Source organism: Apteryx rowi, unplaced genomic scaffold, assembly GCF_003343035.1.
Source record: "Apteryx rowi isolate R43461 unplaced genomic scaffold, aptRow1 scaffold_1320, whole genome shotgun sequence".
Classification (NCBI taxonomy): Eukaryota; Metazoa; Chordata; class Aves; order Apterygiformes; family Apterygidae; genus Apteryx; species Apteryx rowi.
In genome coordinates, this window is record NW_020447554.1 from 4,824 (window position 1) to 72,192 (window position 67,369).

The window sequence follows — 67,369 nt, forward strand, 5'->3', positions numbered from 1 at the left end:
GTCAGGGTGTATGTATAAGAGGTCATCCAGTACAAACCGTGGCTTATCACTAGGTACTCACACAGAGAATGACCCCTGAAATGCATTTGTAATCCCTTGTGCAAGACTGCACATGGCACAGAAAAAATATAATGCCATCACAAGGGCTTTTAAAGGTAAATCATTTGATCTGTGGAGTAGGTTTTCACATACAGTGCAAATGCCATACAAATTCCATTCAGCTGACTGGCAAACACTGAAAAGTACTGCTATGGTACACTTTGCATTTATTATGTACACACACAGGTTATAATTTCTAGTTAAATTTCTTATATTTAGAAATGACCTTTAATTTTGAAAAAAGTGTCCTTGGAGCGCACAAGAAGAGGTTTTCCAAATACTGAAATTTGAATGCAGAATTTCATTACAGTTACTTTCCTAAACATTAAACATATCCTACAGAGCTACTATGTAAAGTGATACTTTTACATACAGGTCATCACAAATAGCTTGTCAGCAGAACTGCAAGCAGAGACACCCCCCCACACGCACTACTCACTCCCTTTATCCCAGGGCCTTGGAAAAAAATTCCCTGAGCCACGTGGTTTTTATGTGTGCTTGACTGTAAGAAAGAAACCTACTGCTTACTCCTCACAGTGCTCTGAGGATTAGTAGTTTGCTGTCAGAAAGTTACCTCCTAACTCCAAAGTACTGATATCTCTGCAAATAAGCTCTTTGTTTCCAATTTTTAATCTGTATTTTTGGAAGCTTTATCAGTGAGAAAAGACTTAATGTCACCTGTACCAGACCATTTGTTAGTGTATTAATGCTTTACAGATGGGACCTTTTGAACCACTAATTCTATAGAAAGATTCAGCACTGAAACCATTTGATCACAAATATGTTATATTGACAGAGCAGAGCCAGGAGAGGTGGGGCAGGCATGGGAAACTGTACTTATTCTCAGCAAAAGTTGTTAAAAATAGCACAAACCTCTTTATCCTGTTCCTGGTCCCGTATAAATTCTTTGGGTCATCTGCGCATATATTGCAAAACTCCCTTCATTATACCTGGTCAAGATCATGCAGAGCTTGGAAACCAGCCAACGCTTAATTTTGAGATGAATTATGTGAGAAAAGTAATGTTTGCTAGCTTTAGAAGTGCTCAGACAGCCATAAGTGAAAAATGTTATAAAAACACACTGCATTATTACCTTGCTATTCCCAATTCTGCAAGTTTTAGAAAAAAACACGTCACTAGATCTAGCTGTAAAGGATCCTTCATCCTTGTACTTGGATTAAACAGAGCATAACAAAATATAGAAAACAAACAAACCAACCATAGAACAAAGATCAGATCTAGAAGAGGAAAAAAAAAAAAAAAACATGGCTGATACAGCTGCTGCGGTAAATTTGTTGCTGCTTACCTTGGACAGTAATCCTAAGGCACAGGGCACGAACGGAGGGCCTAGCGCAATCACTCAGCTATGACGTTATGTGAGTGAGAGTGACTTCAAATACACGCCAAGGAAACGCATGGAAGAACGGCATGTGGCACGGGTGCAATTGGAGCCTACCAGTGAAAATCACCTGAAGCAGGTAGTCCTTCTGCAGCTATAAGCAGTGAGGTTTAGCCTAGGTCAGCTCTGATCTAGACTGAACTTTCTATTTAGAGGTGAAGAAAGAGGAGAAAGGTGTATAGTTCCATTCTGGAGGAGTATTTTATTACTTAATGCATGAGCAAGAAACAGACKGGGAAGTTCCCTCTGTTTCCCCATTTTCACGGGCAATCGCTGTCCTCCAGTGCTCAGGTCACTGAGCTGGGTCCTGAGGCATGTTCCTGGCACATCGCAGTCAAGACCTGCACTGTCACCAGCCATCCTTCTCAGGCTCAGGCACTTAGCAAGTGCCAGAGCATTTTGACCACCTACGGCCACAAATCTTGACAAAGAGCATCCACAAACCTCCCTTTCCCCATCACCTTCCTGTCAAGGGTGGTTTCATCGCTAGCTAGCGAACATCCAACCTGTCCCAAGCAGCAGTGGGAGTGCAGCGGCAGCTCCAGACACAGCAGGTTCACCCCTGTCCAGAGCAGAGCTTTACCACAGCAGGGGTATAATGATGCCAAGAAGGTTCTTTGGTGTGAGGCCACAGGGTGACAGAATCCAGAGAAGTATTTCTTTACACTGCACTGCAGTTACTAAGCTTGTATGTACCCATAAAAACACCTGTTGTACTTAGTTTTGTTCCACAGATGCACTCAGACTGTCAGCCCCTCAAGAGCAGATTTCAGTCTTGGAAGTACATAGGAAGTGCATCCCCCTCCCACTCCCTCAAAAAAAGCCCTCTGCCCAACTTAACTGCTGTCAGGAGTCTGGCATGTCTGAAACATGAACTTCACTCCCAGTGAAGCAGCAGATTGTGTCTGCTGTTGAGGATACTGCATCCAGGTTGTTTCCTCTAAATATATTAATGTAGTAAATGCTGTCCTGGAAGAAAAGGGGTGAAATACTTAAGAATCATGTTAATTTGGGAGGGCCAGACCCAGAAAGGGCCACCACCACATGCAACTTCCTACTGTGTTTCAATATAAAAAGAGGACATATATGAAGCTCCCATAACATAAAAGTCACTGTGACATAGCTGGGGTCATTAGAGAGGAACCACCCAACATCATCCCCTACTCCTCTGCCCAAGTAGCAGATATTTTCTTCCGTTTCCAAACTACCGTATGCGGTACTGTYCATCATGCACTGCAGTCATGCTCTACACCATTAACCTGTCCTGGTGGGGTACCAGAACAACTGCAACGTCTTTTCTGTGGTGCATAGCAACAAAACACACAGGGAGGAATGGAGTTCTACCATCAGCCGGCTTTGCTTTTCATATGTTGGCTTTTGCATGAGTGGATTAAGGATCATACCATTTTAATGAGATGAATTCTTTATTATGCTGCACTGATAAAACCTCAACCTATATTTTTCATCTTTAAGATGAAAAAATAATCCTGGAACAGGGGATTCAGGGTTCCAGATCAAAACCATCAGCCTTTGAAAACAAATTATGGCTCWGAGGAGATTTAATGCAGATGTAGAAAAGTTGTGTTTGCACAAACTAGAAAAATAACAACAACAGTTTGCATACTCTTAGGAACAGAACCCACCCTTTCAAAACAAAAAGCTTTGCCTGTACAACATACAGTGTTACTGCTGAATGATTTCAAGGCAGAATATGCATGGAGCAGGGGATCAGGGAAGGGAAAACCTATGAGAAGACCAAATAACTCAGCACTTGCAGTTTAGCAGAAAGATGACTGAGGAACATGGTATCATCACAGGTATTTTTCAGAGGCTCAAATACCAGGAAGGAAAAGAGCRAATATCTTAGAGGACAATATTAGCTCAATACCAGACAGTTACAGAACTAGGTCACACAAGCAGGCCAGGAATGTATTTGAGGTAGAAACTGGAGAGATCTAGTTCTGTTGGGCAGCCTTTTGCTAAATCTAGGGGAAGGGGAGGGGTGCAAAAGTCTTAGGTGATCTTCCAATGAGTCTTGATTTGCTTTCAGGTGGGAGTGCATGATGTGGAGTAGAGCTGAGGAGCTGGGAAAGCCCTTCTTTATGTTCCAATGAAAAACAGAAACTTGAAAGATGTGAGATGTAAAAACTGATTTAATCTGCAGCATCTATTTGTACAACCAGCTTCCCMTGCTGGACTCTTAGCTTCTTGGATCACACATAGCTTTGCATTTACTTTGGAAGATTCTCCAGTAAAGGAACATCCCTTCCCCTGGTCCTGGTCATTTTGAGGAGCTGTGCAAAATATTATATACTGTTACTATGAATGTTAAGTATACACACACTCCCTCCACAGTTCTTAATGACAGTGCAGTGAATGGAAGTAACTTCATTTACTACCTGGGTCCCAGCCTCAACAAAATGATCCACCTGGATTATTGCTGCAGACATGTGGCCCTCACATGGATCAGTTTGCAGCATAAATGGAAATAAAAACAAATAAAGCAAAAAGAAAATAGCCCTTAGTGTGTGTTTAGTTCTGAAAAATCACTGGCAAAACCAAAAAAACCCTGCAGGTCTTCCATTTATGTATTAGCTACTGATTAAGTAACATTGCAGAAAACCAGATGTTGGCAGTAGTCCTTTTTCATTTAAGCACAATTAAAAAAATTCTATGCCAGCATATTATGTACAAATTCACTTACAAACAGTTAAAATAAGCAACTGAAAGCATGAATGAGATTCTAATATACAGTACTCTCACACAGCCAAAGCTATTTTATTTTACAAGATGAGTCTTTTGCATTAATCATTTTCTCAAAGCTCAGTAAAAACAGCATGAACTACTTAAGCAAAATTTAAGAGACAACTTACAAAATAATATTTGCATAGCACTGTAAATCTGCGTATTCATTTGGGGCACAGTTCTTTTTAGAAACTACGGTAGGTGACAGGTTTTTTTTTTTTTTTAGTAATAGTTTTTACCAGATTCAGATGCATTTTTTCTGAACGTCATAAAATCAAGTGTAGGAAATAACTGTAAAAATGTACAAAAATATATACACATGCACAGTAAATGTGTACCCTGTATACAGTTTTATTACTCATTAGATTTGGCTAATAATGATAATCTGGTGCTTACACTTCCCCCCAAATTACAAGTTTGTAACAATCAGTCAGGTTAAGGATGGTTAGTGTTCTCAGAGAGAAGATTTTCATTAAAGCTACAGTACTTGCTGGTGATCATTATGACTGAGTAACATGCCAGTTTACAGTAGCATACTGCCTTTCAGGCAAGTGGCATTCAATTGTCACAACTTACAGTTCTGACACAGCTGAAGCAAAATAATGTAAATAGGTACAGCTTGTCTGTGTGCACAGATGCATATGCACATAATAAATGAGGTCTGTATAAGCATTTCATGCCTTGGAAAAAAATTTCATTCCTAATTAACCTGTGCTGCCCATCCTTCCTCCCTTCTCAAATTAGATTTAACTAGTAAGTTGTTTTTTTTTTTTTCTTTGAAAATGTATGTTGGTGAAAATAAAGAAATAAAACTTGTGTAAGACTGAAAATTGGTAGTGGTGGTCCCCACATTAAAGGATACTACCAGTTTAGATAAACGCAGTATTATAGTCCAGTTTCTGATAAAAGTTTCCTTTTTTTAAAATTTTTAAAATATATAAAAGACAGAATGCTTTTTCTGCTAGTGGAGTTTGTAAAGCTTTTTAGAAATAGACAATCAACTACACTCAGGTACTCTCAAAAGTTAAGTGAACAAACTAACTTTTTCCAAGTTTCTAGAATTGAAGAGTAGCTTCCAACTACAGATATAATGTTTTAAAAAATACAGGTAGTGTTCTATAGAGAGGCTAATGATAAAAGAAACATGATGCTTAGTTTATGGATGGCAATTCACTGTCCTCCCAGTTCCAAAAGGCGTGGGATATTTTCACGATATTTTCTGGTGGCTAGCAAGCATGACACAGACCCTGTAACACTGACTTCTACTTCTACAAAATTCTCCTTCAAAACCATAGCAGGTTAAAAAAAAAAAAAAATCTGTGAGGATCTTCGTACAGAGATTGCTGAGAAAAGTCAGATAAACTATTCTTCAAGATAAAGATGGGGAAGCATGGCAGAGTAAAAGTTGCCATCTGTAATGAGGAGATAGGCCCTTCAAAACAAATTCTGAGCCCAATCACATGAATGTAGCAAGAGTCACCTCATAAAYGGCCACAAAGAGTTTCACATTCATTTTAGAGAGCAGAATTTGCCTGCCCACATACATTGTGATTTCTGGTTTACAAAGCTCCTGGCAATTATTCCATTTTTTTCAGGGCAAGAATTTGGCTGTATCTATGTGTGTGTTCCCCCTCCTTTCAGCTATGCAAGTTGCAACTCAGCACGACTGTTATCTGCCTCAAATCCCAGCTTCACGCAGTGCCRGCAGCTCTGGAGCAGCCCGTTTTGGATCAAAGGGTTCAAAAGTAAGGAAGCAAGCAGCCACGACAAACTGCATTGAAGCACAGATTCAACATTACCATGAAGATGGGCTTCTATCAACAGGCACAAACCAGAATGCATAACATTGACTGCTGTGAACCAGAAACTTCATGCCAAGTGGCATCATTGCATGGACATCTAGGAGGTGCTGGGAGCCACAGTGCTGTAACCAGTTTTCAGAGAGAACCTAGGGATGGATTTTTCACTTTCAGCTGCATTGGCCTGCAGCACTTGCGTGAAACACACTTGGACTAAGYCTGTCCGTCCTGGCCTTGGACTTGCTTAGTAAATACTTCCCTAAGATGCCAAAATCTGTGAATATTATCACACTTCAATCTGGAACACTCTGTTCACTCTGTAGTGTGAACTCAGCATAAAAAAAAAAAGTCTTCAACCCCACACTTCTTTAAGCAAAACGTGCATGAAGTGAAAACATGAAAACAGTTTTGGGGGTTGTCCCAGACAGGAACCGTACCTTTAGCAGTTATCAAATACACACTGACCACCTGCTGGCGAGTTACTCCAACTGCCAGTGAAGACCATGTGCTAATCCCCTCTAACTAGTTTCCTCAATGCCAGGGAGAGTCCTGCTAGCAGGTACTGATGGCATCTGCGAGCAGGCCTGGGTAGGACTTATCTTCCCTAATACAGTTCTGCTCCGTAGCAACAAAGTTGCGTTATCAGTAGACTTGGACTTAAATGTCACTCCAGACATACTAAGCCGGTCAGCCAGTGCCAAAACTCAGGAAGACAGAAGCTCAGGCTACACGAGGGGGCTTCTGTCAGACTGAGCTGGAAAGCTCCAAGCTCCCACTGAGCGATCGTAACTGAACAAAGCACAGAAAATACAGGCAAGCAAATACACAGACGTCAGTAGATGGATACGAGTGGTATCACACAGAAGCAGCGAGTAGACAGACACATTCACTTTTTCTGTGAATACCAGGCAATTAGAACAAAGGTAGTAGTCATATTTATTAGTCAGCCATTAAGTGTAGAGCCCTTCAAGATAAGTTAAAGCAGAACAAAAGAACATTGCTCATGCTCTTTGTGCCTGAGACAAATACTTTACTCAGTAACACAAAGTCAATTGCAAGAGCACATTTAGCCCGCAGTGAGCAACAGAGAGTGGTAATCCCTACTGAATCAAGACCTCCGGATACCAGTTATCTGGAAACATCACACATCCTTCTTCAGCATCAGCTTTTTCTGCCTTCCTAACAGAGTTGCCATGAAGCCAGCAGTCTGAGAGCTCTCCCACCAGGTTCTTAGCAAGGCAGATATATGTCAACATGATGCTATCTTGGAATTGCAAATTCTGCTTTGAGAGCAACATCGTTGCTGTTCATGACAATGATAAGGCTGCCAAGGCCCAGAGCATAGCATTTGTCCATATTTAGTCTGCAAAACCATGCATCTTCTGAGTCAACGCTGAGCTCCATGAAAGTCAGCTTGCAAGTCCATAACTGGAGAACATGATATTTAATCTAAACAATCAAGCAATAAATGAAAGTTTTGAAAGGTGGAGAGAGAAAATGCTCCTATAGCAATAAGTTTTATTAAACTTACAGACAGCATGGTTGAAAAGCAAAGACAAAAAACATGATATATTTTTGTTTATTATTGCTCAGAAGAAAATAGTGTAAGATATAAAATCTATGCTCACTTTTCCAATCTAAGCCACCTGCTAATCTTCATTAGTGACATTAACTTCAGCTATTTCCCATCATGTTAATTTATACATACTCTGTGTATGTGTATATATATATTTTTATATATATATAAAAAACCCTATTTGATGAGACAAAATTCAAAATGAAGAGATTTGTGCTGTTTTTATACTGTTTTGTGCACTGCTGCATATTTCAGCTTTCCAAAGGGTTACTGATATGTCTGCTTAGAAGAGCAAAATTTAAGCAAATGATGATATATTTATTATATTTTCAAAAACAATGCATGACTAATAAGTTACGATAAGAAAATATGAAATGTTGACTATTCTCCCCTTGATGTACATGCACTAATCCCATGATTCCTAAGAGGGAGTTACATGCACTAAGAGGAGAAAAGAATCCCATAAAGAGAAAGGCTACTAGTTTCCTTCCCCCTGAACATTTTCCCTCTTCTTAACATTAAGGGAGTTATTTTGTGAAGTTCTTGTCATGCCCCTCAATATACTGCATAAAAGATAAGTGTAAAACATAGTCAACGGTCAGCTTGCTTTGCGAGCCTTGCTTTGCTAAACCAGTACAATTTACATATACTCATTATCATCTTCAGAAAGCAAGAATACAGCATTTGTAACATCTTTCTAACAAGCAGGAATTAAATCCATTACCAAATTACTTAATAAAAGAGAAAAAAGAAGCCCACTGGTTTTGGTCCTCTGATCACAACAACAACAAAAAAAAGAAAATCAGGGAGTTCTCTTTATCAGCATTTGGAAATCTAACTGTGTTTAAGGAGAGCGCAAAAACATCTGGTAAGGAAAACAAAGTCATGGCTGGGCTCTGTTCTCCTCAATTCCCAAAGCATGTTCCAAATTCCATTGACATTTAAGAGTTTTATACCCTCGAGCTTAGGGAAGAATTTTTTGGGGTAGAATGCACAACATACTAACACTGGGGCTGCTGGTACAATGCTGCACTGTGGATGGGTCTAACAAAAGACAGAAAACATAGGACATCCTTCAAATCCTCTTGTTGAAAAGACAACAAATAAAAATCAAGTGCATGATGGAACAGTGATTAATGACTTCAAGTAAAATATTTTTCTAAGTTATGAAATTACTCTTCTAATGTTTAAAAACAAAGAAAAACCTGTGGGAGAAGAGGTTACATTCCAACAGTTAAGAGTAATAATTTACCTTCTTTTCATATTTACTCTCTTATCTTGGTTACTAGAGCAAAGATGAAAATAATGATCAGTGCTTTGATAAGATCTGTTCTTTACAAAAGTGAGATAAATAGGCTAGTGGCAGCTGGGTTAAAATGACAGACCTTGAGGGTCAGCTTCTGCACTCAGCTGTATATTTGCAACCCATTTCACCAAATTCTGCGTGTAGCCAAATGCAGAATTTGGCCTTCAGACTTGAACATATCTGTAGTTTCCATCTGTCTGCAAATAATTCTCCAGCTATGCATACAGCAGCAATCTACAAAATCTCAAAATGTGCGTTTGGAAAAAAAAAAAAAAAAAAAAAAAAAAAAAAAAAAGGTACAGCCACAATTCTGATCTCTAATTTTCAGTGAAAAAATGCAAAGCTCAACAAGGAAAACTAAAATTATTTAAAATCCCTGAAGAGATCCCAAACTTACTCTAGTGCTTAATAGTACGGCTCACCTTGCAATATACTTCACATTAACATCTAAAGCACAACCAGGTAAAAAGTGCAACATAGCCTATTGGTAGAGCACACAGGATAAGATCCTGTCCCCATTTGAATCAATAGCAAAACTCCCATTAAAAGCTGAAAAGATGCCAGTATTTGAACTCTGATTGCTACCAACCTCTCCTTTTAAGAGTTACTTCATGTAAAAGATAGCTTTTTGAGAACTATTGTGCTGGTTTCTGCTGCTGTCTCCCAGTTTACTGAGAGAGATTGGTTGAATGGGACTTCAGTGAGGACAGACATGAACAGAAATAAAAGGAGGAAACGTCAGGACAATTGAATAAGTTTCCTTCTTTGCACAGCTCCAAATCCCATGGTCACTATTAATTCAGAAAACAAAATAAGCCCAAAGTAGTATATTGAGTTTAAACTGAGCCTTGAGCAGCTGGCAGCAAATATGATGAGAATTTTATACCATTTTAATACTAGTGAATCTGTTCTACAGTATGCGCCAATCAGTAACATACTGCTTCCATCCAAACTCCACTATCCATTCTCTTGCATTACAGAAGTTAAGATGTTGCCTGAAAATAAAAAAGTATCAGTGTAACATACAAATAGGATTTCATCTGTAGCCATGACAACGCAGCCTTTCCAAAATGACTCTAACCCAAAGAACATTTGTCAATTAATTTAAGAAGGGTTGTTTTTTCCCTGGAGCATTAATAAAAAAAGTTGGAAATCAACAAACATTACGTTGGCTTTAGCAAGAGGAAACATTCAGTGGCTCCTGTTGTAAAAGCGAGTGTAGTGCTCTTGACAGAAACCAGTGTGTTCAGTCATCTGAAGATGCACATGGCCATGTCCAATGCCCCTTTTATCCCTCCCACCCCCAAGAAAAATTAGTTTCCTTTTTCCTCCAGATTTTCTCCCATAGCTTGACTACAGTAATCCTTAAACAGGCAGAAAGTTGATGCTTTCTCTTCAGCTGATGCCTCCAACTTCTTCATTCTTGGCTCAAGTTTTATTCATTAATATTAGTCATCAGTTATTAAGAAAAAGATAGTTTCTAAGTGTTTTTTTTTTTTTTTTTAAACTGAAGTTAATTGGATACCACAGTCTGGTTACATGTGCTGAACTGCAGCTGTCAGTTATTCCTTCTTCTTGAATTCTTGGTTGCCATAGCTGGAGCCTTTTTCTATTTCAGTCACTCCTATCAGTCTACGAACTCCGAAGGAAGCTTTAAAATATAACAGAAAAATGGGAGGCATATTAAAGCTGTTAAAAGATTCAGGAAGTTGCACACAAACACACAAGCAGAAAAAACATGAGCTATCCAAAGTCTGAGATCAGTAGTGTCTACAGATCACACACTGATTTTCATCCGTACACTGTATGAGGCTGCACACTGATCACAGGTCAGATGTCACTAAAAGAGGATGACATTCTAGATTTAAAAAATATCATTAATGCTCCCATGTTGATTAACCTGACAGGTAGCCTGGAAATGGCAAGCTTTTTTTTTTTTTAATCACAGATAGAATGTGCAGTAAGAGTGCGCTCTTCTTCCTGTATCATAATATTGGACTACAAGAGTAGCTTGCTATTCATTGCTAAAGATACTGTCTAAGATATAAAGATGAGCCTGTCTGGATTAAAGCTTTTCAAATAATCAGAATGCTATACAAGATAAAAAGTCAAGGGAGCAGGCCCTCAATTTCTATCCAAATACTCTTCTGCAACTTCCATTCATATTAATTGATACACTGAGCTTAGAGATAATGGATCCTGTTTTGTCACTCTGGGCTTAGCATCTTCTCCTCAGCTTTTATTACCTGCTCCAACAAGTCCCAGGAATGCAAGGATAAGAAGAGGTGATCCACTTGCAAAAACTCCAAAGCCAAATGTGAAGAGAGGAGACAGGAGAATTGTGGCCCAGAAGAGAAAGTTTAGGAGAGTCCACGGTCTTCTAGGAGGTTTAAACTGCTGGCCAGGAAATATGCCCTCTTGATTATACATCTCTTGCAAAGCATCCTGGGAGAAAGAGAAGATGGAAGAAAAAATGTTCATAATGTTTGCACAAAACAATCCAAGACTGGTCAACTCCAGGACAACATCAAGGACTGTATCTCAGGTAAACACTTGTCAAGGGTACTTAGCATTCATTTCCATCTGCTGTCATTTGTTTGGGCATTTCTGTCTACTGCCAAGGCCACTGTATTAGCCCTTTGAAGGAAATCTTGGCCACAATCAGAAGCTGAAACAATATCAGTCTCTCCACCACCAAATCCCTTCACCTTTTTATTAATTTCTTAGAAAGTCAGGGCAGTTTCAGGCCAGAGCCAATTCAGACACTGCCTGCTCCTCTGCTGGATGCTTTTTCTTCCTGTTTTCATTTTCAGAAAGATCAGCATGATTTAGTAAAGCACAGCAGAAAAATGCTGCATGTACAGCCAAAAGAGGAAGGCAAAGCACAAACTAACCAGCCCAGACATCATTTTAATATGAAGCAAAGATACTGGCATCTAATTTGCCCTGGGAAGCTTAAACATGCAGCCATAACCACAGAACTTCAACAGAGCTGTTAGATTCTGAGCTGAGCTTGTAGACAGATGCAATAATGAAACTTATCGCTCAGATGAATAGCATGTGCACATTCTGTCCTCAGCTTACATTAATGCTCCTGAAAGTTATCACGGATGGCTCAGTAAGGCTATTTTTCATTTTTTTCCCCACTTAAGTTATTTTTCTTTTAGCTTCCCTTATGAAGGGCTAAGAAGCTCAAGGCATTGCTTGTCAATAACGCATCCTTTTGAGAACRTTCCCTTTGTACAGGAAGAACATTTTAAGGATTCCAGTTACAACAGATTGCTAGCACCATGAGATCAATATATAAAATACCCACCTACATAAATAACATCTCCCCTAACATCATCTGACACCAAAGCTGAATGGAGGTACAGCCAACATCAGCAAGAAGCATCAAACTCTCCATTTGGAGGCAAAGCAGAGCACTCTGTCCAAGGAACAGAGCCAAGCAAAGTGGAATGCTCCATGCGGGGTCTGCTTAGCTTAGCAAAGATGGAGCAAAATTGAGAAAGAAACCCTTTGCAAAATGTATCTTAATGTTTGCTCCTCAAAACCAGGGAATTTCAGAAGGAATTCTCACATCCAAGAACCTCTTTACAAAGGAATTATGTAATGGCATATCCGTGATAGCAGGAGGCTGGATTCAAAGGCCCCAAAGGGTTTCTTTCTAGCTCTCTAATCCTATATTACACTAACTGACTCACAAGTTCACCTGACGCACCTGCAAATGGGGGGGGAGGGGGGGAGTAGGAAGGGAGATAACTACTGCTCTTCACAAGATAACTTCTCTCCCCTGAGTTGTATTAGAGCTTACCTACTCAAATTAGGTTCAAATGAACAAAATTAAACTTGAAATGGAACTTCCGGACCCTTACAAATAATCTGCTACCTACCTACAGGTTAAGCATAAGCTGGGAAATGCTGCAACACAGGTCATCATAGCAGAAGAAAGTCCACAAAAGTCAAAGTTTCTATGCTCCTCTTTTTCCCCCACACAGGAACAGCACAAAAATCAAGATACACATTTCAATTTCACCAGTCCAGCCTGCATTAGGACTGGGCAACTTTAAGTACAGTTTTCCTCCCCCCTCCCCACAGAACTTAAATCTGCCATCAAGAAATTAACCAACTAAGGGAAAAAAGGAAGAAAGAAAAAAAGAAACTTTGAGCACTTTGAAGACACTCTGACCATGGGATACACTAGTCTCTGGCAGCAGATCTCAGAAACTGTCTGTACCATGTCACACACAACTGCAGAGATATTACAAGGAGGCAGAAGGAAAGTGATAGCAGAAAAGAAATGAAAGCAGAGGACAATTGTGGCTCAGAGCCAGGAGCAGCTGCCCTTGACATACAATTATCATTCTTCTTGAGTGGATAAAATCATCTGTAGGGGAAATGGAGCTTTTAGAAATGCATGACAGAGACCCAGGAGCTGAAGAACATAAAAATATTGTGGACTGATAGTCTTCCACAGCCTGGGTTTCCCTCTGAATCCCATAGTGCTTCTTTGYGATTTGAGACCTACTTACTAGCCACCCCTCTGTGGCCGAGGACACAAGGACAGGGCTCCCTCAGAGCTTGTCTGCACTGCTCCTTCCAGCAATTTGAGGAATGGCTGCCAAATTATACAAAATATTCTCATCTCCTCTCTCCCTCCAATGGAGAAGCGTGCATCACTCAGTTCTTTAACACATTGCCCCTGTGAAAGTCCCGAAGTGGAGAAAGCAAAGCCATTTACCTTTTCTTGGTAAAGCTTATGAAGCCAGTTTGCAGCTTCCTTTTCATCTTGAGGGATATCTTCCAGAGGGAATCTCCTGGTTTATTAGAGAGATTCAGAAAACAGAATTAAAGAAAAATCCAGGTATTTGAATTAAGACCTCTTCTAGGGAAGATCTTCCATTCAATATCAGGCACAAGCAGGAGGTAATACTAACTGCTGGCATTAGAGTTCTTAAGTGTGGAGAAGATCTGGGAGTTAAACAATCCCTGATTCTCCATCTAAAAACTCATATTCCTAAAACAAAAGAAACTACACAACCTCTCATCAATTTCAGAGCACATTAGTAAAACAAACATTCCTGTTAAAACTCTGTTGTTCCCTCAGTGGAGCTATCACCAGCTGAATCCCAATGAGTTCAGACTGAGACATCCAGAGCTGGGAAAAAAACAAAATCCAAACAAAATCCAGGACAAAGTTCATTATAATTTGTTAGTGGAGAAAAAAAAAACATTTTGGGAGGAATGGGAGGGGGTTTTAAAAATTCACTTTGTACCAACTTTAAGGAAAATACCTTACTCCACAGAGATTGCACTTCTCTCTTTGCTTCTCTGCCCCTACAGATTGAGGCATACAGTTCGGAGTACATACAGAAATTATGCATAACCCTGGGTACTGACCTGGTTTCACCTGGAACCTGGAAGGTTTTAGGAATCTCTTTCTAGTAGCGAAGAGCCACCCCATTTTCCTGCACTCTTAATTCTGGGATATGCCATTAGCACACTCACAAATGGATCATCTCCTTTCTCAGTGGCACAACTCTCTAAGTGGCACAATTCAGACAGGAGTCGCTTGGCATGTAGAGGACAAGCACACACACCTCTTACGCTCAACCCAGGAGCATTTCTGACAATGCTAGAACAGTCTCGGCCCCCTCTTACAGCAGGGCAGTAAGAGCAAGAATATGATCTCTGGGAGGACTCCAGGCACAGTGATCCCAGATACAACTTATTTGCTGCCGTTCAATTACAGAGTACATTCCTGCTAAGTAAACTGAAGTCTATGAGTCTGTGGCAGCAGGGAGAAGGTGTTTTACTGTGTCCCATATCAAGAAGCAGAAGTACAGGATCAGCAGGAAACCTGGAAAGTGCAAGTCTTATTTCAGAGCAATGGACAGTACACTATTGTGGGCCACCTCTCTAGGACAGCTCAGTCTGAAAAACCAAAGCCCGTAAGGTTCAATTATTTGTAGTTATGTAGCAACCTCAGAGGGGACAGGGAGTATCCAAATGAGTGATTCACTGAGCCAAACAGAAAGACACTACTGGGAAAAAACAAGCCAGAGATGGTCCAGTTCATAAGCCCAAAGCTTCTAATACATTTCTGCATTGCCATAAACCAGTCAAAACACTAATTTTTTTACAGATTTCCTTTTAATAGCTCTAACAGGAGGAGTCACTCAATTAATACAAATAATGCTAAATAAAAGCTTGGTAAGAAGTCATTTGTTGAAAGCTCTGCTAAAGTTGTCACTCTACTGAGATCACCACAAGAGGGTACTCACAGCAAGAACATTTGGTAATTTAGATAATGATTTCTATTCTCCTGGAGCCAGTCAGAAGGAAGACTAGATCATCTGCAGATAGGCTAAGCTTCTTACCTCTGTACAGGTAACTTTATATACCTTTTTCCAAAAAACCAAGAGATTACATGCTTCCTGTCTCTGATCTAAGCCAAGTCTATCAGCACATTAAGGACACAARCAATTTTCAGCAAAAAGACTGTAAAATAATTTCCTCAATGTCATAGCATCCTCCCCAAAAGACAGGAAAAGCTTCAAGTGTAAAAAAAGTATCTCAAGAAGGTTGATTCAGGCCACAAGCATATTTTAAAATCAAAATTATCTGAGCAACATAGTCATTAGTTTCTTTAATAGGATACAATTAGTAATTTCATCTGGCAACATCATTGCTCTTCAATAGAACTTTATGAACCCAAGACTACTGAAGACTACATTCCTCCTCTTTCTTCCAAMCGCCTCGCCAATAAATAAGACCAACTTGCATCTCAATTAGCAAGTTAAAGGATATTTAACTGGATACAGCCGCTCTTCAGTGTATAATTATACACACGTACATCCACGCATGTGCATCCCAGACCTAGTTAGACATGCAACACACATCTACCGTCAGAATGGGATTATACATGGCAAATACCTAACGTGCTGCTTTGCTAGCTGGTTAAGTTGTTCATTTTACAAATCATCCACTCCTCATCAGGAATATTTCTGCCAAGCATGAATCTCTCTGCTCATCACCTTCAGAGTCTTTCCAGCTGAAAGACTAAAATCTCATGGAAGTTGCACAGTACCAGAGAGAAGCAMTGGAACGTGTGTCCTTCCCTATTCAGGCTGCAGCACTGTGCCTTCCCTGGGCTAGCTTTTTGGCACAAAACTGTTCCTGCTATACCTAGACACCACAGATAATCAGTGTGTTTCCCCACAGCTTTTCACCCYTGGAGGCTCTGGCATGACCCATCTGCTTTCATTAACGGACAGTGGCAGGCATCTGCAGTGCACAGACCCAAGGCCAGGTAGGTGGAGTGGGGGAAGTGACAGTTTTTATTTTTATTTTATAAACGTGATCAACCTCATTACCAGAATGTAGTAATGTTTTCCAAAGTGTGGGTTAAGCCCTCAAAAAAGCACAAATGATGAGCTGTCAAAAGAGCTATGGAAAGAACAACCAGGACATTTGTCAAATTCAAACATAAAAGGGAAAAGAAGAAATTCAACAGGAAAGGTCAAAGCTATTACGATCACAAGGACACCGTCAAAGCTGAAGCAAATAAGCAGAAATCAAGAGAGAGAAAGTGTGTGTGTGTGTGTGTGTGTGTGTGTGCATGCACGTATGTATATGCTGTGTCGAGAGAGGTGTTAGGAGTTGTTCTTTTAGGCAAAAGCCCAACTGTGAGGAATGAACCATCACATTCATATGATGTTTGAATGTTTGAATTTCAGCAGTATTTAACTTCTAATCTGCTAATCAAACTATGTGAGAAAAGGAGAGAAACTGGCACAGTAAGGAGTTTTACACCACTTATTACAAGAGACTGCTCTTGTTGGACAGGCTATTTATACTACGCATACACTCACAAAGGACTGGGAAGGGGACAGAACATTTGGTTTTCTGTTCCCAGCAGAGAAAGGAAAAGGGCAGACAAGTGTCCTCACTTCACAAAACTTGAGGAAACCCTGGAAAGACAATGTGGACATACTCAGGCTCAGAAAGTCTACCCAGTGCTCTCTGTCTTGCTGGGTGACGTCATTGGCTCTCAAACACAGAAATGAAACAAAAGTAAGGGGAAAACAGAAAGGTGTTTGTGGCCTGCAGAGAAACTTGAAGGACAAGGAAAAGGGGATTATGGCAGAGGACATTTCCCTCTAAAATTTGAATACACTTCAACATGCCAAAGCAAGCATCTTAGGGCTCACCTCCATCACGATATGCTCACCTTACACACATATCTGCTTCATATTTCTTTCCATAAAGAATTCCTAATAAAGACGGGTTCTTGTTTCCTCTGAAATTTAGTGTTACATCATACACTGCTGAAACTGTTGCAAAAAAGAAAATATGGCTGTTACATCAGCATCTCTAGCAACTGTGTTGCCAGTATCCTTGCATTAGACAGCAACAGGGCCTCATGAAAGCCTTGCGTTAATGATGTCAGGTAGCAGAGTCCTTCAAAATATGTAAGCACAAACATCAGCCACCTGACATTCCCATCTATGCAGCACGTGTGCTACCAAAGACAACAAGACTTGATGAACTAGGCAACAGAGACATAGATGAGAAGTTTATTGTTTTTTAAGACTTATCTGAGTTACGTGGCACAAATTAAGGTTAATACGCTGAATGTTTATTACTGCTAACTCACTAATCGTAATGGACGTAACAAAAAACAGAGTATACTAAACCGTGCTAWACAACACAGTATACTAAATAACATATTACAGTTAATGTTAGGAACAAACAACAGCTTGACAATACCTGTTCCCCTGAGACACTGGACAGCAGTGGTGAAACCTTTGGTTCTGGGCAACAGATGATATTTCAGTTTAGGCAGCCCCTTGGATTCAGCTACCTCCATACTGATACGATGCTTGGTCTCTGTAAAACGAGTTCCTTCACAGTACAGGAGAAACTAGTACAAGACAAAAGGAGAAAACAAAGATAACCTGTGATCACAAGAAGAAACCACGCAGAACACTGAAAAATTTTGCAAGATACACACGTGCATGCACGCTCACACACAGGCACACTTCAGTTGCCTGATTTGTTCATTATGTATCAGGCATAAACACCACCTCACAACTCACTCACAAGAGATGATATTTAAATTTAACAATACTGGTCCCAAATTTAAGACTACAAAAGTCCAAATGGTTATACATGAAACGTTCACTTGCAAAAAAGAACAGCTTTGGCTGGTGGTAGACTAGACTGCAAATCAGAGAAAGCAATCCAAACATCAGCACACAACCACTTCTGGAAAAAAACATTAGTCACTAACTACCTCATTTAAAGTTTGTTGTATACAACTAGAATTAYTCATCTGAAGACAGACCTGTCTGCCTGAAAGCTTTTCTGTTTTTTTTTTCTGTATTTGTATCAGTTGTGTTCAGAAAAAGTGGTACCTTCCCTAATTCCTTTACCTTGTTCATCTTGCAAATCACCAGTCTGACTGTATCCTGAGTAACTACTAACACTGAAATCCTCCCATACCTACTTCAAGCAGCACAAAACATGGGTCTGTCCTTCTCCAGCCTCTATATTACCTCTGCTCTACTTGCAAGAGAGACCAGAAGCAACACCAAGAGGAGACAAAACTCTTTTGAGCGCCCTGGGGTGAATTTGTTTATCCCTGGCCTTTTTGAACGGTGGACCTCGTTCCTCTTGTGACTTCATTTTACCTCRGAAACACTGCTGTGTTCCAGAGCATAAACCTCTGCATCACAGACAGGCAATAGCCGGGGGAAAGGGAAAGGGGAAGGGAAGGCTGCTACTACCCTTTCCCACAGCGGTATGGTACAATGCTGTAATGTTGCAACTCAAAAGAAAGGCTTGCTGAATGAGTCACTATACATCTGTTGTTTGTCAGTACTGCAGTGTCTCAACTTTTTCTTTGTAGTGTATACATATATTGTGTACCATAAAAGGTAAGTTAAATGAATGTTAAAACTGCAAAGCCAAACACAATAGTTAGAAATGCCMGAGCACAGTGGCAGAGCAGAGGCTGGCCATGCAATCTTCATTTGGCCCATTGGGGAGTTTTCATTATGAACACCTAACCCATCTCCACAGACAGGTGGCTAGGACAGCGCAAGGTATAGCGTGTAATACTGCAGCCTTGGCCTACACTCTTAAATTCAAGCTCTCTTTTATAAGACATCCCCATCCTGTCTACTCAATCATGCAGTGATCCTTCTGAACTAAAGCTGGGGACCACCATACAGACTACACTGTAATGCATATGTGAAAAAGACCTAAGGAAGGTTGCACAGACAACCCTAATTGTGACATTTAGCATGCACAAAAATTAGGAAATCGATTTATTCAAGTCAATTTTAATCATGAYTTAAATTACCAAGCAGGAAGTCTTAATTTAAATAATCAATGCTAGCTATGTTTTACATTTATATATATATTTTTAGCTGTTTTCCCTAGAGACTAGTCCCTGGTTTTCAATACTAAAAACCRTTAAAATGTATAGATTCACAACTGAAAATATAGTCTTGACATTTTTAATTTGTAGGTTTTTACTTTTTTAACTAATCAGGARGATATATTAAATTTTGTTCATAGTTGTTTATTCAAGCAATTAAGTAGTTTAAAATACATTGTCCAGATTATTATTCTTTATATTTTGTAATGATAGAAAATCACAAATGGCACATTCACTATCTACTAGTTAAAGCTTACTATTTCACTATTTATTTTGACAAACTATTGGATAACATTGAAATTCACTTAAAATGAACAAAAAAAGTACTTAAAATGTTTTAACAGCTAAAAAACTGTACATTAAATGTGCTGTAAAACAGTAAGTTTATCAAAACATTTKCATTCAAAGCTAAAAGAAGGTTCATAGGTTGATTATACTATTGCATTATTGCAGTAAAATCTAATGACATTGCACATAATGAACCACAGATGTTTCACCCTTGATTTCAAATACTGTCAAAATGAAAAGGAAAAGCATAGCTTTAAAAGCAAGTGTAAGTTTGCCATCTGTTTTCATAGAGACTTTCTGGGAAATCTGTAATTTTATAGATCAAAGAATGTACCAACACGAGAACTTCCTATCAAAACCTATGGTCTATGCAAACCTCCTCCCAAAATACACACACACTTACACATTCTTCCAAGAAAAGAAACATTTTTGTTTGTGTGTCTTTTTTAGCCTACCTCAGAAAATTTAGCTTAAGGTTATATAGACACTAGTCAAATATGGGCTGTTATTTTTTTTTCAAACAAAAAAACAAAAAAGCTAAGACAAAATTAACAAGCATTACACAAGTATGATTTATAAATCATCTTCAAGCTTCTAATCATCTATGCAAGCTTGAGTTGCCTTCCAAATGATATTCCTTAACCATAAGCAAATAAGAGCAACTCTTTACAAGCATGCCCCCAAAACCTCCTGAAACAAGGCATATGTTTTCTTTGACTATGAGTGAAGGAAGCAGGGAGCAGAACTTCCCCTGACATAAGGCTACTGTGCCACATGAGTACCTCCTTCACCATTTCACTTCTAGCGCAGTCGATACTATAGGAGAAACCTGACACTTACCCACATATATTCAGGATAATCAGACAAACGTTTTAATCCTTTAATTACTGTATCTCTGTCTTCTTCCCATTTCCTTTTGCAGAAGACAATCTCAAGGAAGTACCATGTCCAGCCAATTAGGGGCACATATAGTAGTTCTCTTTTAGCAAGAACTTTGGAACTCTTGGAGAAAAACAAAAACAACAATCCAAAAATGTCATTTGCTAATTTATACAGTGAGACCAAACAAAAACATTAAGGTTAAGATGATGGAGACCTAATGGAATTATATGTGGAAACCCAAATGCAAAGAAACTGAACGTGCATGGGTTTAAAATAGACCTGTAGTTCTCCAGATGAAGGGAAAACTCACAGCACCACATACCCCTAGTACTCCAAAGCGTTCTGTCATAGTCCATCCGCACAAGAAGTCGATTTCAAAGTTGTGATTCAARATGATGATGACATGCTCTTTCCCAAAGGTATTCACCGTAGCCTGGTCAGAGAACAAGGTGCACTCTGTGCCTGACCACCATTCCAGCAACATTACTAACTCTGACAAATGTGATGGAGAGAGAGAGACAAGTTAGGTGTGATGCTTGCAGAAAGCATTTACCATTTAATTTCCAGCCCAATTTAATGGCCAGCCTTTTCTGCCTCCYGATACCACTTTCACCTTTTCAATTCAATCCACTACAGATGAAATGAAAGCTTGGACAGGTATAGACCAAATCACACCACTATCCTTATGCAATATTTAGGTCACTAGATATGTACGTTATGGATAATTTAGCAAGTTTTTAAACAGCGACAAATTCAGGCATTCTATTATGAATATGAAATTTCATGATCACTGAAAGAAAAAAAAAATCTGTTTGAAAACAGACTGTTGAGCTGTTGATTGCTCCACTGAACGAGTATGCTTTCTCCCAGGTGGAATACAAATTATGCATAGATCCAGCCTAATGCATTTACTCAGCATGAAGCAAGCTTTATGGAGCTAACAGACCAATAAAGGGCTTTTAAATGGATATGATGCCACAGACCTTCTGCAATAGAGTTTAACATTAGAACACAGGACTTTAATCATTCTACATTATGGTTATCAACAAAGACTCAAAAGCACCAGAGGATCAGGCTAATTTATCAAAATAACTGGTCAAGGCCAGGAATAGTAATTGCCTCTCTTCCTTTGCCTTCAAGAGAAGGAATGAGATCAGTCATTTCCCCTCAGTCTTCTCCAACTTTTCAATATTCCAGTGTCTCTCTCACTCCATTCTGTACATTTCCTTCATTGCCTACTCTCTTATTTCTCACCCCCACTTTCTACATCAAAAAAAAAGAAAGAAAGAAAACTCCACCTAAGTTCAGCAGTTAACTAATGTAATTGCTATGGTTAACCTACTTCTCTAATTTCAGTACTGTCAGGCAGGTAGAAGTCATTACTTGTGTCATAGGACAGCTATAAAAAGTGTAAGAACAGTTCATCCTCCCAGCAGGAAGATTTGTTTCCATGCAAACTATAGTCCATTGGTATTTTCTCATTTCAATGAGTTATGGATGCAATAAAAATTTGGTTGCAAAGATATGACACGGTTGAATTCTAACTCTTCCTACATTACTGTGACAAGCTTGCAGGACCAAACTGGATGGAGTCCTCTCAGTTATGTCAGGTTTTGCTTCCCTATGTATTTCACTTTTCTATGAGAAGGCCCTGGTTTTGCCAAATGGAGTAGGACCTTCCTGCACAAGGGCTTCTGATCAGTGGGATCACAATTCAGCATACCTCTTCCATGCTACTATATACAAGTGGGTCCCATTTTGCACCACACCAGAGAGAAGGCAAACTTAGTACTGGGTTAATAGCACGGAAAAAAGAAATACTATGATCTGCTGAACAGACACAGCTTCTTCAACACTAGTTATTTCATTTGTATTCCCTGTATGTCCGTGTAACTACCAGGCCATTATCCTGTACCATTTTTTCAAGACTCACTCATTTGGAAGCAAGAGAAAGTTATGCAACTTTTTAGTCAACAGAGTGTAACCTTTGTCAACTGAAATTAAAGCAAAGAATAGCTTATACCACCTAGAGATTTCTGTGATATCTTTCTAGCTTTGTCTCCTTTGGGAATGATGTGATCACTTATCATTCTTGCTCCGATTATCCTGGCTCAGTGAAAAGGGAGGACAGCAAGAACATCCCCACTTCAGAACTACGCTCTTGCAGGTGCTCAGGAGAGTAGACTACACTTAGTGCAGGACCCTGAACAATTTCCCTTTCCATTGTTCTCTACAYGCTGAGGACTAACATCTCCAGTATCCAATACACTTGTATTTTATTTTTGATAAGAAAATGCAGCAATGCATGTGTTTCTTCCTCAAGATCAGGGAAAAATTCTGCCAAGGCAGGCACGGATGATTTGGTGCAAGAGCATTATACTATTCATTCTGAAACAGTGGAGGAAGCTTTGCTTAGAGATTTGCCAGAGTTCATACTGAAACAGAAGGGCTGATGAGACAGAGAATTAATATGAGGAAACAGATTGTCCTTTACAAGTATACTGATAAATGATGTAACTATAACAGGGAGTGGGTTCATTCCCCCCTCCCTTTTTTTTTTTTGGTGTGTGGGTTATAGCTATTTTGTGTGGTACTGATCCTGTCATTGCTACAGCAGGGCTATCCTTCTAAACAAAGAGCAAGTAAGACTTACAATGCTTCACGTAACTGTCACTGAGAACAAACACCACCTTACTACAACAAAAACCTTTCCTGTGGTCCAGATTCCAACACGCCAAAGCAAATGGTCTTATGGCCTCACAAGCCATCCGGGAACAAAATAAGCAAGAAAGGCATGGCTCATCTCCCAGCTCTTTTGAAAGCTAAGGACAGTCATTTTAAAGTACTAAGATTCTGGGAGATCATATCTGCAACTAGACTAAACTAAACTAAACATACTGCRCTACCCAAAGGCATGAGTCATCTGAAAAAGAGTTGACATGAGTAAGCCTGGAATATAGATTTTCCTTCATGAATTAAATATGTGAAGAAGTGTTCACTTTTAGTACAGAGTCTGACAGAAACCTCCAGCACCAATTTACCCCAGCATGGTCCTGGCAGGAGTGACAGAAGGAAGCGACGTCTCCCCCCTAACCAGGCAGTGCTGCCTTAGGGAACAGGCAGGCCCTCACGGGCAATTCTGTAAGGCGCCGTGATGTGCTCGCCGGCTGAACAGTACCCCTAAAGCAAGCCATTTGTTTCACAAATTAAAAACCAGATGTTTCTCAACTGCAACTGGCAAACTGGAGCAGAGTGCGGCACAGCACCATGAGGGCTGCAGGTCCCTCTGGCCCAGCTACCACCATCAGTACCACTGGCTGGCTGTTCCGCACTGTGGCAGGGGCAGCACATGCTCCATGAGACCTAGGTGGGATACATGAAGCAATGTGGACAAACTGTTTGCCTGGGGAAAGTATCAAAGTCGAAAAATAATCAACTTGGAAGGGACGTTTGGAGGTACCTAAATCCAGACCCCCCCAACTGACTGCTACATCAGTTGTGCAAAAACCGTCCCTAATGGGTGCTTGCTGTAAACAGTGGCTCTCAGCACAGAGACAACCCACCTAAGCACATGAACACACGTAAGTGTATATGTGCATGTGGGCAGAGCCATGCTGCTGCTTCTGGGGGAGYCCCAGCTTCTGGCTGGCTGTGCATTAGGTTGCGGTGGGTCAGGTTAGGAAGGCTAAAAGTTGGCTGGGGTGATGGGTGCTGCAGAAAGGCAGGATGGGACTTGTTGAGCTTCTGGTGCAAATCCTCTTTTTGCAGGAGGGATATGAACTGCAGACTTGTGCTCCAGTGGGGCTTGGTTGGGAGGTATGGCTTACCCCTGCTTCTGGGGCAGGGCAGCATGGGGAGAGAGCACAGGTGCACGTGGCCCAGAGAGAGGGTTCAGCTATCACAGCTAAAGAGGAGGAGTGGACACAAGAAGTTTGAGACCACTGGTCTGACTTGTCCTTAAGTATATGAATCACAGCCTCCCCAGATGATTGCAGCACTTCTTACTGTTACACAATGTTCAAGTCCAAACCATATCTGTCTTGCTGCCTTCCCCCCTCCCCCTGCAGCATTTGCCATGGACATTAGAGAGAGTTTATCTCCTTTTCCTTTGAAGCCATACTTTACATATTTGAGATGAGATATAGTAAGTGTAAAGCCTTGTTTTCTCTAGACCACAGTATATGTACCCACACACGCACACCTGTGTATCTATTCCTGTGCACACATTCCTCTGCCAGGCTGGCAGAGCAGCTTTTGTTACAGGAAAAACTACTGTAAGCAGAGCTCTTGCACGAAAACTATCAGCCAAAAAATAAACATTTTGAAATAAGTGACCAAAATGTAGCTTCTGGAATAGAATACCAAACTATAGAGTCACAGCCAAAAGGCTTCCATGTAATAGAATACATTTTATTATGAATGGCAACACTTGAACCACTACATTTACAGGGCTTACTTATTTTGTTATAAATCACAATTGGAGTGCATGTTCTGTCAGCGCTTCCATTACAGGCCATCATCACTGTTCTAGCCCATGTAACACATTAATTTTCATCATTTAATTTCTCACTCATTTAATTTATAGAGTAGGCTATACACAAGGGGTTATTCTAGGTGCAATCCAATTATCTGCTCGACTTTTCTGAATCTTTTTGAAAAACAGCGTAGGGTACTTTCAGTGTATACAGCAGATAGACAACAGCATTTAAAACATGATCTCTGTACACACAGTGCTAACTTGGAGAAATCAAGAGTCTGAACCTACAAACCTTACAGGTACAAGCAGCACATATCTTCAGAAAAGCCAGACTATTTGTGCAACATTAGTTTTCAGGATAAGATCAGGTTGTAAGTTATTAAAAGGACATTAAGGATTACTTACAAGCAAAATAAACAAACAAGAAAATCACACACACCTCCACGTCCCCCTCAACCATGCTAGCTTTAGTTATATATACATTTTTYCATTACAAAACCTTTTCTCCTGACAGTTTGCCTGCCATTCTCTACTCAATTTCCTTTCTCCTGTGCTTCTTAGACAGCAGTCTGAATAGGTGGGATAAAAAGCACAGGAAGGACGAGGACAACAAGCTTAACAAGCAACTGAGCTAGATACTTCAAAGAATTTTTGTTGGTAGTACTTCACATCAATGATTTAAAAATAGGGGTGCCTGTTAGTGGACTGCTCAACTGTAACTTAAGCACTCGTTTACTTGAAGTGCTCAGCAACTCCCACTAAATAAGTGGTCATGTACATTGGGAGGAAATGGAGAATGGAAATGAAATAGATGATTCACCACTGAAATAGGAAGTGACATCTGGRTTAAGGAGCCTTTTAAACACTCATTTCAGAAATCCAATGTCCTCTTAAGCTGTATGAGGAGAAAAAAATTCATCCACAGGGAAGAAGTTTTGTGAAGGTCTGGAAGAGGAGAGTAGAGCAGCCCCACTCACTGGATCTGTCACACAGGCAGAAGAAAATTGTTCACAAGAGGATACACAGACGTCATAGACACCACAGGGTATAAAAGGGCTCTGAAGTTGTCACACCATCCAGCTATAAAGGCATCTGCATTAGGTACTTAAAGACAGACATCTCTCTTCAGAGGCCACACAGTCAACTTGAGCTCCCAAACAAGTGGTCAGCATAGCACCTACGCTAAATACCTGAAGTAGTCTCTGAATTCCTCCTTCCTCTTCACATCACTTAACACAGGCTCTGACACAGGATGAAAATGGTATTGAGACAGAATCGGCAATTTCCTACCAATCAAGACACAGTGTGTGGGGAGAAAGGGGCAGCTTTACTTCGCACTTCTTTTAAATAACAAAGTCACAGTATGCATCAGTAACATGACTTTGTTTTCGTAGTATTTCAGAAAAGATGGTTGCTTTGGACTTCTCTGAAAAAGCCTGCTACTAACTTATTAGTTCTCTAACTCTTTTGTGTGTGGTAGTAAATATGTACACATGCGTACACACACACACTCAAACATATAATAAAGAATCACAGAATAGTTGGAGTTGGAAGGGACCTCTGAAGATCATCTGGTCCGGCCAACACTGCTCAAGCTGGRTCAGCTAGAGCAAGTTGCCCAGGACCATGTCCTGTCAGTTGCTGAGTATCTCCAAGGATGGAGATTCCACAACCTCTCTGGGTAGCCTGCTCCAGTGTTCAACCACCATTGCAGTGAAAAAGTGTTTTCTTGTGTTCAAGTGGAATTTCCTGTGTTTCAGTTTGTGCTCTTTGCCTCTTGTCCTGTCACTGGGCACCACTGAGAGAAGTCTGTCCCTGTCCTCTTGACACCCTCCTATCAGATGTTTATACCCATTGATAAGATACCCCAAACCTTCTCCAGGCTAAACAGCCCCAGCTCCCTCAGCCTCTCCTCATATGAAAGATGCTCCAGGCCCTTAATCAGCTTTGTGGCCCTTCTCTGGACTCGCTCCAGTAGCTCCATGTCTCTCTTATACTGGGGAGCCCAAAACCGGACCCAGCACTCCAGGTGTGGCCTCACCAGGGCTGAGGAGAGGGGAAGGATCACCTCCCTCAACCTGCTGGCAATGCTCTGCCTAATGCGGCCCAGGATACCATTGGCCTTCCTTGCCACAAGGGTGCATTGATGGCTCATGTTCAAATATATATATAAACATGAACATATATAAATATATTTATTTATTTTTGCATTTAAGAAACACTCCCCTCCCTCCCTCAAGACCTCACATCCCCTTGAAGCATACTCACGGCTCCAAAGTGAATAGGCAAGGCGACAGTTTACTCGTCGATAAAACTGCTTGTTTATGGGCCAGAGGACTAGTGTGCATAGTTGAATGAAGTTAATGATTAGTCCACTCACAACAAAAACAAACCCAATGAGGAGATGAACTATGAACTGGGTCTTCAGAAAGGCAATGAAGCCCATGATAACCACTCAGAAGCGCTTGCAAGGGCCGTCACTCAGAATAACTGTCCTGAAAAAGAAAGAAAAAAATCTATTTGAGACTGGATTTACAAGCCCTGAGGAGGCAAGGTGGGAGCGTTGAAACAGTCCATGCAACTTCAGCARCAGGAACCCAACCCAATAACACTCTGCTTTTCAGGCCTGCTTCATTCAGGTCTTCACACAATAAATTGTTGATGGTACAAACCACTTTCAAAAATAGGAAAGAATCATTATTTACAATTCACAGTCCACCAAGAAGATTACTGCTTGCTGAAGATGAATCTCACACCTCTCTTTAAACAAAGTTTATATAACTGGACTTATGGCTGGGAGAAACACAGACCTGTGCATTTGCACCAGATCAGTCAAGCCACAATCAGTAAACAAGCTGCACTATGGCTGCAGTACTTCCAATACTGCTTAGTCCTACCCCTGAACTGTCCCTGTGCACCCCAACACACGGCCCATTGAGCCTCTGGAGCTGTGCAAATGTAGTGACTCCTTCAGCCTGCTGTCAAAGCCGCTGCTCTATACACTTCTTCTGAACAAGCACTGAGGAAGGGCTGCTGGGGGCTACAGAGACTTTGTTATACATTTGCTTGAGCTAGAATAGCACAGCGGTCCATCTGCAGAGCAGGTTCTCCATCCTGCAGCAAATTTCATAATGAAAGAGCAGTGGTGGTCCCAGGGAGCATCATTCTGGTAAACTAAGGCATGGAAATGGAAACAAGCTATTTCCAGGTTCAAAACCCATGGCTGCAGCAAACCTCCCACTTTCTCAGGCCACAGCTCCATGACCAAATAGATCAGTCAGTGTGAAAATAAAGTAAAATAATAATAATAAAAAACCTCTGGCTATACAGCGGTACAAATTTGATCTAGAAAGGGCTTTGGCACAGAATCTTATTTTCAATGTATTATCCAGAGCACTTAACTCTGAGTATGTTCCTTATTTACACCAGGTGCAGATGGAGGGTGATATATGATTCAGCATAAAGTCAGAGGAGCTTAAACAGACAACATCTGATCCAATATAAATCCTGCCAGTGCAAAGTTAACCCMAAAAATGTTTTAAACGAGCCATCAGATTGATTTTATTCCAGACAATGCATTATTTGGCACTGGCCTTTTTGACACGTTTGGTAATAGAAGCCCTAAAACTAGATTTACTATACAGTCAAACCACAGTCTCAATATCTCACACAAAATAAAGGCATGACCCTAATCTTGGCCAAAGTTTGCTGAAAGAATTAATGTCCCGCTTTTGCAAGTGTTACAAATGACCAAAACAACCAGCAGATGGGAATGAATACTTTTGAGAAGTCAAGCATCTGAAAGTGATTTAGAAGTTCCCAATGCCTGAAAAAAATAAAAGTACCTGCCAGCTGTGAGGAACCAAACTATCTTCATTTGCCACCTGTTTACATTATGGTACTATTTATAAAACTCAACAGCAATTTTACTTGGAAAAGCTTTTTTTCTACTGTATCTCCCCTACCAGTCAGATACTGCCTTTCAAGCCATAGAACGTCTCACTGTCTTTTGCACAATTAAAATCTATTTTTATCAGTAGTAATCTAACCACTTCAGATGCATGTTACAGATGGGAAAAAATATATATTTTGTTTTAACATAGCAACTATTGTGCCCATCACAGAAAGCAAAGCAAGTTGAATAAGCTCCTATTAAGCTTATGGTGAATAATCTAAATTGTCCCAGTGTTCTCCTGTAAGAAAGATAGACAAAGTTTCTTCTGCTAATAAACTCCTCCAAAACCAGCTGTCGGGAAGCAGAGAATCATGTTTAAAAAGAAACAAGTGGAGCCCTCCTTTCCCTGACCCTGCACTGAAGGGCTGCAGAGTACAGGTGCCTGAAGCAGCCCAAACATGGCAGCAGTGCTCACACAGGCCCTGCAGGAGGTAGCTGTGCCACTCACTTTCCCACTCCCTAGCACAGCCACAGATGCATTTGCCTTTTCACTAGGATGTTCTTCAAGTCATTGCATTAGCTACTGTCAAACATAAGCACCAACTTCCTCACTTCCAAGAGTGGAGTCATTCTTCATCTGTTCTCTCTCAAAAACACTACAAACCAAAAAAGACCAAYTTCCCCCTCTCTCCAGACAACTGTTTCTAGAAACCCCACTTGTATTCCGTAGAGCCATATGCAGCCAGCTGTGCTGATGACTGTGTCTATCATAATTATTAGAATAGTAATTACTACCTTTTAACCCACAACTTGGCCCCTTTTTGACAAGGGCCAAAAGCACATACAAATATCATGAGGAGGTAGAAATTTCAAGTATTATCCTCAGAGGTTCCTACCTAGCAAAATGGTTTGGCTCTACTTCCATATCTTTGCTTTGAAGAAGTCTGGAGCACTCCAGTATTTGTCACTCCAACTAAGGAGGACTTGGCTGTATTACAGACCCAAAAGGGCACATCCAGTTCTACCGAACGGAAAGCTGGGGACATTGCAGTGCGTTACTTCTCTGGCTTCATTACTTGTGGAAGGCAGGATTTACTGCTCTGGCGCCAGTGCCCTGCCCTGTGCTCTGGGCACAGTTTCATGCTGGCGGGCCTCCAGTGCAATGCTGCACAGCTCTCAACAGGGTGGCAGCGCAGCTGCTTCATGAGCCTGCACCTGTGTTCACTGCACCCCCAAGAATTTAGGGACCACAAGTCTTGCGAATATTACTGCAGCATGACGAGAGAACAGCAGCCAAAACATAGCTGGTTCCTCTCCAGCACCTTTAGGGGACAGCGTCTGCCCAATAGCTTTRTAAGGCACAGCTATTTTACTTCAACTTCCTCTTAAAATGGACAAGGATCAACAAAATTTGATAAATCCTGTTGCCCAGTACCTCTGGTTTCAATGTTGGGACACAGAATCTGCACTAGTGTCCCTTTCGCCAATCCCTCACTGAACTGCATTTGATTTTTAAGATAATTAAAAGTTAATCTTATCCTAGAAATTCTTTACTTTTCAGCATTCCTGCCCACGTAGGGCAACCAGGCAATTTGGGGACAGACCAACAGGCAAAGGGTAGTCAGCAGGCTGTTTTGCTGAATTCCACAGTCAGGCTGCAGAAAGGACAGGGAAATCAGTATTTGCTGGGGATGAGAAGCCAGGCTTCTGCATCTCTTTGACACATATATTAAGAACAGCTAAGTGTCTATGAAGTAAACATCTGCCTTAGCTTAAGTCAGCAAGTCTTAGCACTATTCACTTTYTCTTTTTTGAAGTACACCCATATCATGGACGCATTGATAGACTTGCTGGTAAAGTCTCTTCCTCCCCTCTTTTCCCAAAGTATCTTGTAGCTTCACAACACTGACCTTTCACCAAAAAAAACCCTTTTTTTTCCTGTACAGCTGCACTAGGAACTGCCTGCATCTCCAGTACTCTCCCCTTCACCTCCAGTACTCTCCCCTTCACCTCCTCGCACAGCGCCTACCTTTCACAGTCATGCTGCAGGACAGCTCTAATGTAAAGCCCAGCTCAAACCAAATGGCTTATTTCCATTGCAGTTTAGTGCCACATCTTGCGGGGTCATTTTACTTTCCTAACGTCATGAGTCCACTCCTCATAATATTAATCTTTATCTTCTCCAAAGAGAAAGTTTTTAATTGCTTTGTATCCTTCTGAGGTCCATCCCTTATTTATACACCTCTCCTCAGCCCTCTCCATGGTTACGTTACGGAAATTCTTCTAATCCATGGCTTGGCTGTTACTCTTCTGGATCTTGATTGAATGCTTGTGATGGCATTAGCACATYTGGGTAAGCTATCACTGCTCAGCTGAGTTGTACTTTTAGCTACACAGAGGCATCTAATGCATGGAACTGGAAAATGAAAAAGGGTTACTTTAACTTATGCAACTACATTCAGTGATATTTAAGTACCTTCGGTTACCTTCTATTACTAAATGTGTTTATAGGGCATGGTTTAAGATGTTATCTGAACAGGCTTCATCACCCTTCTGCCAAAAAGAAGTGCATCACAGAAGTGGGATGAGAAACCCAAAACAGCTGTCACTTAAAAGGCAAGGAGTTCTGTGAGTGGCAGATCTCATACAGTTTTCTTTGCTATGGAGCTGAGTCTTTAGGCTGCACATTCACACAGATTCTCCAGCATCCAAAAGGCACCACGTGCTTCCAACAACCTGTCTCTCAGTAGAAGTGGTAATACTGTTTTTCTTTTACCCAGCTTTCATGAAGCTCCTAATGATTAAACTGCTTTGAGGCTTCTACTTCTCTGTTAAATGTGGTTGAAATTTGCCACCAAGTTCAAAAGCTATTAGGAGACAGAATAACAAAGAACATGATTTCACTTYATTTTATTAAGAAATTAGGTTAAAAACAGAGGCAGCATATGCACTAAGCATATTACAGCCATTTCATGAAATATATATCTATTTATGAACTCAAGAGGAAAAATTAAGCCRTTAATTCCATATGTGTATATTTCCAGCTCTAACCCTGTTTTCTTTTTATTCATTTATTCCTATCATGTGTGTGGAATCCTCTGAAGTTCATAAAGCTTGCATGAACATGAGCACGAAATTAGAATTTGGTCTACTGATTGTAATATTCCAACCCAGTGACAGTTAATGTGCTTGACAACAACAAAAAACTGCTGCAGCCAGTATTACATCTTTAGACTTTTGGCCTCAGTTTTTCTGAGCATGCTACTTCAGTTTTCCAATTGTTTCCGCTCTACTGTAACATATTTATCTCCACTTACGAAATTAATTACCAACATCCTTTGCTCTGAATGTGATGCCCCTCACCCTAAATTCTGGTACTATCTTACCTACTTCAGTAACATTTTTGCTAGTTGAGGAATTAAGAGTGAAACCATTATGATACTAAATTCTACCACTTGCCATCATATTTTATCATACATTCACATTAAAAATCCTGCTTATCATAAATTTCTAAAATTAAAGTATATGGAAGAAGAGCTTAAGCCAAACTCAGGTCACAAAGATGCAAATTCGTTTCTGAGTTGTGAAGACTAGGAATAGGACCTCCAATAGAATAATTGTTATTGAATCACTATCACAAAATTAGACAAGAATTTCTTCCTTGAAATTTTGTCAGTCATACCTTTGAAACAGCACCAGAGCTAGTTTCTAAAGAGGTTCAGTAGTAGAAGATTATCAACTAACTGTCTCAAATATCTTCGCTATTTTGGTCTTGATCCAAAGCCCATTAAATGATAGAAACTTCTACTAATATCAATAGGCTTGGCTCAAAATATTAAGAGATCTATGATGAGATTAATCTGACTATTCTTATCAAAATAGGAAGTCTTTTGCTTGGCTCATCATCCTAATGAGATGCAGATACTTCAAGTTAAAAAAAAAAAAGTCAGCTGTGCACATTGGTCTGGCATTCGTTGACATTTAATGAGCATGCAGAATGAGAAGTCCTGAGATATTATTTCATTTTATTCTGCTATAGGTAAACTAAAACATAGGTGTTGCTAACTTCAGGCATGATGTGATGGTCACTAGGAACAATGACAACCAAATTAGAGCAACAAAACTTTTCATGAACATGCAAAACTCTTAGGAGAGCAAAAAGCAAACCATGTGAGGAGCACACGCCCTCGAACACCAGTCCCTGTTCATGCCTCCTCTACTCTTTATATGTTTTTAATTATATTATGAGATTATAAATTTACCAATTAAACTTCATGAGAAAGTAAGTTATTAAATAAAGTATGGATGTGAATAATTTATGGCTGAGTACTGGTGAGCACCATTGGGGCATAACTATAAACTCATCCTTTTATTCCATGAATCTTGTGCTAAGAAATCACCTGGCTGTGGGGCAGCCTTTATATGCACAGAAGATCTACAGCCATAGCTGCAGCACAGCTGAACAACCTGCAACCTCCTCTCCCCTATGAAGAGCCTCCAAAAGAAGTCCATACCCTACTGGGACTTTAGCCACGGGCTCTCCCTTCTGCTTTCAAAACTTGAGGCAACTTCCTATCAAAGATGTGGGCTGCTCTAAAAATTAGGATAACCAGCTGTGTAACTTGTATTTTGTAGATAGAGAATCACAGAATATGTGAACAACGCACAGAAAAAAATTCAAACAACTTGATGGAACTGCTTTACAAGGGGATAAAACAGCACTTGAGACTACACATCACTGCACTTGAGGGGCAGTTTTCCCTCTCTTCCCTCTTCTAAATGAAGTATTACAGACATGATTAAGCCTCCTTGCTAGCAGCAGAGTACTGCGCTTACACCTCTGCTAGAGGTGTAGGTTTATTTTTCTAACTTGTTGCTACAATATTACAAATAAACACACAAGTGATATTACAATGGCTATTTTCCAAATTTAATTTTAACTATTTCCTTTCTACCGTGCTAAGTGCGTGCACACACACACACACAAAATTAGCATGAGTACACAAATTCCAGTTCTGCTTAACATACATACTCAGCTAATTCAGCCTCTACTTAAATAAATGCATCAGGTAGCTGAAATGAAACCTGACTTGCTGAGAAATCTGCTGACCACAAGACAACCAACTCAAGGAAGAACTGCTCTCTCATTTCAGGCTTGTCTTTATCTACAAAGAAAACACTGGTATTTTTGTAATAATTTTCTGTTTATGACAGGAAAACTGGAGTGATTCTGTTGCAAGTTCAGTGGGTAAAACCAGCCCAACAAAACAACTTCCATATCTGAGCTGAATATCACTGTGAACTACAGTGACATCACTTTTTCCATGGTACAGTTTYGCAGCAATTGCAAGACACTGGAACATCACAGGATTCTCCATTTTACTTTCCTATAAAGGAGTTCCGCTATTTCAAGATTTGGTTGTGCATGTGTGTACCTTGTCTATCTTATTCCTAACATATTGCTGAAATATAAATAAGACAGTACTCCAAGTTTTTATCTTTAATGGAAGGAGAAAATTGAACAATTAGGGGCAAAAAAATAAGAGCTATCCAGTTCCAAAAGAAACTGTTCTTGAAGAAGCCTCACTGCAGCACTGCTAAGCTAAACTGCAAGTTAACACATGTATTGGAGCACAGCTTCCCCACTGAGAGGTGCTGCTCACCAGTCGCATGGGAGAACAATATGGCAGTCCCATATCCCTCCTGAGTGCTGACCACTATTAGTGTGGGCTATAGGGGCTATATGCTTGCCTTTCCCTGCAGCACTACAGAAGTCAACCTCTAAAACACCACTTCATRGGAAGAGTTGACCAGGCAGTCTTTGCTGCAGTCAAGCACGGAGATGGAAGAAATCAACTCAAAGCAAGGAGCATTCATGTTCTCAGCAGCTTTCRGGCATGGCAAGGGGCACAGAGGGAATGGACATTGGTGGGTTTTACGCTGAGGGTGGTGGTGGTGCAAGTCCACAATTTAAAAGAGAGAAAAAGCAAAAGCAGCTAAATATCAGTACATGACAAGACATTTTATGCTAAAATGCACCAGAAAAAAAGAGATAAACAGGGATAATTAACAACTTAACAAGTTTCCCGAGTTCCTCATGGCAGGACTCCTCAAGGTTACCACTCTGGAGAGGCAGTTAAAAGCAATTCAGTCAGCAAATGGCTGTTAAACACCTTCAGCAAGCTCTATTCCACCACTCTTGCTCCCTCTTTTGGGAGCTGTAAACCCTTTTCTTTGTAGGTGGCTATTCTTCACCCTTTGCCTCTTTAGCTAAACCCAGAAGTTCCTGCCCCCATCAAGAGAGAAGCGGGTGCTAATCCTTGCTAGCTCCCCTGCCCCTACTCCTTCACTGGCATTATATTTTCCTTTTTGTTATACATACCAGCAACTTCCCGGGTCTGTGAAAGAGCCGCTGCGYGCCACAGAGGATTTATACCATTCAACCTTTGTACACATTGTTACTGGCATAGCCTGCCCATCTGGTATTCAGTCTGTACATCAACACCGAGCTCTGAAAAATGCTTGTCAGGTTTCCAGTTTTCACAGGCATTGAGGGCAAAAGCAGGCTGGAAGAAGCTCTTGGACAACTTAGCACACCAGCAGATCTCGCAGTTCCACTCCGGCTCTCTAGAGGAGAGCCAAATATTTTCTGTCCTGCTAACTGCCCTCTGCAATATGACTCTGAGTGCAACGGTAAGGTGTTCTGCCCAATTTCAAGTGCAGCAGATGACAGGCAATACTGGGATGTGACACTTGCCAAGCAGTACTGGGAYGTGATTTCTCCCATGCCCCTGGTGCTAAACGGTCCCTTTCTTTTCCCAGCTGGTTTCTCTCATCAGTGAGATCCAAGAAAGGACTTCAGCAGCATCTTCTCTGTTCAACAGAATTAAAAAATATGTATATGAAATTTATACATTGTGTGTAGGGGTAAAGAGATGCACAATCAGATACTTGTGAGAGCCAACAGCTAGGTGGAGCTTACTGCACAGCTTGGCAGCAGTTCACACACCTTTCAACCACCACACTTGCAATGAACAAAACTGCCACAGCACCACAAAACAGTTGAGCAGTTTTGAACAGTTGCCAAAAAAAAAAAAATACCAACAAACCTCTAGTAACCACCGTATTTGCATGCTTCTGACTTGCTCTCGAAGTTACACTGCAGGCATAGGAAATCTTTTGCTTACTGACAACATACAGCTTCAGGACGCCGCAGACACAGGGCACCTCTACAGATACCTATACACTACCTGCATGCTCGTTTGGTTCAKGCTCCCTGCTGCTGCCAGGTGAACCCATCTGAGCCGCCGCTTATGAGCTGGGGTACAAGTGCCACAGCAACGTGGCTTTAAGGTTTCTAGATCTGAGCTGGCCAAGCTGGAGGTGGACAGAGTGGGGCAACAGCACACAGCTGCCCATAAAGATCTGCTCTAATGCACGCCCCTGCCACCTCCTCCTCAAATTGTGGGAGCAATGGAGACACCTCTTCACAGTGTAGGGATAGAGGAAAGGACATGAAATGCTTCCCCACTCCACAGCAGCAGAATTAAGGGACTGGAAACACCCATGCCCATCCCAACAGTTGGGACTGGAAAACCTCCATTTTACCCTGTGGCAGAGGACCCCAGACCTCTAGACAAGGCCCTGGGAGGCAATACACTTCTCCCCGAAGGAGGGTGGTGGTGGGGATGGCCTGTTTTAGCCAGGTGGCCAGGCAGGGACTTGGAACACTACTCCTCCACCCCATAGGTGAGCCAAGGAAACCTTCCTGCAGCTGGCAGGACCTGGGGGAGGAGAGCTACCCCCCCAAAACCCGCATTAACCCCATCATGGTGGCAGGCAAGACCTGACACCATGCCAATGCCATCAGAGGCCCGTGAGGCCTTTGCCTTCACCAGAGCCCTGCAGGCTCTCAGCCCAGGATGGGCCAGTGCCCRCGGCAGGGAGCACAGAGGATGGTGGCACGGTGGCACATCCCCCATGGGGAAGAACCACGGCTGTGCTGACATTTCTCCACATCTCAAAGGTCCAGGGCAGCACCATTACCTCTGCATTCAGGCCACGCAGCTTGTGACGCAATGGCCCTGCGGCCGAGGATGGGAGGAAGGTGGCAGGAGCCCTCCACTCCCTCTCCAATGGGAAGGGACTAGGAAGCACTCGGACACCTTCCACCGCCCCGYGAACACCAGCAGGGGATGGTGCTGTGCCACAAGCCATGCCCAGGGACACAGGYCAGCGCATATATCTAGCGCAGGACACACCAGCGGTTTGCAGGATAGCTGTTGTAGGTCTGAGAGCATTTTATTTTAATCCAGTCGTCACGCTAGTGTTTGGAATGAAATGGTCCCTACATAATTACTACCGTAACAAGAGAGAAGCGTGGGAACTGGCAGCAAGGAGAGCACGTACTCCRCAATTTACAATTTATGCCAAAAGATTGGGCTGGCCATAACAAATGTGCTTATGGAGTTGGCTCATTACATGCCCTGTCACACCGCGATATGCACCTATGCATTGCTACAGAGTACTTGCGATCCCTCCAATCCATGGTAAAATTTTCATTTTGACAGAAGCATGAATTTTCCTTTTTTTCAGGCAGTGTAGCAAGAATAACAAAGCTCTTTCCTCTCCACAAAAGTAATCGATGCCATCTGAATTCTTCTGGTGAGCCAAAGCATAGATTATCAAATACAAAATAACAGGAAAGTTAAAATAAACATTGAATATATTTTTTTCCAAGAAGGACACAGATGAAAAGCAGCAATTCTGCTCAATTTTTAAATAGCTTGGAACTGATTCTTGCCCTGCATTTAACTTCACAAATGCTAAAGTTGTTATACCTGTTACAGATCATCAGCTTCTCCTACTTTCAATCTTTCTGCAGTTTTAACATTTATCTTTACTGCTCACAAATACCTTGAATATGGGGGAGACACTGTTCCACTGACCAGTAATGCTGGTGTCACAGTTCTCATTGCTACGACAATACAGAAGGGCTCTGAGAAAACCAGTTAAAGCATAGAACACTGCCCCATGCTCAAAACCACAAACACCAAGCTCATCCCTACTGAGTACTGCTTAGATTTGTATAAAAAATGTAAATATATATATATGATATATATGTAGACACAAGCATACATAGACACAATACATACACACACATATTTCGAGACAGAAATAGAACCCAGATTTTTAGTTTGTTTTCTAAAAAAAAAAATCAAATTGCTTAAAATTAAATATGAAATGGCACTTTTATTATTTTGAAGAGCTCAGGATTTTCACCCTCACCTGATTTGAGGTCAAGTCAAGATTTAAACACCAGGAAATCATATTCTGCATTTAGCAGCTCTATTATTTTCAGCCTTTCCTATGGCGCAAATGCTGATGCTGACATTTTCCCCTCAAATGTAAGCATTTTCAATTCCTGTTGTGAAGAAGGACTTTTTGCCTTAATTACTTTTGGTTTTGATAGAGCTAGCAGGTGTAGAGAGGCTATTTTCTTCATTTGTACTAGTTAACTCAAAGTGGAGAATCCAACTGAGAGCTGAAAAAGCAAAGAGCCTCTTGCTCTTCTAAATAAAATAAATAAATAATAATAAAAAAAAATCACAGGTGGGAGTGAATGACATCTCTGAATTTTAAATGGGGTCAGACTTTCCATGGTACTGAAGCCCTGTTTTTTGTCTGTTCTCAAAGTGAACGTGGTCTGGCTGCAGCTATTCTTTTTAGTAGAAAGAATTGCTGTCCAGAGTGTATTTTTTAAGAGTAATTCAATATCTTTCCGAAGACTTTCATTTGTTATGCAGTTACTGGGCTAGATAGCTTGTCTGTACAGGTGCAAATGCATTTTTATGAATACAAAAATCTGAAACTACAATAACTATGATTGGTACCATAAAGAAGGATTTGGTCACATTTATGTCTAGATGCTTAAAAAGTGCTCCTGTCAGCATCAAAAGAATGCTATGGGGAAAACGTATTTAAAAAAATGGGGAAAACAGGTATTTAAAGAATAACACATTCATAAATGTTTGTCACTACCGTGACTCCTACCATGCTTTCTAACTCGAGATTGACTTCTATTTTGTATCCTGTACTAAGACTCCCATGAGGTCCCATACTCTGAAGTTCCATCAGCCAAATCCTAGACCAGCTGCAAGACCCAAAAGAAACAATTACAGACATATTTGTGTCAGTTTTAGTCACCAATAATTTTGCCTTATTTACCTGGTCAGATTAAACCTTGCCCAAGTTGAATGCTGTCTGAATATATACATATGTGTGTGTCTGTGTGTGTGTGTATATATATATATATATATATATATATATATGGCGGTTCGATTGCTCTGCTTTTCAAGTCCTTTTGTTCTTGAAACCAGCATTTAAAATTCTTTTGTTTAGACAATGTTAATGTGGCTTTGCTAGGTTAAAAAACTCTCTATATATTACATCATATATATATTATATAACATTATATATAATATACTCTCTCTATATATAAATTATATATATATAAACCATATATGTGTGCACACACATATTTCTGTAGGAAGCTTTATTTCTCTGTTTTGGAACAGGGTTTTACAATTTGGCAGGTTTGCTGGAACACCCTTTCCTGAATCTCCCACTCTGATTTATACAAATCATAAGCTCCTAAAAAAATAAAAAAAATAAAAAATAAAAATTAAGAGTTCCTTCATTCTCTTTAAAGAGAGAAATTTGCTGACAGCAAATGGCCAGAGAGCTAGCAAGCTATTAGCTAGTTGAACTGGCAAATAAAGTAGCAAACTCAGCAACAGTAAGTGATTTCTTTAAACGTTTAGGAATGTTTATCAGATAGCCTACATAAATTTCATAACATCAGTAATTTGGCACACTTCACAGAACAGCAAAGGGTGTAAAGCAGTACAAATGTAAACATTGCATAAAAATGCAGTGTTTGAAAAAATGTTGCCTGTTTCCATATCAGTGTATTGTATTGTTTCCTGAATGAACAGAAGCGCACTGTCCTAGATGGCCCTTGGAGTAACTCCCCCGAATGGAGGGACATTCGCTGAAGTGAGCCATACAATTGCAAAACAGGAAACTTGATATATGCAACTGCCGCTACCCAGGTCAACAGTAAGTTCAGTCCAAGAACTACACAGGGTAAGCACCAAATTTCTTCAAAGCTGTAGCTTCCCAGGATCCCTTTGGAAGGGAGGCCAGGAGCATGGAGGATGCTCGGTGTTTATTCTCAATTAAGCCTCCTGCTGCAAGTGCTAAGAGGACTTGGTGGCTAAGAGGAGGAGGGAGATGGCGGTCTTGAAATGCAGAAGGTGAAAGAGCAGAGAGCAGGRAAGACGAAGGTGAAATACAAGAACAAAGCAGGATGGGGAACAGATCATCAGACCCTGCGTCCCTCCAAAATCTGTACGTTTGGACTTGCAACATTGACCTGCCTTCTGTGCATCACTCTCCACCTCCATGCCAATGTTTAGCATGTTATTTCCCTCCCCTCACCACATGCAGCTACAGGAGTTATTGATAAGTCTGAAGAAATCCTCATCACACTCATCTCTCCCTCTGCTTGCCAAATCCATGGCTTAAAACAACCATCTTGTGTTCTGATATCTATTTGACAGCTACAACTATGTCTCAGAGACATAGTTCATGTCTTTGATTTAGTCAGGCAGCAGAAGCTTACTAATTGCCAGAAAAAAAAAAAAAATCTGAATTTGGCTATTCATTTCCTAACCCTCTGGGCACAGGAAGGAAGCTGCGTGCACACACATATGCATTTCACATTGCTGCAGCCCTCTTCAACTCTGCCCTTCACATCAGCTTCCTTAGATTAGGTTTGCTCCCAGTGGACTAGCAAAGCAGGCACTAGTCAATCCAAAAATTTCTCAGACACGTCAAGAGGACAGTAAACTCAAATATACCTGATTTATCTTGTTTCCTCTCCACATAAACTTCTATTTTCAGCAGTGAAGCTTCTATCATTGATCTCTAGAGAACAACAAAGATTTTGTTTTTAATCCTCCCCTCACCATAGCAATATGTGTACTAAGTAGAAAGATGGTCTACTTAGTAAAATGCACTTGATGCTATTCCTGAACACAAGGTACAAAATAGTCTCCTAATGGTTTGCAAGGGTTTTTTTTTTACAGCAATTTCTCATGAACTCAAGTTCCCATCAATTTTCTGTCATTACAAGATGCTTCCTCAGCTCTGTTGTTTTGCTAAAAAATTTTGAATAAGGGCTATTATATTTTAAGAACAATATTTTTTATTGACATATTTCATATTCTTGTTTCTAGTTAGTTTCCTCTGCCAAGTTTCTTCCTCTCCCCTATGTTAATGCATTTTTGATATGTACACGCTGATGGCATTTTTGTCTTCTTACCTACTCCCATATATACAGCTAATTAATCTCCTCAATCTTTCCCTGGATGAGGGTTCCTGTGAGCGCTTTATGATCTTTGCTATACATCTCAAAATTTTGCTTTCAGCTTCCAGTTTTATAAATAAATTTGAGTATGTGAAAGTGAACAGAGTATGTGCTTGATGGTGACACGTAGGAAACTATCTTAAAATGACTACTAATAAACCTGTATTTCAGATGACAGGACAAGTGGGAGAAGGAGAGAGACCTGAGCTGTTGACCGTATCTTTTCCCAGGCAAATTCCTAACACAGGATGAGAGGTCAGGTCTTCATATATACAAGGCCAAATTGTGGATTCTTGCAAACGATTTGATTCTTTCCTTCCCAGACAAAAGGGCTGCCAAGAAAGAAAACCCATGGTCTGCACCTGAATTTACTTCAGTTTCCAGATGACCAAACTTGAGGGGGTTTTGACATTTTGAATTGGTCTTTCCTATGAAGCAGCCTTCAGAATGCTTACTTACCACTCACCTTTGGACACTGACTAGTAAGATGATGTATCAGTTCCTGAAATTTTGGATCAAGTTATTGGCCATAGTAGGAAGTCATCTTGGGACTGAGTTACAAAGTATAACACTTGACATGGCTTCTTTTACCCATTCACCTTCATCTTGCTGCACTATCTGAACATGGTCAGTACAAAGGGAGACAGTACTAATCTGCCCGGCAGTAATTATCAGGCACATACAAGAAAGCCATAACAGACATACCATCCATACTAAGGTCTAAGTCCCACCAGTGCACATATTTCATTACTGATATTTCACAAGTGTCTAACTTAAAAAAGCCTGAACACAATCATTGAGAAGATCAAGAACTTCCCACCAACAACAGCCCTTCACATTCCCAGAACTTATTCCAAAAGGAATTAACAACAATATACCTTCCCTGCCAAGGCTTCCTTTCTCTATTTTCAGATATTATGAGAAGGCTCTGATTGGTACTACTGCTAACTTTGTTAACCGCATACACGGAAGCACTGGAATGAGTTGCCCAGAGAGGCTGAGGAATCTCCACCCTTGAAGAGTCTCAAAACCCATCCAGACAAAGCCCTCAGCAACCCRCTCTTATCAAAAGTGGCCCTGTTTTCAGCAGGGCTCAACCTCAAAAGGCATGCCCCAAAGGTCCCATCCAACCTACTTTTATTTATTTTTTTTTAATAAATGCTTTCAAAATTATGAGCCTTCAATTAGATCCCAAAATAAAAAAGGCTGTTGAAACCTCATATTTGACCATGGAAAACCATCCTGGGACCTCCTCCTCCTTGAAATGGCATCAAGTGCACTTGGCAGAAGGGTAGGTAATGCACTTTAAGCAACAATAATTAAGTCCAAACAGCCTGAGTTTTCACTCTACTTCCCAGGTGGTTTTTGCTGCCTGCAGTGAGCTTTATGTTGCCATGGCTACTCTTGCAAGCATTTCATCCCTCCTTTAAAACCAATCACATCCTAAATGCAGTGTAGACATACCCTATCAGGTAACTCAGCCATYGCTTCCTTTTTTTCCCCTGTCAGCTCTGCAAATCTAAGATTTGATTTAAAGCAAGTTCATCCCCTTTCCTTCTTAAGATAGATGTAAGTTAAGTATTACTTTAAGTATTTGTTTCTTTACTCTGAATCTCTTCACTAGCATTAAGACAAGTCTCATCATTTATTGTGCTCTTCCTTGCTCAATCCTGAGATGTACGTTCCTTTTTCAGTCATTTAATGGTATGGCAGCTTTCTGTAACACACTTTCAGCAGCTACAGTTTTCACGGGGCCAGGTTGATCCCTTTGGTTTACACCTAAGAATCACATTTCTAGCAGGGAAATCTAGTTCCACCTCCACTGTCCTTTCCCCTCCTCCCTCCTGCCCCTAAAATAGAATTTCTCCACTGCTTCCTAGGTGGAGATCTCAACAGTAACAGAAGACAGTCTACAGCAAAGAACAACAAAAAATACCCCAAACCCCAAATCATCTTAAATATCTGAAAAAGTAGAGAGAGCACAGAAGAATTTCACCACGCTGCATTTCTGACCTCCCCCCATCTTTCTCATCCCATCACAGACTGGTTTCCTGTGAACAACAGCTCCTAAATCTTATCCTATCTCACATTGGAAAATGGAGCATTTCTTTGAAATCAGTGATTGGACATGGCCCAATGACTTCCCAGTCAAGCGCAATGGGAACATGATTTGACAGTTTGCCCAGCAACTGGGCTGAACTGTGTTTAGTTATGTTCACGGTGAGATCAAGTAGCTTACAAAGGTGGCTCTTCAATGCTGACTTGACTTCCCAGAAGTTAAGCACGATGTCCATTATTGCAGCAATTATGCCGTGATTATACAGGCATATAAATATAAGCAAAAATAAGGAGCCTGAATGGTTTTAATTCATAAAAAACAAACCATTTTGTCACTGGTTTCTGGCAACATCTTCTAAATTTCAAACCATTAAGTCACATTTTTCACAGCACAGTCTGACATCATTTGTTTGCAAAGGGCATACAAATCAGCCACTGGGAACCGAGCACCTGGGGAACTGTTGCACAACCCTAGCGAAATGCGAACAGCATCTGCCTCTCTGCAGTGGAAGTCTGGAACAGAGCAGTCACTGCAACAAGCACGAGAAGCAAAGTCCCTGAGGTCAACTTGGTTTGTGTTCAAGAGTAAAACCATGCTGTGCATGTTGACAGCAACTCTCCCAGTCTTTCCTCTAGCCTGTAATACCTTATGTTTTTCCTAAGCTCCAACAAATATATAGAAATTTCCCTTTTGTTCATATGTAAACACTGTTCTGGTTGCAGAGAGGAGCTTGAGTAACCAGCTATTAATTATTAGAAAGCAGCCTGCAAAAGAAAGGAATTTAACAAGTAGTTTCATGAGGCTGGTTCCCTAAGAATTTGCATTTTAGCACTGATTGACACTTCTATGATCTGACATCTCCATACATACCCTGATATCAAGTAACACCCAAGTTTGTCATGTTAAGGGAACTCGAGTGAGGCTGCTGCAGAACCATTCTCCTCTCCCTGACCACTCCCATGGCCCCTCGATGGGTTCAAAACATATAGCTGAGGAGAGGGACACAGATAAATGTGTCCCTCAACATTTCCATGCTTGCAGATCCATGAACAGCAACCACAGTAGAGAAACAGCCTGGGAAATCCAAATTAAGACGACTGTCCAAAGCTTCAATTTCTCTGTAAACTCTGCACTTATTTGAATACATTACGCTCTTAAAATCGCATGGTTTGATCCTATGGTTGAGTTAGGAAGACACTGGAGGTTTGATCTCTAGGCACTCATCCCACAGACAACCACCCAGTCAATGTAGGACACATCTTTTCAGAGCTTTAGTTTAAGCTGTCTAAATAAAGCAGCAGAGCATACAGTGGCTTTCATACAAATGTGGTGATATATAAAGCACAGCAGCCCATAGATTATGGGCACATTATCCATAGATAATAGACTTTATATAGAAATGTATCATGTTGCACTTCATGTGTCAAGTGATAATTTGTGCAGATGCACCCGGGGGGTGGGGGAGACCTTCTCCCCCATCATGTTTAGATCCATTCTTCTGTATGGTGAAGACAGTTGTATTCTACAGGTTTAAGAGAATTTACAAACCAAAGCGTAGTTCTTCTCTCCCCATCATTTTGTTTAAGAAACATCAGCTTCTCAAACCCAGAAACATCATCAGCTTCACAAGCACTAAGTTTCTAATTGCTTAGAGCCAAAGTTCTCTGCTCTGCCACCAGATGCAGAGAAAAACAGAGAACAGGAAGGTCTGGAGGACACTGGGGAGTTTTCCCCACTGCACTTCTCTTCCCTCCGTGCCTACAGAGTCCCTCTGGGAGGACTATGCAGGCCTGCGAGCTGAAGCAGAGCCTTTGCTCTCCAAGGTATCAACCCTTTTTGCAATTGCAAGTCCTTATAAGAGCTGGTAAAGTGGTCTAGCATTTAGATACATAAATAATATACTAAATATAGATGAGGCATATATATTTTTAAACTCCTTCCTAAGAGCCCACCACCCATAAAAGGACACTCTCCCCACCCCAACCAGGCTTGAAAGGCAGGAGCTCACCAGAGGAGCAGTGCTTTTTCCATTAGCTGTGCTGTTCCCCTAGGGGCTTGGAACTGGTGCAGAAACAGTGGTAACAGATGATCTGGCTATTCATTTTTGCCTATTTATTTTCCTCAGAAGTCAACTTTTCTTTAAAATAATATTTTAATAGGCAGTCACTATACAGTCTCCCACTGTGCTATTCTCTTAAGAAACGCACAAATCGAATACTAACTTGACAGGAGCAGGTCTTTAAGTTCATGTTTGATTAGTTTAGCATTTACACTGCAGTAATTCCCAGAATTCTTAACCATCCTGGGGTCCAGCTATGCCAGACTCTGCAGACACAGAAATGCCTTGCCCCCACTGGGTGTAAATCATTCCTCTGATCTGTGCAAATTAGGAATCTGTAGGTTATTCTACTTAAGATACCAGATTGACGGCAGCCAATAAATACAACATGCAATACAAATATTCTCTCCAAGAATACAATGATTGCAAATACAAATAAAATGTAAGTGAAATTGGAAGATAGATGGCATTAAAGATGATGTGCCAAACTATTGTTTCCAATATCTGAAATCAAAAGATCAAAGCACAATTATGTTCAATAAGCAATAAAAGAAATGGCCAGTGAAATTATGCAGCTCATTAAAACTCCCTGAATATATATGCAAGTATAGCATTGACCTTCATCCTTCTCTCCCTCTCTCAAAAAGAAACCCTAAACTGTTGCAAAATAAAATACATCAGTCAAAACTTTGATCTCAATTATTTCACTCTTAACACAGAAAAGTGCATTTATAAAATCAAAATCTTAAGCAGCTTCACTCATGAGAATTTCAGGTGATTTGGCAAATCACTCAAGTTACAAGGCAGGGCTAGGAACTTAGTAAAATCACGGAGTTACATTACTTTATTGTTCTAACAAGAAGTGCACCAATTAATCTAACTACATATTATTATTTCAGGTTCCTTCGCTGGCCAAAAGCTGGAACTTTTTGACAGATTTGGCAAGAGGGGTTGCAGAGAGAAAATAAAGTAAAAGATATTTGTTTTGAATATTTTGTATCTTGGAAAGACTCAGTTAAAAACACAAGAAAATAGAGCACATGATCCTTATGGGTTCACCCTATATATTATTCAGTGATTACAAGCACAAGTAGAATGATAAATCCATTACTTATGTGTTAAGTGATTCACTGATTGCTAAACAAGGACAATTCTTGAAGGGTCTCATGTTGTGGGAACACTTTCACCAAGGAAATTCAGTGTGACAATAACAACTGACCAAAGGGGAGGGGGGGGAATTCTTTGATGTCTCCTGCTCTTTTCTTATGCTCATCATCTCTGTGGACTTTATTTTGTACTACAGGTTATACTACCTGTATATGTAATAGATTGTTGCAGTGTGTTTTGGGAAGCATTCATACCTTCTTTTTGCTGGGCTGGATTTCCCAGATTGTTACTGAGGTTGGTGGCATGCTCACATCAGGTACGCAGTGAGGGAGCCAGCCAGCCCAAAGCCTACAAGGCGCCAAGTTAGTCCCCGAGAAACAGAGACCCTTTGATTCCTCAGGTGAATTCCTTAGAGAGTACAGACTACATTAGCCCAGAGGGTGACCAAACACCTCCCATCTAGCAAGCTAATAAGGGTGATCCAATCCAAGGAAAGCAAAAGATCGTGGATGGAATTATAGGAAAACTGGGTTAATCTCTCAATATGCAAAGTTGATTCCCCGCTGAATTGGTGATCTCTCATCTTAATCAGCCCAGCTCTGTTGGAGGACGGTTGCAGCAGTCAAAGTAAGTAACAACAACAACAACAGTCTTTGTAGCTACTTCCTACAGAGCAGACATCACATTAAAAAATTAGGAATCTAAAACACGTTTCGAAAGTTAGCTCTCTTCAAGCATCAATGCATTGAAGAGTTAAACGAGCCAACCAAAAAACCCTCACTCAAAACAATGTCAGAAAAGCACTATGAAGTACTAGGGTTAGGTTTCATCAATATCTAATCAGAAAGGTCTGAATAAGCTTTCTTTTCAGAAACATATAGATGATGTCATTAATTTCCTCCTGAACCTTGAGGTTGTGGAAGAGGATCTGACCTAATACCAGTTAATTCCTGCTGTGTGCAGGATTGTAATCTGTCCTGCAAACCAGTTCTGACCTGGATTCAAGTCAAGAATTTTAGACTGAACAAACCAGGCTGCTCTTATGAACAGAAAACACAAAACATTACAAATAAAAGAGATGAATGTGTTATGCCTGTGTGTATTGCACACAAATTTACATTTGTATCAATATAAAGGCACAAGTGATTTACACTACACTTATACTTGAGTCAGGACATGCAAATAAATACCTTGACTTCATTCACGTATACGTGTACAACTTTGTTTAGTAAAGAACATTTAGTTGTACAGCTGTTAACAATACCTTTAAACTCAGCATATCCTGTGTTCCTTCCACATTAAAAACAGTGAAGTCAGCTCTTACATATGTTCATATCTTGAGCATGTGAACATTTTTAAGAACAAAGAGACTACCAATTACACAGATTTTAATCTGTGCTACATTGTATGGCTGAAAAATTGCGTATCTGCAAAGATTTACTGTAAAGCACAAACATAAATAAACTATGTGTACACACACACTTGCTTGTAGTCTTGTAAATAACACAGCATAACTGCCGCAAGGAAATAACTTAGCAAAAACAAAACCAAAGTAGCACCCCACAGATTTTCATTTATCTGTCTCCTCATTACTCTGAAAACACAAAAACAAACCAATAAAAACCCCACACATTACTCTGGAGACTTGTCCTCAGCAAAATCACATCCTTTGGAAAGTCTGCCAATTGTAACCGTATTAATTATAACTCCAGCATGCTTTTTCTTTTCTTTTCCTTTTTTTCCCCAGCAGAAATGACATGCAATTTTTCCACTCAAACTAGTCAACAGATTGTATTCAGGCTTCCAAAAGTTGCTATTTGCTCCAGACACAGCTCTAAGAAGTTCCAAGATTTCTTTTGGCTGGAAGTCTTAGACGTACGTAGAAACACAGAGCGATGAAGCCAGCCCAGAAACCTAGAGCAGCCCTGCCTTGCGCGGGGCTGCTGCTCTGCCCTCCCCGCAGGCCACGCTGCCGAGGGCTCCTCCGACACTGCGTCCTGCTGCCAGGCCATGGCAGAAGAAATGATGGCAGTCCTTCATTTGCCCCTGCCTGAAGCATTTCTTCTGAAGGCTCAGGCGTCGCACAAAGGAGTTCACGTATTAGCTGGGCACAGTAAACAGGAAAGACATATTTGCCMTCTTATCCAACACCTGCTACGGCATCCTTAACCATTGCACTCTCAGCTAAATAAAAACACATAGAAACACCAAAGACCACCACCAAGTCCTGTGACAACTAGCAGGGCACTGGCACGGGTCGGGGAGGAGGGAGGGAAACCACGCATTACTATGTGCATCACCGTCCAAAAGCAATTTAAAAGGACCACCACACCCTTCACCCCACTCCCAGGAAAACATTAAGGACAAAATACCACCACAGACGCAGCCCAAAATTCAACTTACCAGTACAAGTAATAGGCTAAAGCCAGTGCAAGGAGCGTAGCACAAACTCCAGCTAGCAAGCACGTACCCGAGTGGCTTATCAACATCTTTCCAATTTGTTATTGCTTAATAGAACCAAAAAAGGAGGAGGAAAAATGGAATGGCAAAAACGGACGATGCGAGTCTTCGCTTGGAAAGTAAATCAGTCTTGACATGGAGGATGGATTATGATGACAAAAGCACATTGAGGTAAATCTGGAAGCGCTGCAGCTACTGAAACTGCCTGCTCAGCACCAGGGAAGAAAGCTGGGTGTCCACTCCGTTATGCTGGTTAGTGAAACACCAAACTAAAAAAGCCCCTCTTACGTCAAGAATGAAGGCATGATCGAGGCATAAGTGGACTAATATTTAAAATAGGTAATACTTCTCAATAAATATTACTGTCAGGTGGTGTTGCTGACAAACCAAGCTTCTGCTCTAATCCAGTAATCTTCTTACAGCAAATTACCATGCTACAATCAACCGGATTCGCTCGCTGGATGAGGTGCGTATGTTCTGCACAGCTGCCCAGCGCTTTTAAGAGCTGACAAAGGACAAAGTTGGAAACGATCAAAAAAGCAGCTCCCACCACGGCAGGTCTTGTCCCTCGGCGAGGGGCCAACACAAGGTTCGCGTGCACCAGAGAAAGGGTTTGGTCTGCATGTAGAGTGGTGCCTTCGTGGGGTCGAAGGGCTGCTCACCTTCGCAGTGAGATGAAGGGTGATCGTCAAACTATGCAGACTAAAGAAAGGGGCTTTGCAGGCGCCAGGGAGCAGGTCCTGGGCTCGGAGGGGAGGCTGGGGCTCTGCTGCCCACTCCCTTCCTCTACATGTCTCCAAGGACAGCTCTGCTAAATAAACCACTGAATAAAGAGGCTGGTGTTTTTTCTCTACTATGCTGCTGCTGTGATTAAGGCCCAGGGGCCTGTAGCAGTTCAACACTGTAATCTTAACGGTCCAGACAAATAGAGGCTCGAAGCCATGCCTACACAGGGACACAAGAGTCAGGCGGAGGATCGTGATTACTTCCATTTCATCTACAGTTACACCAATACGGCCCCTCGTAGGAATACGGTTCTTTTACTGGCATCACTGATACTCACGAGGGAAGATTTAGGCCTCTGAAAGGAACCAGAGGAAACAAAATCCAAAGTCCAGCTTAAATACCACTGAATAATTAAAGTGGTAGCCACAGACCCAATGTTTTCATTTGCTCACCAAACTTCAGTAGCAGCACTGCAGAAAGCTACTGGGATGCTTGCTAACTCCTCTTAAATCCCTGACTGCCCTGTAAGTGGAGATTTTATTCAAGTGGAAAGAGAGTACAAAAACACTTAAGAATGAAGTTTTACAATCAAAGAAACATGCAATATTTGGAACTATTTGCAAGTATGGCCAAAAAGAGGATAAAAAAAGCCAAAAACTTAAAAATCACGGCCAAATTAAGAGATTTTATCTGATATGAAATTCAGCAGAGCTGAGTGGAAAAAATAGGAATGCCTTTGAGTTAAAGAGGCACATGCATACAAGATAAATATGACATGTTCTAGAAAATTTGGTGAGGAGGGTCCAGTGGATCTGGGCCTATAAGAAACAGGCATCTCAAGCAGGGTAGAAACATCACAGCATTCATGCATTAAAGGAAAACTTCAAGCGCTCCCTACGAGGGAATTCGAAAGGCCCTCCTACCGTCTTGTATTCTGTGCAAAATAGTCCAAGACTATTTTAAACATTTCTCCAGCCTCACCTGCAACTCAACCACGTATCTAAAGTGGTTGCACAGGTAACAGGCTTACTACCATCCACATCTCCACAAGTTGAGGAGATGGCTTGCAACTGCATTCCTTGCTTGGGAATAATCAGTTTTTATGGACTCCAAGGGAATTTTTACTGATTGTGCTCCCCAGTCTTATTTTGAGACTGGCCATACTGGTTTTGTTCTCAATTATAAATACAACATTTTATTTTCAACACAAAAATTTGAGACACCAGAACACATACGTAGTTCAGAGGTGACAGAAGGTTTCCAAGCATGCATAAACTGGTACTTAGCCTATAGTGTGCAATAGATGAAGCCAAACCAACAGTCTCTAGGACTGCTGATCAATACTTTTCCAGAGCACAATATTCAGTATAGAAATTGCATACAATGCAATATGACTGGTCACAGGACCATCAAGATTCTGTAAATGAACACCAAAAGTAAAGCAGCAATTACAAAAAAAACTCATTATTTTTTTAATTAGGAATTTACAATAATTACCTATATTTGGAACAAGGCTTACTTGGTATTTCTACTACAAAACCAGTTCTAAAATTATAGACTGGTATTCAAACAGTGATTCTATAATACCAGCCCTTATATAACAAACAGAAAGGAGTTATCTAACAGAAGCACTATTAGTACAAAATGATTTCTGAATAATAGGCCTCTTGTATTGTATAAAATAATCAATGTTATGTAATTACATAGTGTTGCCAATCTTAGTCTCTGACGATTAAGAAAAAACTCAATAGTGTCTACTCATCTCTAAGACTATGGAAAATGATCCCCTCTGCTCCAAGTGGTTGAATTTTCAAAGAAGGCGGGAATTCATCTTTTGTATTCAAATAAGAATAAACTACAAAAAAAATTTCAGCAGTGCAAGTGCATCTACAACAGAGTTGTAAAATCTAGTAACCCATCCAAAAGCCCACTTTCAGCCACAAAGAATGGTTTGTGGCTACAAAAGGAGGAAGAATATAAGGATGGAGGCAAGGGGGTATAAATTTGAGTTATCTTCATCTTGTGTGAATCTGGAAAACTGTTTGTGATAGAGATTCCTTACCTGTAAAATAGGGATGCAAAATAAGGGATAAAGAAAAATCTTGGATGATCATGGACTAGATTTTTAAGTATAATAAGAAGGYTGACATCCTTTGCTTTCTGCATGGAAAGACTATGCAAAACCACCTCTCAAACACGAGAAACAGAGCCAACCAGGACACATCTGTCAACATGCAAATATGCTGTGGCTGAACAAGGACACAAGTTCTGACTGCTGCTAAATGAAGTTTCAACGAACACTGTATGTGCATCTACAAATCCTTACCCAAGTTCAAAGCATTTCTTTGATGTACCACATATTAATTTGGAAGAAACTGAAAGTCTGTCTTTCAAGAAGTGCTGAGCTGCTTTCAGTGTTTGGTATAAAGCATCACTTTTTGCAAAACAGGAACAACGACTGCATCTGCAGTAACACTTTTCTTCAGTTACCCCAGCACCACATGAGCAGCAGTGCCGCTCCACTGAACAGAGTAGGAAGCTGGTTCTCGGGGCTGCCCATTAGCAAATCGGCCCCTTCCTGAGGGCAGACTGAGACAATGCAAGACTCAGAACATCCGCCTTTCTCACTCATGCTTGACACTTCTGCTCTGGTGCTTGCTACCACTATCTGAACTGCAAAGATGGAAAAGCTTAAAAAGTAAATTTAAAAAAAATTAAGAAACACAATAAAGAGAGGGCCCCAATGACAACAGAGAACTATCCGTATCCTGTAAAAGTCATAGCTTCAACACAGAGGAGAGACAACAGGAAAGCTTTCCCCTGTCAATGCTCTGCTATATTGAAACCAGAAATTCCACAGAAGAACATGCACCTTATTCACTCAAACCACCCAGACTCCTAACTGTTCATAGCTTACCAGCACATACCTAGCAGTGAAGAAAGGCTGCTYCAGAAGAGTTCAGAAGCAGAACGGACACCAGCTATTTGTCACATACAGTCCACAGGCTTCTTCATGGATCTGTGACAAGTAAGAATAACCAGCCTATTGTCAGTAGACTGAYATTTGTTATACGGATAAGGATGTCCGGCTCTAGACATTTCTTCAGAGGGAGTGTACGCTTTCACCAAAAAATTTTCATGGGTTCAAGTTGGGGGGAGGTGGGAGGCGTGAGGGAGAGAGGGAGGGAAAGACGAAAGCTGTTGTTCTAAAGTATTTAGTTTTGGAAGATCTCAGTCACAAGGGAGACAAAAGAGAAGTAAAAATTCTAAAAGCAGAAATGGTAGGTGTTCTGTTGGGTGACTAATTGTCACTTAGACAGCTTAAGATAAAACCCCATTGCTTACAGTCAGGAAGAAATAAGAGGTGAGAAATTTGGCTTGGAACAACAACAGGTACAGCACCCAATCAGTTTCTCAATCAGTTCATGCAAGCTGAAGCAGCAGTCTAAATTGTACTAGCGAACTTGATGCTGCAGAGGAGGATTACGTTCAATGTAATGCTACTTTGTACAGTGCTGCATACAATCTGCTATTTACAGTCCAAATGGTAACAAAGCAAGAAAGGCAGTGCAGGACAGAACGACAGCGATCCACACCTTTGTCCCCTCCGTTCTTTCTTGTACGCAATCCAACTTTTATTCTCTTTCCTGTCACCAGCACCATGCTTCCATCTGAATACAACAGTATACTACTTTTGGATGATTTCACTGACAAATATTTTACAACATTGTTATTGGTCTGAATTAATAATTATCCTTGTTGGCAGATGGCTTTTTGCATATTCACACGACCAGATATCTTTCTGAAAAAGAGAGGGCACAACTGAAGCAGACTGATTGCAAAAACACACACAGACACACTGGACAAAGTTTTTGTTCTGTGTTCTCAGACAAGATGATTACACTAGCCCATTCTGGCATGAATATCAATAATCTTTTTGGTGCAAGTGCAAGAAAAAAACCCTTTTCTCCTACACAAATTTGGAGACCATATTTTGAATGCAAAGCTGAACTCTGTGTGCATGAACATGTGCTTTTGCACATGTTGAAGTCTTTTTAAATTACAACCCAAACCATTTTATAAATACAGTATGCCACTCGTTCAGAAAATTAACTTAGACATGGAAAGTTTATTTGTTAATTTAAAGTTCAGACTATTATCAGCCATCAGCTGGGAAGTTGAACAGAACCTGCTCTGCAAACACTCCATCCATTTTCAAATGCATGTGGGAGAAAGACCTGAAAGAAATAGCTATAGCTCTCCCCAGTTCTTAAGATCTTCCATCTCCTGGTATCTTGGCATCCGACTGATAAATAAGCCTCTTGTAGTATACAGTTAATTCAAATCACTATGAATTCTTCAGCGCCAGGGACCCTTCTATGGTAACGCACAGTTGAAAGATACTGCCAAAGAAGATCAGAAATCTGGGGTTGGTTGCTGTTTTCACGACTCGGTTCCACTTGTTTAGTTTCTTCTGAACAGCAGGCTTTTAATGCAGTAGTTGAGAGGGAGACGACCCAAATATCTTTTTACTGAAGACTGCAGGGATACTTGAAATGACTAGCCCACTAGAAATGCATGCCTTCTTTGCATCAGCAAAATTCAGAGAATGAATTTGCACGAGTGCTACTCCACAAGTGATAATGAAAGCACAAAAGTTTGCATGGATGCTCTCCGCTTTTTTTTTTTTTAAATCATCATCTCATGTAAATTAGCTCAAACTAGATTAGATGAAAGGACATTAAAAACAATTCTGACACCGTAAGTCCCTTCACAGTACTACGAGTGCCGTGGCACTGAGACTAATCCAACTATGGGAGATTTCTCTGAGTCACCTAACCCGAGCCAGATTAGYGAATGTGTGCATGGAATTTTTTTTTAAAACATCAATTTACATTTCTGTTGGGGACACACAGGATAACTAGAGTACAGATTTTATTTTCTGTCACCTGGCACAGTTATAAAGAGCTGAAAGAAACGTTATATGAAATTATTACTATAAAAGCAGGCACCCGTTTCTCTTGAAGCTTTCAGTGTTTCAGAATAGTTGGGCTGCCAAGTCAAAAATTGCTCTCCATCATTTGAAGAATTATAAACTAATTAGTAAATAGAGGTGTTAATTGTACCAAAGCCTTACATTCAAAAGAGCCCGTGTGCCATGCTCAAATTCTGGATGTCATTGCTCCTAGCTTGACACTGCTCTTCAAAAGCTCCTCAGTTAGGAAAAGTAATAGTTTGAGAAGCAGCATTTATGCTCTTATGATTTATTTTTATCCATCAGAATAACCCTTAGCTTATCTGCAATTACATGCCAAAAAACAGGTATTCAAGGATATTAAAAACTGCCTGCAGTTCAATGCAATGTGTTAATATTGAATATATTTATAGACAATAAGTCTAGCAAACCAGGCTAGCTTCATTCAAAATAAAAAAAAATAGACTGGTCTGATCATCAGAACTAAATCTAAAAGAATCAATATTTCTCCTATCAAGATATATATAACAAGAACCTTCATGCTATTTATTCAGCAATGTATAATTGCTTCTTGAGTCTGCAATCTGTGCTGTTCACTTTCAAGCCCATTAAACATGAATTACCTCTTTTCTGATTCATTCTATTTAAACTCCTTTAACTTGACTATGATAACCCAGATTTTGGAAGTATCTATAATAATCCAAATTGTGCTGCATTAATAAAAACTATTTTTGTTGCTAAATTCATTACTCCTCCCCATCTTCCAGGCAACTGAGAGATCATCCAGACGTGTTGTTTGATTGCTCGCAGGTCCCCACTCCCAGGCACAGAGGCTCACTCTTAACTCATGCTTAAGGTTGTCATCTCCTGAGGTTTGCTTGCATAACCGCTTTTACAGCTATTCCCCAACGCAAGTCTATACCAACAAGATACAAAACAGATGCAAAAGTTTTTTTGATGTTTTTCTTCAGAATTTTAAGTTGTTTTTTTTTTTTTTTTTAAATAAATCATTCCAGTAGGCCTGCTTCTGAGCAGTTAACCCAATAAAGGTGAAGAATACAGATAGCTGTGGGTACACAGGGACAAACAGCCTTAACAGAGCAGCACATAGCCACTGGTTTCTAAGTCTATTACCAAATACCCCATTGCTAAATTGGTGTGCAGTCTCAAACAGCGCAAATGTTTTGCTTCTGGGATACACATAACAGCAATAAGTGGCTACACCTTCAGTACAGAAAAAAGCATCACAAAGGAAGATGCTTATTCATCTTACGCCTTTTGCTCTGACATTTTATCTTGCCATACAGATCCAAAGTACCCAGATGACTCCTTACTGAGGGCAAAAAGCTCATAAAGCTAAGGGGAAGGAGTATCATCTGACTTGTTGGTCTTACAGCAGGGAGTAACAAAACAGGCYACCACAGACAGGTCCCACAGTGCAAACACCCTTGTGGTTGTCTGCTACGCATCTGGCATGCACCGAGTTCCTAAACGTACATTCATTCTTCATCATGAAAACATAACTGTTGCCACAACAGCCCAGCAGCTGCATCATCTGTTCATACTGCACTGAACTTGCTTCGCTTTTGCTGCTCTTGTTAATGTTGCTTCAGGAGTGAAGGATATTCTGTTTTTAGAGGGGCATCTTTTATTTGCCAGCCATTTTCAATTAGAAATGTATACAGCTGCAGAACCTCCAACTCCTCAGCCTCAGGCCAAACCATTCTTGGGCAGCTGGCGAACTGTCCAATCAAACTTGAACGCCAAAACCAAGGCAAAAAACAGAGACTCTTTCTTAAAAGGGAGAATAAAAGTACAGAGCTTGGGCAAGCGTACCCTTGTGACAAAGCTGACATTGCTTATAAAGAACAGTAATACCGTGCCAAAACGTCTGTTGAGACAACATCCATGTTCCCATCTGTACTTCCTGCTGCTTTGGGAAACATTGTCAGAAGTCCTGAATGCACAGCCTTTAAAACTTAAACTTTAAAACTTAGATCACACATGTAAATGTTGCAGTGGGAGCAATTATTTCTATTCTGAAAACGATTACAAAAGAATAATAATACATGCCTTCATAACTTCTTTATAAGCATTTTAGTTTGGATTATTTTTTCCTCTCAAAATAAATATCCCTAATAGGCAATTAGCAATCAGAGGTTGGTTGAGCAAAGGAAGTTGGTCCTGCGTAATCCAGCTCCTCGGTGTATACATTTTGAATGAAACAAGCTTTAACAGCACACTTATTTAAAGTTAAGCCTTATACAAGACATCTCACAGGCTAAAGGACCAGAAACATGAAAGAGCTTTAGAGCCTAAATTAGGACTTAGAAATAGGTGCTTAAATGCCACCTAAGAGTAGCAACCACCAAGCCTCTTGCACAGGGCCTAAGAGACCCAGTTTATATATCCTTTATTTCCACCAGCTAAATTCCCCTGTGCTGGAACCGGTCCTTGTGCGTGCCTGGAGCAGCAACCACCTTGGCAAGACCAGACAGCACTGGGTCTTGGGTCCAAGCATAGCCAGCATCATCTGACAAGGCTGTTCCTCTCCCTAAGTCTCCTGAGGAACAAAAGCAAGCAGCGCATAGTCCGAACATCGAGTGCTTCATAAAACACAGTTGGTACACCCACTTCCAAATAAAGTCACAACAAGGGGAGTTGACCACTTTCTGTTGCCCCCTCTTACGTGCAGGCTCAACAGTTAAAGAAGACCTGCTGAAGTGAAAGACAAAAAAAATATTTTCGCCAACCTGAAAAAGCTCAAAGCAACATTTTCCACCTTGTACAAGAATATTCTGTGCTATAATATACATACATAAAAGACCCAAGCCTTTTTGTGTGCTTCTAGACTAACAAGGAAACTCAAAACTAGTCCTTTCTCATTTTCATAATGTCCCAAGCCAGTGCATTATCTAGTAAAAATAGATAGAGGAAAACATTACTTCCCTATATGTGCAAAATAGACTCTTGGCTTAAAATCAAGCCACACCAGACTAAGGGCAGGGAGCATATCCTTGTTAGAAGCCTTTCAGAGTATCAGTCTGCCAGTGAAGAGAGGCGTCTTTCTTACAGGCTTCTAAGCAACACGCTACCACAGGCTCTAAACCGGCAAATTAAATACGAAAACAGAGAAATTTTAAATGGCTTTCAGTGTACTTTACACTTCCCCTTTCTTGAACTATATAAGAAGTTCTTGAGGTTGTGACTGCCATCATTGCTTTTGTAAGCTGCTTTTTCAGTCTGCTGGATCTTTATATCCCTAAGTGCTCTTGCAAAGATCCCCCCCAGTCCTCCCCAGCAGGCATTTCCATAACATTCACAAATCAAACAAGTCAAAAGCTGCAGGAGCTCCCATAGCCGTAGCCTCCACCTGAATTTATATTAAAATTGAATCTTCCAGGAATTGTTAAAAATTATCACATTGGCAAGTCCAAGAAAGAGAAATTCCCTCATGAAGATACACAGAAAGGACAATAGCAGCAGATGGTAGCTATAAACTCTGTCTATGGACAAAGCCACAACATGAAGGGACAACCACTACACCAAAYGCAATTACAATTTAGTCTCCCCATAATTCAGTCCCTCACTTCTGACTGTGTGCCTGGTGATACCAGCTGTGCATTGGTTCATAAAGTAGAGGTTTGTTCTGCATAAAAAATATCTACCAGGACACTGAAAAAGTCTCAGTAAAATTTCTCTGGCCCATATTAATATCTATCGATTCACTCAGGATTCATCTGAACAATCAAGAAAGTGAAGGTTGAAAGAATTATTCATAGGACTATTCAAGCCATGCAGCTTCCAGCTTCCCTCCACTTCATTCAGAACATACAATTTCCAGATTATTCTTCCTTGCAGGCTCTATTGACCCCAGATAAAAGACCCAGGCACTCACTGCACAAGGGGAATGTGCACCAGGTTTAGCAACAGGCAGGGTACAAGAATCCCGGGTTCTCTCTTCTCCCAACAGAAGCAGAGCTTGAAAATTCAACAGCCTTGCACAGTTTATATAATCTTGTCTCCCAGCATATTTAAGTTCTCAGTAACACTCACATTGATGGCCTTTTCAGGCTTTTCACACACACCAAAAAAAAAAAAAAATATATATATATATATATATATATATATAAAAATAAACAAAAAGATTGCATCCATATAAACTGAGTAATAAGCTACAAAACAGCAAAACCATAAGAACTGAAGCTTTCAATCATTTCCCTGGCATTGCTTTTACATTAACAGCAATAAGCCCAGGCAAAAACATTCTGCAAAACCAGTTTTGAAAGTAGCGCTGGTCACTGAGACATTGTAAAAAGGCTATTTTCAGGAGCTGCAGACAGTCAACACTGACCAGATTTAGGTGCAATAATTAGTTGGCTTAGGGTAAAGTTTTGGTCCAAGAGTATTTGGGGCTTGCAGAAAGTGGTTATCTACCTACCCAACATGCTTTGGGTAAATAATTTAACTTTCTTTATAGCAAAAAAAATGTTCAGCTTCAGAAGGGGCATGACATTACATGAGGTTAGAATACATGCTCTGAACATAGACTGTGGCTGGTCCAGTATGTATCACACTGAATCAGAGCTTTGAGAAGTATCTCACAGAAACCAGAGTTTCTTGGGAAACTACTTGTCCTATAACAGATGTTGAAAGGTTACCAGCATTGYTGGTATTGGTAAAATCAGCAAGATTAAATTATTTTCCTATAAAAGAGCTACTAAGAGTCCATGAAGGGCAGGGCATCACAGAAGTCATCATTAAGATGTCAACATTTGACACTAGCCATTCCGCGGTTTTAAAATCTTGTCCTGATAAACCCTGTCCTATTGCTGTGTCAGTGGGGTCTCATCAGCTTTCCTGCTTTGCTGCCACCTTTTCTAGGAAAGACAAGAAAAAAGGGCAAAAAGAGAAGCAAGTCAGATGCTTTAGCACAACATTTCCCTATCTGGTTATTGGACAAAATTTATAGATATCTGAATTAAATGCAGCCCAGTCCAAGATTACTCTAGAATCAGCATTCAGGAGATTTCTAAGAATGCTACAAGAAGGTCTTTAAAAGCACTGTAAGGCCACACTTCCTCTTTTACATGTGAGTGTAGGGGGGTGAAAGATATTGTTTACTATTTATGGAGTCCTCTACAGGTTTCTCTGTGGTTAGTCTTCGCTGCAATCATTACTAACAGACAGAGCATTCAWGAGATGGTGCGAGCGAACACTACCGCAAGCACCAACTTGAAGAGCAGGTTCTGTCCCCAGATTAAATTACAAGAGCGCAAGATTTCTGACCCCTACCCAGCAAATCGTACGGATCATAGACTATGAAACAAACAGGATTTGCACCCCCATTTTTTTCTAGAAGCATCTTATTGCTACAGACAAAGCGCAGATACAATGATGTGGGGAAAGATTTCTTTCTTACCACCACGACCGTGGAACAATTCTGGCACCTGGCAACGTTCAGAGTAACAGGAGAATTTCCATCTCCTCCCTCCAGGGAAGTGCCACTGTTTCAAGAGATTTGCTTTCTCATTTGCCTACAGGCAAAAAAAAAAAAAAAAAACTTCAATTAATCAAGGTAAAATATATTTTGTTTAAAAACAAAATACAAGGCAAAACACATGAAGTTGCTAACCCAGGTCATAAATTCTCTGTAACTTAAACTCTTACAAAAATTACCCATGTTTCTCTTTTCCTAGGAGAAATAACTACTTTGTCTGTCTTCCTTGTACTAATATTACACTCTTCTCCAAGGGTACCATCTACTACCTCTTTCAGAAGGTCTAAGTGGCATGTACCTAATGAAATTAAAAGCAAATGTTCTCAACTTATATTTAGTACTGAAGTTTGCAGCTTCTATTCAGATCTGAGAAAGGGCTTTTATACCCAAGAACTAGTCTACTTTTCCCAGCTTTACTAATAAGCATAACAAAAGGTGTTTCTTTTACCTACAAACCTTGTCTTGATAGAAGTTATTTGAAAATGAAGCTGATTAAATTACCCTCTCTCAAAACACGCACTTGAATCCTGTATTTTATTAAGAGTAGGTTTTTTTTATGGTCTTGGAGTAATTAAGTTAATCATTATTTAATTTTAGAATTACTGAACTGAAGATTTACTTCAGACAAGCTCAGTTTTCATATAATTTAGTCTCAGTAATTAGAGACGTACTTTACACAGAGGTGGCTTGTTTAAAGCATGTTATCTAATTTCAGAAGCCTTATGCTATGACAGTTTTCTGCAGGGAACTATCAGAAATCTTCAAACTTTTTTTTTTTTTTTTTTTTTTTTTTTTTTTTTTTTTTTTATTTTTTTTTTTCTTCATTTATATTTTAACCAGAGTGCAAACTTTTCTCAAAAAAAAAAAAATTCAAATATCAGCACAACAATTCAGATGTGTCACAAAAGCTAATATACAGCATTTCTTAAATCTACCATTGCCTTTAGCAAAGTTAAAAGATCATTTGATACGTTATCTTAAAAGTCATAACAACAAATGCTCTTCTCATACAAATCACTTCATTTACTATTGGTTTTAACTAGGACATAAGATCTACAGGAAAATATCTCTCAGAGATAATTTCCAGTAGGTATTTGCCACTGGAAGTGACCAGTACTCAGTTGTTTAGACATTAACAAAGACTTTTGCAACATCTGCATCAGAAAAACAGAAATGAAGACCAGTCATGTAAGTTCATACTTTGTACGCTCATCCTGGTGCAACACCATTCAAGAACTGCTTAATTGTGACCAGCTTCAGACAAGTTTGCATAGACAGGCTCTTGAAACCAAACTGTACCAGCAAAACTAGTTAGCTATTCAGTAAGCTAATGGTCTACCTCAGATTTAGGTTTGTATCCAGTTAACATCACTAGCTGGCAGTCCACCTGGGCTGGCAGATTTCTCAAGGCTATTTTGATGTCAAAACACATTCACTTTTTTTTGGAATAAAAGATATCATCTTCCTCTGTCATAAGAAGGAAGGAAAATGAATGATCAGACATGCAATTTAAGAAGATACACCTCTTTTTACAACTCTGTCTTTCTCTTAGAAATTGTCCAACAAAAACAAAACACAAATTTAACTATTTTGAACCAACAGAGAACTGTTGGAAGATGTAGATTTGAATATTTTAATACTAATACTTTTATGATCCAGTTTGACTTCCCAAATAAAAAGACTACAGAACTCATGAACGTGACATCAACAGCACACAAGACTTCAGCAAAGACTTTGACAGAGAAGAATAGAGACATGAAGCTAAAAAGAGATCAGGACATAATAAAATACAGGTTTGCAAAGGCAGATTACTCAAAATAAATTAAAGTAAATCTCAGCTATCTAGATTTTCAACAAACATTAAGTCAATATCACTAGGTATTATGTGCTATTTAAGCATGTGAAGTTGGAGACTGGTAGAGGAACTGCAATGTTGATAAGGATCTTCCCCAAGAGAGACAGTAACAGACAGCATGGAAAGAAAAACCTGCAGACACCTGGGAAGTTACTAATGAAAATGCTCAACAAAACCTCAAAAATCAGTATTTTTTTTTTTTAACTGATTAACTGCTTGCATGCCCAAAATAATGAAGGCAGCTGATGACAATGTCGGGAAGCAACTTCAACATGAGTGTGCATTGAGCTATCGTATATCAAGCACCACATGACTGTAAAGGCTGGAGTCATAAAGGTGGGATAAAACTTGCTAACATACAATGCATAATCACTTATACAAAATAAACAAGCCCCCGCTAGACATTGGGAGATCGTCAGTGTCTAGAGCAGAAGGACTGGGATGTGCTAAGCTGACTCTAGCACAAATGGCCTTAAGTCATGGTTGGGATGCAGGTGTGAAAAATGCATGTATGATCCTGGGATGTATCTAGAGAAATACTTCCAGTAGACAGGGGAAGTATGGGGAAGGGCTATAGAAGGCACTGCTGAAATCCCATCTGGAATATTGCACAAAATAAGCTGCCCATGTTCAAAAAGGAGATACTCGAAACAAAAATGAGTCTAGAAGAGGAGTTCCAGCACTGTCACCATGCACGGAGATCAGCACATRCAGCTGAACAAAATGACTCCCTGTAAGACTGTAAAGATAACCCCTAGGAAGAGATATAAACTATTTGAGCTAAAGACACTGCTGATGCAAGAACAAAGAGGTATAAGGTGGCCTGGAATAAGTTTAGGCTGGAACCCAACCATCAGAATGGCAGGTCTCCGGGAGAAGATTTCATTGACAACAGTGAAGGAAGTAAACCTATTTATATAGGATGCCCTTGTCACACATGYGAGAAGCACGCTATGATGCAACTCTCGCTTTTTACAGCTCCAGGCATTTTTGTAGTTGTCCCATCTAAATATTCATTGAAGGGTCTGTAAAACTGTTGCCAAAAGCAGTTGGCTCTCAGTGCTGGTGGGGGAAGGTGGAACATGGTGTGTCGGTTATGGGGGAGGGGAGGGGAAGATTTATAGAGGAGACTATTTATAATAATCTTTGTGCACACGACAAATCAAGTGACTAACCCTTCTCCCAGAAAGGCAGGAAGAGAAAAAGGCAAACAAATGTCCTTTAACTTAAGATAATAATTTTAGTAATTTTATTTACATTAAAATCCTTACACGCAAGTGTGGCAATATAAAGCGTGCATAATAAAAGCTCAGCAAGCTGCAGAAGGAATCTCATCCTACTTCCCAGTATCCCACAACAAAGCAAGCTGTAGATCCAATGCAACAAAGCATGCTATAGTTCAGCAAATTGCATCACGCAAGCCAAGCTGCTGCTTGGAACAAGTATGTTTTCTGGTCTTGAAGTGATTCTTGAACTCTGCCTTCATGGCATTTCAAAGGGATCTTTGCCTTTTCACTGTATATGTATAGCTTCTCCCTTGCAGACATTTTACTAAAACYGATAATATCCAGGTCAAAGTTCCCAGAGTGAAACATTGTGACTGGTAGGAGAAACTAACGATTTTTGTTTCCATGTTAAAGAATGGCAGTGTTAAGCAAGAGAACAGGTTTTGAAAGCAGGTTTTGGCCTGATGCTTTTTGTTGTACTGGTGACTGCACAAGACATACTCGAGCTCTAAAATACAAGAGAAAAACTTTTCCAATTTAGGATCCTCATTTCCCCTCAACCATCCTTTTTTTTAAACCATAAACTGGAAACCAACAACAATATTGAACTGCTTTTCGGATGTCTTCCAAGACTGAACAAACTAATTTAGGCAGTACATTGAGCATAAACAAGTCACTCACATTTAAGCACATACATATTTTTCCATTTCAAAAAAGCTTTCAATTAAATATAAATGTGTGTGCACTTAAGGGCTTATGCAGTTTCTTTCTTGCATAATATCTTACATTGAATTCAATATGAAAAGCTCTAAAACCATACTTCCATTAGCTACTTTGACAGTCCAGCTTTGAAAAATATTCTCAGCACTCCAATGTTCAGATACAAGTGAGTTCTGTACATTCTGTCTGCTTTTGTCTTCAGCACCATCTCACATGGGGGAAGTTTCATGCCTTTTTTTTTTTTTTTTTTAAAGCTACTGAATCCATTTTTGGTCAGTTTTCTTCCTCAGACAGAAGGTAGCAACATCTTTGAATCTCCTAATTATTTGCTTGCCCTACAGTTCAAACCATTCCCGAAAGACCATCTTCTATATGATAATTTCCCAATTTTGAAGGGAGAATGGCAGCCAGGCAAAAAAAATAAAAATAAAAATAAAAAGTTTGATAAGGTATTTTAATCAGAAGTTAACATTCTCCCTAGATATAAAATTGAATTCATGCCAAAACCCTCTCAGTGTCAATATTGAGTTGTACAGGTATTAACAGAAGGGCTTCAGGAAATTACCTCCTACCACTGTCCTACTATTGTGACCATCGCCTCTTAGCAAGGCAATCCCTACAAACTAACTGCCTCCTATGATAAACGGAAATGATAGACTCTGAAGACCTCTATTTCTGAAAGTACTTTTAGTCGCAGTAGAAAAACTAGGGAAACATCAATAAAATTATGAGGGGCTTAAAACATACAATAGGAAGTTTTGTTTCCCCATAAAACATAATAGAATTTTGAACCTTCTTACCATGGATGTTACAGGTGGCATGGGTAGGCTGGAAAGAGGGACTAGATATTAACTGAAGAAACAAAAATTGGAAAGATGTGACAGAACAAATACTAATCGTTGCCTGCCTTGACTGTAAATCCTTTTTTAAGGCATCCATTATAAGCCAGCCAGAATACTGACCTAGACGTACCAAAGACAGACAGACTCTCTCCGTCTTCAAGATGGAAATGAGACTTCTGCAGCAAACAGTCTTTAGTTTTCCATTGCTACTTGCAACTAAACACTCCACTTTTTGAGCCTCTCTCTGTAAGATAGGGAACAGATAAGCAGAAACCAAGAAAAGGAAAGTATCCACGAACCTCGTAACTCTGCAAACCTCTCTGTTCACGCATCACAGTGAGCCTGAGCACCAGCAGAAGACTAGCTGTGCCTATCTGTGTTCTGAGCTGCTCCAATCCTCCAGCAGATCCAGCTGCGGGAGCCTAARATGTTACTGCCACCTCCTGTTTGTCCCAGCCTCCTGCTGGGATTATTGCTTCTTAGCTGGAATACATGCCTGCACCTTAGCTGCCCCTGTTCACAACTCAATACATTAGCTTAAATCCCTGATGAAGGTGGGTTCTTACCATAACCTTTCCTTTATTTTTTTTTTTAAACAGCCAAAACTCCTCCAGAAGTTCCCAGTTATGAATTGCTGGGGGTGAAGCACCTGCACACGGTTCCTTCTGTAATGCCAGCAGCTGGTAACATCTGAAGCAGCATGCAATGTCTGAGATCACTGCAGCAAGATTTATGAGAGGATGCTGGTCTAAGCTGAAGAGGTTGAATTCTTCTTGGTTAAAGAGGCCATAAAGCTTCTGCAACCTGAAACAGCCCAGCACCAGATACAGGACAGGTCCTCAGTAAGCCAGCTCAGATGTCTATATAGTACTATAGTGCTTAGTTGGAAGGCTTTCATCTCACTTGCAGTTTCAAATACCACATATAGGAAAGGAAGCCTCAGCTATATGAATTTAGGTAAACTGGGAAAACCATAGCTGCCCTAAACAACTGTAACAGAACATCTTTGAATCAAGGTAAGTGTTACCTACCCCAGGAAGCGTCACCCAAGTTACAACCCAGGAGAGTTTGTTCCCAAGAAAACTATTTGTTTATCTGCAATTTCTTAGGGACTAGTTACTTTGGGGGGTTTGCTATGACTTAACCCTGATTAAAGGCCTAGAAAAAAGCAGCATAAAAGAGGAAGCATAAGAGGGAAATCTGAGTATGCTCAGGCTACACTTCCAAATTTCCCTGTGTTTGGGAGTGCTTGGAACAGAGGGGTTTTAGCTGGGATTATTGATGAAATATAAATTGTGAATAAATCTTCAATGCTGATTCAAGCTCATACACACTTTATAAAATAAAAAATTAGCTAAACTGGTTTCTGGGAAGAAACGAGCTGTGAAAGAACACCTAAATTATTTTTGAAAAGAAAATGACTATTTAATTGTAAGCACAAGTTTTTTCTTCCACAGTGTATAACAGAAGCCTGTCACACCAGAGTAACTCCAGTGATTTTTCTTTAAGAATTGGAAGAATGCATTTGTTTAGAATATGCCTATTACAGAAAATGTACTTAAGTGTCATRTTCAGCACCTAAATACTGTAGCAATAAGACTTGCTGTGGAATATGGAAAATATATACAGGAATTATCTAGAGGGCAAGGGTTAATCTTAATTTCACAGTTTCTCTCCTTCTCTCATCTTTAAAGTCCATAAAGGGAAAAAAATGTAAACAGCCTCATTTTTTTCCTCTGGTTGAACTTCACAATGGCACGTTCCTTTCACTATGATGCATTTCTGTTTTCTTCATTTTGTACCCTGCCTCAAACGCCAGGTCCAATTCAGTGAAATCTCTCTTGTGCAGCTGAGCCTGCATAAGCATTCCTCCCACTATTCTGAGGTTTTCTTTGGTGTGCAGTAGATTTATTGATAGCTTTTAGACTGTAGGTCTTTAAATGGTCCCCTTAAGTCAGGGGGAAAAAAAAATCCTAAAGCACAATTCTCCACAATTACCCACTAATGAGAAGCAATTGATCATTAAGCTTCATGCTCCACAAGCAGACTTTCCAGATACTCCAATTATCATTTTCTTACGAATTCACTGGGCTGATAAAGTTAACATAAAAGAGTAACCTCACGGGATTTGAGAATTCCACATAGTGTCTGCAAAAAATATCTTTCATTTATGGGCCTTGTATTTGTAAAAAGTTAAAAAAAAAAAAGCATATATAAAGTTTTGCCCATATCAGGATTAAAAATCCCAGTGCTTTCTGTGTGCACAACACAGCCTGGATCAGTTGGTTTCCCTGGTGAGGTCTCTGCTCACAGTCCCCGCAGGGGTCCCACATCGGCAACAGAGCTACTGTGCCACCCTCCGTACTAGCCACAGCATTTGCTACGCATCACAGAATCACAGAATCACAGAATGGCTGAGGTTGGAAGGGACCTCTGGAGATCATCTAGTCCAACCCCCCTGCTCAAGCAGGGTCACCTAGAGCACATTGCACAG

General features: G+C 40.3%; 1 protein-coding gene across 1 annotated transcript; it reads right to left on the bottom strand.

The window, feature by feature from the left end:
• Positions 1 to 10,254: 10,254 nt before the first annotated feature.
• Positions 10,255 to 60,259, bottom strand: AGPAT3 (1-acylglycerol-3-phosphate O-acyltransferase 3). The gene is made up of 9 exons (XM_026056754.1): positions 60,155 to 60,259; positions 27,287 to 27,513; positions 20,864 to 21,033; positions 20,500 to 20,661; positions 17,697 to 17,850; positions 17,158 to 17,260; positions 13,666 to 13,741; positions 11,171 to 11,369; positions 10,255 to 10,575 (listed from the first exon to the last, which is right to left on the bottom strand). Exons 2-9 carry the CDS (start codon positions 27,462 to 27,464, stop codon positions 10,487 to 10,489), a joined length of 1,131 nt encoding a protein of 376 aa, XP_025912539.1. The 5' UTR covers positions 27,465 to 27,513; positions 60,155 to 60,259; the 3' UTR covers positions 10,255 to 10,486.
• Between the last annotated feature and the right edge of the window lie 7,110 nt (positions 60,260 to 67,369).